The sequence below is a fragment of the Armigeres subalbatus genome, chromosome 1 (assembly GCF_024139115.2).
Source record: "Armigeres subalbatus isolate Guangzhou_Male chromosome 1, GZ_Asu_2, whole genome shotgun sequence".
NCBI lineage: Eukaryota > Metazoa > Arthropoda > Insecta > Diptera > Culicidae > Armigeres > Armigeres subalbatus.
In genome coordinates, this window is record NC_085139.1 from 156,666,284 (window position 1) to 156,738,372 (window position 72,089).

The 72,089-nt window shown below is 43.1% G+C and overlaps 3 protein-coding genes and 1 long non-coding RNA gene across 4 annotated transcripts; 2 read left to right on the plus strand and 2 right to left on the minus strand.

Annotated features, from left to right (window-relative positions):
• Window positions 1-1,488: 1,488 nt before the first annotated feature.
• Window positions 1,489-3,390, minus strand: LOC134207770 (uncharacterized). Its single transcript, XM_062683649.1, has 2 exons — window positions 2,115-3,390; window positions 1,489-1,884 (listed from the first exon to the last, which is right to left on the minus strand). Exons 1-2 carry the CDS (start codon window positions 3,258-3,260, stop codon window positions 1,615-1,617), a joined length of 1,416 nt encoding a protein of 471 aa, XP_062539633.1. The 5' UTR covers window positions 3,261-3,390; the 3' UTR covers window positions 1,489-1,614.
• A 4,229-nt stretch (window positions 3,391-7,619) lies between these two features.
• On the plus strand, window positions 7,620-10,332 carry LOC134207774 (uncharacterized). Its single transcript, XM_062683664.1, has 4 exons — window positions 7,620-8,040; window positions 8,982-9,245; window positions 9,385-9,672; window positions 9,732-10,332. The coding sequence occupies exons 1-4, from the start codon at window positions 7,785-7,787 to the stop codon at window positions 10,220-10,222; spliced, it is 1,299 nt and encodes a 432-aa protein (XP_062539648.1). The 5' UTR covers window positions 7,620-7,784; the 3' UTR covers window positions 10,223-10,332.
• A 7,562-nt stretch (window positions 10,333-17,894) lies between these two features.
• On the plus strand, window positions 17,895-19,608 carry LOC134207777 (uncharacterized). The gene is made up of 3 exons (XR_009978422.1): window positions 17,895-18,448; window positions 19,261-19,331; window positions 19,406-19,608. It is a non-coding gene; the product is annotated as an uncharacterized LOC134207777 (long non-coding RNA).
• A 2,323-nt stretch (window positions 19,609-21,931) lies between these two features.
• On the minus strand, window positions 21,932-41,788 carry LOC134205373 (isocitrate dehydrogenase [NADP], mitochondrial-like). The gene is made up of 5 exons (XM_062680580.1): window positions 41,453-41,788; window positions 23,331-23,443; window positions 22,682-23,265; window positions 22,372-22,623; window positions 21,932-22,309 (listed from the first exon to the last, which is right to left on the minus strand). The coding sequence occupies exons 1-5, from the start codon at window positions 41,547-41,549 to the stop codon at window positions 22,024-22,026; spliced, it is 1,332 nt and encodes a 443-aa protein (XP_062536564.1). The 5' UTR covers window positions 41,550-41,788; the 3' UTR covers window positions 21,932-22,023.
• Window positions 41,789-72,089: the final 30,301 nt, after the last annotated feature.

Here is a 72,089-nt window from a genome sequence, read left to right on the forward strand (position 1 = left end):
GTGTAACATACTGTAAAGTAGTTGTGCAGACACGTCAAAAACAGCTGAATAGATTCGCCGGATTTGCTGGTAAAAGCATTGAATAGAATTTCTTGATCATATGTATAGCACACATATTCAGCTTGAAGCCGTATAGACGAGTTGAAATAACATTTACATTGACATTAAATGTTAGTTGGGATGCGCTCGCGACACGTAGGCACATCAGCCGGTGTACTCTGATCAGTTTCTTTACATTGTACTCGGCCTTTAGTGCTACGCCCCATGCCGGTACGCCATAGCGGATGATAGGTGATGCTACGGCAACTATCAGCCTACCACAAGTGTGTTTTTTTTTTTTTTTTTTTACAAGGGAGAATGCATTTACACTAACCCAGTACACGTGCATTGTAGTTGCCAAACTACCACACGGAAGTGTACTGGAGTGTCGGACTCGACCATACCGGTAATACCGACTAAACTCCCTTGGGCTCCACCATCGTTTCCCCCAGGAACTACCTCGCAGTACTACTTCTGGGGGGATGGCAGTACTAAGCGTACTCGCTCATTATCGCTCACACTTGACTTGGGTGCTCGCACACCATTCACTCCATTTGAGTCTTACTTGGATGCTCTCCCGGGCGCTCCGCTGCCATGCCTCGAGGTGTCAATAGCGGTAACTGCCTGGGCCTACAGATATTACGCTACGACACTCCTGCCTCAGCACGAGCAGATCAATCACACCACTGCCGAAGCAGACCACACGCTACCCTGCCAGGGACACTCCCCATGCACCACGACCCGACCAGCTAAACCGTTTCCATTGCCGCCAAGCCCCTCGTCCCTTCGGTACAACCAGAAAGTAATGCTTCAAAGGGGGGCCAGTGCATGACGCACCCTCGAGGTTAGCTGCGTGTCCTTGCAGCATCGAACATCGTGACTCGCTTTTTTAGAAGAACACCATGGTATCGTGCCAGCGCATTGCCGGCTTTCCAGGTGGCCTTACCACGCCCTATGTCCTCGGAAGGTGGGCAGGGTCGACTTCGCGCCTGCTTCCCTCTGCACGACTGGTATCAAGAATGATGATGCCGCGTGCACCCCAAATTGACCTTTCTGCGATAGGGCCTATTCGCCCAGCACACAGAGGGACTTGCCGACGCGAGGCCTAAGCCTGCCCCAGCCTTGACGAGGACCCTTTCCGTCCTCGGGCTCGGAACCCGCCTGGTTGACCGACGCCGCGAAAGCGACGATACCATGTTGTTCTTCGCGCGGCCACTTGTTCGATAAAAGGATCGAGTTCGACCACAGAGCATGACCACCGGTATGACCCATGAAGCCGACTCCGATCCCTTGGACCACCTCTTATTTGCGCCTGAACTAGCCATCCTTGAGTCCACGCGCCACCTTCTGTGTAGCTCCGAGGCGATTTGGGCGATAGCCGATAAAACGGCGTTCCAGCCAACTTCGTCTTTACACATCCTCCGAACTAGTCCGGGGTAGTGTCCAGACCACATGTGGCAAGCATGTGGTCACGCATTGCGCGAAAACGTGAGCACACGAACAACACGTGTTCCGCCGTTTCCTCTAAACCTGCGCACACCAAACACTCGGGCGAAGCCGAGCAAGCCAGCTGCTTTACCTGCACTTTGATTTTGCAGCACGCTTAAACGCCGGGCACATCGAGCCCCCCATGGGGTGCTTGCTGTTCACAGCTTTGCTGGAACAAATCAAACAATTGGGAGGGTTCGTGCAGCATTGTGCCTTATGTCCCTCCAATCCGCAGCGTCGGCAGAGATTGCTTCTGTCAGGGCCTTTGCAGTCCCATTGCTTGTGCCCCGGTTCCAGGCACTTGAAGCAAACTTCGGGTTGCTCGTATATGCGCACAGGGCATACCGACCATCCCATCTTTTTTTTTTTTTTTTTTTTTTTTTTATGGAGGGATGAAGGCAAATCTGCATACAGACACCTAAAATTATCACTCAGGGAGTGGGGTTGGCGTGGTTGGCAGAAGGCCAGACCGCCGGACCCACTAAACCCACCCAAGCAACAGAAGGTTACTTGAGTTACCCTCTCTTCTAATGCACAATTCACCCCCGGGACTACCTTTCAGTATTACTTCTGTGGGACCATCCCACCTTGACGCTCCCTAACTTGACTACCTTGGAGGCGTCCGCTGCAGATAGCCGAACCAATGCTACCTGCGTCCCTGCCGGACCTTTCCGTAGCCGAACGGCTGCGGTGGGCGTCTCCACTTCACACTGTCGCCGCAGTGCCGTGACGAGCTCTTCGACTTCAGTGATCTCGTCCAGGTCTTTAACCCTTAGATTCACCTCCGTCGTGAGTGCCCTCACCTTGGCCGTCTCGCCTAGGACCTCCTCCGCCAACTTCTTGCAGGCGGCGCCCTTTTGCGAGACGCCCCGCTTCAGCTCGAGTATCATCTCGCCCATCCGGGTACGTCTTATTCGACGTACGTCGGCGCCGAGTTCACCGAGCTTGACGTCACTCCTCATCGCCTTCAAAACATCCGAGTACTTAGCCTCGTCCGCCGTGATGACTAGGGCATCGCCCCTGGAGCGATTGGCGCCTACCCTAGACTTCTTGCTACCCTCATTCGCCTGGGCCTTCTTTTCGGCCCTTGACGTCTTCGGTTTCCTCTTGTTCTTGACCAGGGTCCAGGAGGCGTCATTCCCCTCTATTTCCCTGGTCTGGTGCGGCTGAGAACTTTCAGCCTGCCGTAACCCCTTATCACCGTCTTGCCTGAGTGGACGGACCTTTCCAGGTCCTTCCTCCCCCGGTTTTGGAGGTACCTGACCGGGGTTCAGCTTCCCAGCCCCACTACCCTTGTTCGGGGTAGTAACCCTCCGCGTTTTGGAGCGGCCCCCAGGGAGCTCATCCCCTGGAGACTGTCTCCCCCGTTTTTGTGTCTGCTCCGTTGGAGTAGTCACCCCCGACGTACCCGCAAATACTTGAGCCTCAGTCTGGGTAGACTTTGGCACCACCGTCTTAGCTGGCACGCCTTCGGTCGACTCGACCTTGCCCGAGTCCGCGAATCCTTGGGCCTCAGTCTGGGTAGACCTCGACTCCACCGATTTCACGGGTTTACACTTGGCCGTCCCGACCGCCCTCTCCAGCTTGGCGTCCAGCATCGACTTTCGAAGTTTCTGCAAGCTCCTCTTGAGGTCCTTGCTGATATTATGCTTCGATGACGCAAAGTCGATGATGGCGTCCAGCTGTTCCGTCGCCACCTCGAAGGCCGAAAGCCCATCGCGTTTGCGGTTCATCGCCTCCACAAGCCATGGGCCGTCAATAACCCCTTCCGGCGTTTTTATAGCCGAGAGGAAGGTTGAGTGACCCACGCTGGCGCTGCGCACTGAGCTGCCGACTATTGCCTCTGGCCTCCTAGGCGGAGACCTGAACAACCCACCTCTTGCGAAGGGGTTGTCGCCTACACTACTACCACTAATTGAAGAATTGACTTGGTTTTCCATTTTGGTCCCACGAGTTGCTCGGGAAAAGAGGTCCACCACGCCAGAGCCCAGCATAACGCGGTAAGGGACAATTACTGTGGAGGGTGCCCAGGTACCCCACAGGCTCCGTTAAAGGCCTAGCTTATTATTTCACCCCCCTGGCCATGCATCCCCTCGGCACGGGTCGCTTGACGCCTTGGGATTAGGGGTTAGGGACGATGGTCCCGGTCTAACTCGCAGTGGCCATGGGGAGGGGTCGTCAAGCCCTTGGACAAAGTCCCTGCTGCCCCTACTGTAGGTGTGTGGGTACAACCCACTGCTACCCTGCCGCCGAAGCAGCTTCTCCAAAGACCATTCGCTCCATGTGACCCTTTTTCGGGTGCTCACTCTAACACTCCACTGCAATGCCTCGAGGTGTCGATGGGTACCTCGACTCCTACCTCAGCATGTGCAGTCCATACTCAGACTTCTGCTGCGCTTCGAGGTGACAATAGCGGCGACACGCTATGACACTCCTGCCTCAGTACAACCAGATCACTCACTCCCTGCCGAAGCAGCTCACGCGCTACCCTACCGAAGTAGGGACACTCCACAACTCACTCTAACACTCCACTGCCATGCCTCGAGGTGTCGATAGCGGTATGTAGGGACCAATCAACGATACTACGCTACGACACTCTTACCTTAGCATGTGCAGTCCATACTCAGACTTCTGCTGCGCTTCGAGGTGGCAATAGCGGTGACGCGCTATGACACTCCTGCCTCAGCACAACCAGATCACTCACTCCCTGCCGAAGCAGCTCACGCGCTACCCTACCGGAGTAGGGACACTCCCCATGCCAATTGGCACTCCCTGGGCTTGTGCTTTTGAAGCGGCACACAGTCGCTTTGATAGAGTCTGCTTACGGGCACTTGTGGTTTTTTGGGAGGGATTTTAGCAGAGCCCACTGCTAAATCCCATCACGCCCTAGGTAGTTCTCCCTGACTCACAGACAGCTGGGGAGGCGTCGTCAAGCCCACAAGTGTGTGCCCCATATAATGTGTGTGCTGATATACATCATAATACTAATGACACACTGGTGGTATAAGTACCATGGTACAAGAATCTTGAAATGAGTACCATACCGTTGTTGTCTTTATCAAATTGTTGTCTTTATCAAAGACAGTCTTGGAATAATTTTCTTGTTCTCTTGTACCATGGTACAAGTACCACAGGTGTGTCCTTAGTATAAGTTAAATCTATGGATTTTTGCCAATAAATATGTGTGGTGTTTTTTTTTCTTCCTAAACAATGGAGGGGGAATCTGCTCAACAGACATCCTGGGTTGACCAGGAAGTGCGGGGTTAGGGATCACCGAGGGAGGCAGGACTACATCCCGACCCGCTAAACCGTTCCATTGCCGCCAAGCCCATAGTCCCTTCGGTTCAACCAGAAAGTAATGCTTCAAAGGGGGGCCAGTGCACAACGCACCCTCGAGGTTAGCTGCGTGTCCTTGCAGCACCGAACATCGTAACTCGCTTTTTTAGAAGAACACCATGGTATCGTGCCAGCGCGTTGCCGGCTTTCCAGGTGGCCTTACCACGCCCTATGTCCTCGGAAGGTGGGAAGGGTCGACTTCGCGCCTGCTTCCCTCTGCACGACTGGTATCAAGAATGATGATGCCGCGTGCACCCCAAATTGACCTTTCTGCGATAGGGCCTATTCGCCAGCACACAGAGGGACTTGCCGACGCGAGGCCTACGCCTGCCCCAGCCTTGACGAGGACCCCTTTCCGTCCTCGGCTCGGAACCCACCCGGTTGACCGACGCCGCGAAAGCGACGGTACCATGTTGTTCTTCGCGCGGCCACTTGTTCGATAAAAGGATCGAGTTCGACCACAGAGCATGACCACCGGTATGACCCATGAAGCCGACTCCGATCCCTTGGACCACCTCTTATTTGCGCCTGAACTAGCCATCCTTGAGTCCACGCGCCACCTTCTGTGTAGCTCCGAGATGATTTGGGCGATAGCCGATAAAACGGCGTTCCAGCCAACTTCATCTTTACACATCCTCCGAACTAGGTTGTCCGGGGTAGTGTCCAGACCACATGTGGCAAGCATGTGGTCACGCATTGCGCGAAAACGTGAGCACACGAACAACACGTGTTCCGCCGTTTCCTCTAAACCTGCGCACACCAAACACTCGGGCGAGGCCGAGCAAGCCAGCTGCGTTACCTGCATTTTGATTTTGCAGCACGCTTAAACGCCGGGCACATCGAACCCCCCATGGGGTGCTTGCTGTTCACAGCTTTGCTGGAACGAATCAAACAATTGGGAGGGTTCGTGCAGCATTGTGCCTTATGTCCCTCCAATCCGCAGCGTCGGCAGAGATTGCTTCTGTCAGGGCCTTTGCAGTCCCATTGCTTGTGCCCCGGTTCCAGGCACTTGAAGCAAACTTCAGGTTGCTCGTATATGTGCACAGGGCATACCGACCATCCCACCTTGACGCTCCCTAACTTGACTACCTTGGAGGCGTCTGCTGCAGATAGCCGAACCAATGCTACCTGCGTCCCTGCCGGACCTTTCCGTAGCCGAACGGCAGCGGTGGGCGTCTCCACTTCACACTATCGCCGCAGTGCCGTGACGAGCTCTTCGACTTCAGTGATCTCGTCCAGGTCTTTAACCCTTAGATCAACCTCCGTCGTGAGTGCCCTCACCTTGACCGTCTCGCCTAGGACCTCCTCCGCCAACTTCTTGTAGGCGGCGCCCTTTTGCGAGACGCCCCGCTTCAGCTCGAGTATCATCTCGCCCATCCGGGTACGTCTTATTCGACGTACGTCGGCGCCGAGTTCACCGAGCTTGACGTCACTCCTCATCGCCTTCAAAACATCCGAGTACTTAGCCTCGTCCGCCGTGATGACTAGGGCATCGCCCCTGGAGCGATTGGCGCCTACCCTAGACTTCTTGCTCGCCTGGGCCTTCTTTTCGGCCCTTGACGTCTTCGGTTTCCTCTTGTTCTTGACCAGGGTCCAGGAGGCGTCATTCCCCTCTATTTCCCTGGTCTGGTGAGGCTGATAACTTTCAGCCTGCCGTAACCCCTTACCACCGTCTTTCCTGAGAGGACGGACCTTTCCAGGTCCTTCCTCCCCCGGTTTTGGAGGTACCTGACCGGAGTTCAGCTTCCCAGCCCCACTACCCTTGTTCGGGGTAGTAACCCTCCGCGTTTTGGAGCGGCCCCCAAGGAGCTCATCCCCTGGAGACTGTCTCCTCTGTTTTTGTGTCTGCTCCGTTGGAGCAGTCACCCCCGACGTACCCGAAAAAAATTCTTGAGCCTCAGTCTGGGTAGACTTTGGCACCACCGTCTTCGCTGGCACGCGTTCGGTCGATTCGACCTTGCCCGAGTCCGCGAATCCTTGGGCCTCAGTCTGGGTAGACCTCGACTCCACCGATTTCACGGGTTTACACTTGGCCGTCCCGACCGCCCTCTCCAGCTTGGCGTCCAGCATCGACTTTCGAAGTTTCTGCAAGCTCCTCTTGAGGTCCTTGCTGATATTATGCTTCGATGACGCAAAGTCGATGATAGCGTCCAGCTGTTCCGTCGTCACCTCGAAGGCCGAAAGCCCATCGCGTTTGCGGTTCATCGTCTCCACAAGCCATGGGCCGTCTTTAACCTCTACCGGCGTTTTTTCTAGCCGAGAGGAAGGTTGAGTGACCCACGCTGGCGCTGCGCACTGAGCTGCCGACTATTGCCTCTGGCCTCCTAGGCGGAGACCTGAACAACCCACCTCTTGCGAAGGGGTTGTCGCCTACACTACTACCACTAATTGAAGAATTGACTTGGTTTTCCATTTTGGTCCCACGAGTTGCTCGGGAAAAGAGGTCCACCACGCCAGAGCCCAGCATGACGCGGTAAGGGACAATTACTGTGGAGGGTGCCCAGGTACCCCACAGGCTCCGTTAAAGGCCTAGCTTATTATTTTACCCCCCTGGCCATGCATCGCCTCGGCACGGGTCGCTTGACGCCTTGGGATTAGGGGTTAGGGACGATGGTCCCGGTCTAACTCGCAGTGGCATATGTGTGGTGTGGATTTTTAGTAGTGTACCGATAATTATACCGATTTTTCACAGTAATAAAGACAGATAAAGACATCGATTCATAAAAAAATCTGGCCACCCTGGACACGACGTCAAAGTCTTATTTCAAAACATTTTGCAAAGACCGAACACGCAAAGATTTTTATTTAATATTAAATATTAAATTGTTTTAGAATTGTGACGGTATTTGATTAACTTACAGACTCAGCGGTATATGGACCATAATCAGTAGGACCCGGAATAAATAGTGTGATAAAATACCATGGATGCAGCCGTTTCGTCCAGTACCGACCGCAGCAGCCTCCAGCAAAACCCGGCAGTTCGCCGTCGGCAAATGAGGCAGAAAGTGCTGAACCGAATTCGGAAGGTTAACATCAAGAATAAGGGAGTGAAAAGCTTCTACTACTTTACGTATGAAACGGTGGCGGCGGATGGCAAAAGCAGGTCCGGTTCCAGCGCTTCTACGTACTTTTTCAATGGAGAACCGTGCGAAGGGGACGAGCAATTCCTCAAGCAAAGTAAGTGCGGACACAGTGGGTCAAAACGAGAAAAATCATTTTCAATATTAATGGGAAATGGCTGAAGTGTTAAAATTTCAAACAAATTTAAAATATTAAATTGTAGTAATAGTAATGCATTATGTTTTGATTATCCATTTTTATTATCATATTTCTTGAAAAGCGAAAATTAGTATTGATAGGGTTTTAAATTTAAATATTCATATATCGCTACAATTTTTATATGGCTATATATTACTTGGTCACGAAATTTGAAAATAACACCCAAATTTACCCCCAGTGATTAAGATTTCTTTCTTGATTCTATCTGATTCAATTTAAGCTTGCAGTCCTCTGTTTGTCACATTGACAAATATTTGTCAAGTTTATCCGGTCTGGTCAGGGCTCAGCCAAATCGCACCAAGCGGCTTTTTGTCTGACTTGTGGTATTTCGTTCGCAAAAATAAAATGGACGTCATTTCACATCAATTTTTAAGTACATTTGTTGTAGGATATCCACAGTTATGAGGTTGAGAGATATCCATACGAATTATGATCAATTAAATCTACTAATCAAAAATTTGAGTAGAAAAATGGGTTATTTTTTACTGGCGTTCAGTGCGATTTGGCAGAACCCCGGCCATCTATCAAACTGATTAGAAATCGACATGGATTTTAGCACATAACATATAGACATCTTTGCCGTGGAGTGTGGTCCTTCCATGATTTTGAAACGCTAGCGAACCTAGTGGTGGAAGTCAAGCTTGACCGATATTGAGTCGATTGGAATATAACACCATGGGTCACTGAGCCTCCTATAAAAAATCCGCTTTTGGAGTAAAATTATAGCCTTCTGGTACAACTTTGTCGTACAAGAAAGACAAAAAAGGATCAATAATCAACAAAATACGATCAATTCGATAGATTTGTAAGAATTACTACATTAAAACATTTATTTTCAGTGAAACGCAGCGTGTTCGTTACCAATGTGGCGGCTGGAACGAGAAAGTCTGAGCTGAAAGAATTGTTTGATCGCTATGGGAAAATCGATAGTATCCAACTTAAATCAAGGAATGGGGAAACGATTGTTGGCAGACAGCATATTTCCCCATACAGTCCGATTGTAGGAATCATAAAATTCAACAAGAAGGAAGAAGCGGAACAGGCTTGTGATTCGAAGGATGTGAGGTTCCCGGCAAAATTGATCGATCTTCGTTCAAATTACGGTAAGAATTTGTGGGTTATTCATATGAAACCTTAATTTTTAGTTTTTGTAGACAGTCCTATTAAATAAATAAAAAACGCTACACAAGGTTTAAATAATGCTTATTATGAAACATTAATTTACGAAAAATTGCATTCCAGAAAAACAGAATTCCATTCGTGTCGAAAACATAGATCCAAAGGTAACCAAAACGGAGTTGAGAGAACATTACAAAAAATTTGGAACCATACTCGGCATTTCGCTTGAAACAAATGATGGTTCTCTCATATTGACGGACAAGGAGTATCAAAAGCTAAGCTTTGTTTCCTGTTACCTTCGGTTCAGTAGGAGGAGTGAAGCTAAGATAGCTCGAGAGATGCACGAATACATCTTCCGAGATAGAAAGCTGAGAGTAGAGCTAGCCTACCAGAAGCATTGCGATCCCAACAGTAAGGGCCCTATAAATAACTAACAACGCTTTCCTAACTATTTGTTTGTTTTTTCTCAGAGCTGAGCAACAATGTTTTGCGAATGTTTTTCCAAAATGTGGGCAACGTCGTTGCACTGGACCAGATTCCGCACCAACACATGGGCTACGTGTGCTACAAGAATCCATTAGCACCGGAAACCATCAAACGATTGAACCAACGCATCTATCGTAACAAGAAAATCCACTTCGAAAAGCTAGACATTGGAAATTTGGTCAAGAAGCAGACAAAGTCCGGCGGGGATGCAATGGACATCGGAGCAAGCAGTATTCAGGAAGCGCATCTGGCTCTGACACCGAATGCAGCGGCTACAACTTCATCAGTAGGCGGTTCCACGGCCAAGAAGGCAAAAATAAAGAATATACAGAAGAAGATGGCGAACGCCGGGGGCTCGCCGGCAACCCCCGGTGGTGTGCTGAAGAAGAAAATGCCGCGGAAGAGTACTCCGGGTGGTGCCAAGGGAAAGGCCGGTGATAAAGCTATCAAAGCTGTGAAGGAAGAGATGTCATAATCGATTATAAGTTCAAATCTATAATACCTGTAATCCATATTCCATGGATTTTTTTCTCTATAAGTAGTGCGATAACTTTCTTATAATAAATATTCAAGATATGAATACTACTTGTGATTGCATTATTTATTCCAATAGGTATTATAAGTCGGGTTGATATAGAAGTAATTGTGGTGGGGCCGAGCAGAGCTTCCAAATGTTTAGATTTTTCGGGTCATTTGTGATCAAGGATCCGTTACTGTAAATAATAAACATATGTTTTTTTTAACTAAAAAACATTTTTTTTTAGTAATTTCGCAGAACTTCGTACATTTTTCTTAGTTTCATACAGAACACAATTTGACAATTTTTCAATTTGTGTCCTGTTGTCTTTTCAGAAACTGATCATCATTGTTTTAAAATCTTAGTAAGAATCAGGTAAACAAATGTATCTACTGCACAGCCCACACGAAGGGAGACCCGACGATGAGTAAGAAGCGTTCTATGTATTATGTATTATAATATGTTCTATGTATTATAATATTATATGCAATCCTATCAGTTTTAAACACACAACTTTTCTTAGTGTATACGAGCTGTCAGTTGAATGTAAAATAAAAGCCGCGTGTCGCGAAGTTAACGCGTCCGATGTTAATTCGCGATTTATTTTTAAAAATTAATAAATCTCCGATAAAGTTAGCTGTAAACGATTCGTTTCTAATTTCTCCATTCCGGGTGAACACCTGCAAACACGACACAATGCACAGCTGGAGCAGATATACGATGGGTGCCCATTGCGGGACGTCAAAATCGTGCTCTGCATACCGTATCCACAGAGAACCGTATCGAACGACAACGACCAACGATGCATAATCTTTGCAGCCGCCCGCGGAATGGTAGTCCGAAGCACTTTCTCCCCCCGCAAGAATATCCACAAGGCCACATGGAAATCACCTAATCAAGTAACGGAAAACCAAATCGACCACGTTCTAATCTTGTAATCTTGTAATATCAACGCACCCTCTGACCATAGCCTATCTGCGTTGATTTAAATACCGCTGAGCGATACGTCTACCGGGCAACACGTCCGGTGTGCACTGCACTAAGATCTCCTTAGATGCAACCGGACCGAGATCTTACTCAAGGCTCCGAAGGGTCCCGTTTCGTAGTGATATGTTGCCATAATCGACCACGTTCGGAGCCGTCCGCCGCGGCTAAACATTGGGCGGCTACAAGACGGTAGACTAGCCCAAGACAACGCGCAGCAGCTGGAAGTGGCACTCCCAATGGAAGTGCAGCTAGGCGCAGCCTGGGACGGGACTTGCAAAGAGGAAAAAATGTAACTTCAGCTGCTGCCAGTCAACTGCTGTCACGAACTGTCAGGTGCAGCCAGCAGCTTTTTGTGTGAAAGTATTGGTATTGCAAATAAAATATTCCGCATGAATTTTGTTTTACGAAGACTTTTTCTCCTAAGCTAGTATTCCAAATCATCCGTTTAGCTTATTAATAATCAGATATAAACTTGTGTTTTGTTCCCGGTAAAAAAAATCCTTATGAAAATGATTTTACTAATTCGTGAATTGGACACATTTTTATTGTGCTCAGAAGAGTCCACATGGGGCTTAGGTGAAACAGTCAAGGAAACAGTTGAAACTCGATGGTCAACTGTGATGAAAAGAAGAACAAGTGTCAAAACAAGGAAAAAGAAGCTGTCTTTGCCGGTCTCGTCTCAGGGCGCAGCGTCTCTTTAAGATGGCTGAAGAAATATTCAATCCGCCATTGGAAGCACCGCATCCGCTGCTCTTGGACCGGTGGCTCCGGATCAGATAAACGACTGGTATGACGACGAATGTTAGCAGTTAGTTGAGGAGACGAATGCAGCATAGGCGAGATTGCTGCAACACCGCACTAGGGCGAACGAGGCACGATACAAACGGGCGCGGAACAGACAAAACTCGATTTTTCGGAGGAAAAAGCGCCAGCAGGAAGATCGAGACCGTGAAGAGACGGAGGAACTGTACTGCGCTAATAACGCACGAAAGTTCTATGAGAAGTTGAACCGTTCACGTAAGGGCCACGTGCCACAGCCCGATATGTGTAAGGACATAAACGGGAACCTTCTTACAAACGAGCGTGAGGTGATCCAAAGGTGGTGGCAGCACTACGAAGAGCACCTGAATGGCGATATGGCAGACAACGGTGGTGGTATGGTAATGTACCTAGGAGCACGCGCGCAGGTCATGCGACTTCCGGCTCCGAATCTCCAGGAAATCCAGGAGGAGATCGGCCGGCTGAAAAACAACAAAGCCCCTGGAGTTGACCAACTACCAGGACAGCTGGTTAAACGCGGTGGTAAGGCACTGGCTAGAGCGCTGCACTGGGTGATTACCAAGGTTTGGGAGGATGTGGTTCTGCCGCAGGAGTGGATGGAAGGAGTCGTGTGTCCCATCTACAAAAAGGGCGATAAGCTGATTGTAGCAACTAACGCGCAATCACATTGCTGAACGCCGCCTACAAGGTTCTCTCCCAAATGTTATGCCGCCGACTAACACCAATTGCAAGAGAGTTCGTGGGGCAGTACCAGGCAGGATTTATGGGTGAACGCTCTACCACAGACCAGGTGTTCGCCATACGTCAGGTATTGCAGAAATGCCGCGAATACAACGTGCCCACTTCTTCTTCTTCTTCGTTGGCATTACATCCCCCACTGGGACATTGCCGCCTCGCAGCTTAGTGTTCATTGAGCACTTCCACAGTTATTAACTGCGAGGTTTCTAAGCCAAGTTACCATTTCTGCATTCGTATATCATGAGGCTAACACGATGATACTTTTATGCTCAGGGAAGTCGAGACAATTTCCAATCCGAAAGTTGTCTAGACCGGCACCGGGAATCGAACCCAGCCACCCTCAGCATGGTCTTGCTTTGTAGCCGTGCATCTTACCGCACGGCTAAGGAGGGCCCCCTACGGCTAACAACGTGCCCACACATCATCTATTTATCGACTTCAAAGCCGCATATGATACAATCGATCGGGACCAGCTATGGCAGCTAATGCACGAAAACGGATTTCCGGATAAACTGATACGGTTGATCAAGGCGACGATGGATCGGGTGATGTGCGTAGTTCGAGTTTCAGGGGCATTCTCGAGTCCCTTCGAAACGCGTAGAGGGTTACGGCAAGGCGATGGTCTTTCGTGTCTGCTATTCATCATCGCTTTGGAGGGAGTAATACGAAGGGCAGGGATTGACACGAGTGGTACGATTTTCACGAAGTCCGTCCAGTTATTTGGTTTCGCCGACTACATTGATATCATGGCACGTAACTTTGAGAGGATGGAGGAAGCATACATCAGACTGAAAAGCGAAGCTAAACGGATTGGACTAGTCATCAACACGTCGAAGACGAAGTACATGATAGGAAGAGGCTCAAGAGAGGTCAATGTAAGCCACCCACCACGAGTTTCTATCGGTGGTGAGGAAATCGAGGTGGTTGAAGAATTCGTGTACTTGGAGGACCAACGCGCACTGGGAGTTTTTGAAAGGAAAGTGTTGCGTACCATCTATGGTGGGGTGCAGATGGCGGACGGTACGTGGAGGAGGCGAATGAATTACGAGTTGCATCAGCTGTTGGGAGAATCATCCATCGTTCACACCGCGAAAATCGGAAGACTGCGGTGGGCAGGGCACGTAGCCAGAATGTCGGACAGTAATCTTGTGAAAATGGTTCTCGACAACGATCCGACGGGAACAAGAAGGCGAGGTGCACAGCGGGCAAGGTGGATCGATCAGGTGGAGGACGATTTGCGGACCCTCCGCAGACTGCGTGGTTGGCGAAGTGCAGCCATGGATCGAGCTGAATGGAGAAGACTTTTATGTGCAGCACAGGCCACTCCGGCCTTAGTCTGATAATAAATAAAGGAAATGGCAGACCCTCCTCACCCCATAAGTGCTTACGTAATTAGTGTACGACCTCTAACTTTTGGATCGCTCCACCATCTGGCCACGAGCTGGCTGCATCCTCGTCCGGCCGGTGGCTTTGAAACCCGAACGCTTATTGTTAGCTGCATCACCGCCAAGGCTTTCTCATCGTCCGATGACTAGTCTGCTATTTTATTGACCAAGCACCTGTTGGCGACCACACTGTTTCGTTACTCGTTCGAGGCACAATTATTGTGCTATTGTGCTTCCAGTTGAAAACCAAAGTGAGTTCTCACCTTGGTTCTCACGGCGATTGATTTTACCATATTTCCTGATGTTGCAACTGCATCGCGACTAGTGCGCATCTATGCCACCGACGACGTGCGCCATCATGCAACATTAGCGTCCGACTACCCGGTGGTGACTTTATCGCCCGCTAGCCGCATCGCCACCCGTTGGTTTCCGTACCGTTCAACGTCCACATCGATCGTCCGTTGGGTGCATAATTGAACAGCTTCCTGGTGACCGTCATCTGAAATGCGGTCCGTCAACCGCATAATCGGCCTCTCCCGACCGCCTTGTTCATTAGGCATTTCGTCGGCAGTTAGGTCCTTCACCCTCTCGAAAGCCTCTTCACACCATAGACCCTGAGACCCGGAGAAGGCGAATGAACCACGAGTTGCATCATATTTTGAAAGAACCAGCACTTTTTCACACCGCGAAAGAAGGCGAAGGGCGCAACGATCAAAGTGGATCGATCAGGTGGAGGACGATTTGCGAAACCTCCGTAGACTGTGTGTTTGGCGACGTACAACGATGGACCGAGCTAAATGAAGGTGACTATTATGTGCTACAGAGGCCACTTCGGCCTTAGGCTGAATAAATAATAAATAATTGGTAGATCATTCGCTTACTCATGATTTCAGCGCCCTATACAAACTCTATTACGTCAGATATAGACTTTTGGATGTGCATGTGCTGTATTTAAAATTTACCACGGAATTAATTGTATAATCACCTTAAGCTTGTTCTCCGACACGATCTGGCACCAAGTTGTAGAAAATGGTGTGGACAAACGCTTCAGAAAATGGCGGCAACATTTTCCTTAGACAATTCGGCGTTCAGTTTTTCGGTAATTCTTAGAGTGGAATTCACTCCTATTTCTCAACACGTTTCACGGAACCGTAAACCAGCGGTTCTCAACCTTTTTCTTGAGAGGTACCCCTTTAAACTTTTGCATTAATTAAGGTACCCCCCATGTTTTTTTTGCTGTAAATGAAAATAATCGTAACGCTTATAATGTATGAAAAATGGATCTGAAAACTGACAGAATATATGGTTCTCCAAAAACTTTTATGCAAGTTTCATTTTCTTTGAAACTTCCCAATTCAGCAGCTTAAATCTTCTTATAAGCTAGGACCGGATGGCGTTCCATCGATTTTTTTGAAGAAATGCATTTCCTGGCTGCTGGATCCGCTGCTTAAAGTATTCCAGTGCTCTCTCGCTAGTGGAATTTTTCCCGTGTCTTGGAAAATGGCCGAGATGTTTCCTGTGCACAAAAAAGGAAACAAACGCGACATCAACAATTACAGGGGAATCACTTCGCTCTGTGTTATATCAAAGCTTTTTGAATTGACTGTTATGGAATCACTAAATGCTCACTGCAAGCAGTATATAAACGCCGATCAACATGGTTACACCGCTGGACGCTCTACAACATCTAATCTGCTTTGCTTAACGTCATACATAACTGATCAAATGATTACTCGGACCCAAACGGACGTAATATACACAGATTTATCCGCAGCATTCGACAAACTGAACCACAAAATCGCCATTGCAAAACTTGATAGATTAGGTGTCGGTGGAAACGTCCTGAATTGGTTTCGTTCATATCTCTCTGAGCGAAGACTTACCGTTGCTTTGGATGACTTTCGGTCAACTATTTTCAGTGCAACATCCGGTATACCACAAGGCAGCCATCTTGGACCGCTCATATTCCTCCTGTACTTTAACGACGTCCATCATGTCATCAAAAGTCCGAGATTAACTTTCGCAGATGACTTAAAAATGTTTTTGTGCATCAGGTCACTCGATGACTGCAAATTTCTCCAGGATCAGATTAACGCCTTTGCGGATTGGTGCTCCATCAATAGATTGGTAGTGAATCCTGCTAAATGCACGGTCATTACCTTCTCCCGGAAAAACAGAATATTGATTTTGACTACAAGCTACGACACAACTATAGAACGCGTTCACAGTGTTAAAGACCTTGGCGTCCTATTGGATTCGCAGCTGACTTTCGGGAATCACATCTCAAGTGTCGTGGACAAAGCCTCCAGAGCTCTTGGATGTATCTTTAAAATTGCAAGAAACTTCTCTGACGTATATTGTCTAAAATCTCTGTATTGCTCACTTGTACGTTCCACCCTCGAATACTGTTCCGCGGTCTGGAACCCTAATTACAACAATGCTGCTGAACGGATAGAATCTATTCAACGTCGTTTCTTGCGCTTCGCCCTCCGCAGGTTACCTTGGAATAACCCACTCCAGTTGCCAAGTTACGAAAGCCGATGTCAGCTTATCGGTCTCGAACCTCTGAGTACTCGACGAAATGTATGCCGAGCTATGACTGTGGCCGATGTGTTGCAGGGCAGGATCGACTGTGGAACCATCTTGCAACAAATCAACATCGGCGTACAACCCCGACCGCTGCGTAATAATATAATGCTTCGCCTACCGATCCGTCGTACTAACTACGGATGTGGCAATGCTATCCATGGCCTACAACGAGTTTTTAACAGAGTGGCGGCGATGTTCGACTTCCACTTAACAAGAAATGTGCTAAGGAGGAGATTCTACACCGTATTCAGTGATAGAGGTCATTGACGCAGCACTAAAGCTTAGATTATTTAAATTTTTATGATTAATATGTGATGTTTAATTTGTCCGTAACGAATCTTATTTATTATATACATATATTTTTTTTACACATCATTGGGATTAGTCTGTAGTCTGTTGGTGTTATATTTAAATAAACAAATTAAATAAACAAATACAAATTAAGTTCATGCATCGAGCATCTTACAGAACTTTTTTTGACTATTGAAGGCTTCCGAACGTATTGAAAGGAGGCTTCCGAGCCTCTTGAAACTAGGATTTCGCGCCTCTTCTGAGCCCTCTGAGAGGGTTCCGATCCCCTTGAAAGAAGGCTTCTAAACCCCTTCAAAGGTAGAAGGCTTTCAAACATCTTGAAAGGAGCTTCCGAGTTTCTTGAAAGACCTTACGAGCCATTTTATGGAAGGCTTTCGAGCCACTTGATAGGAGGCTTCTGAATATCTTGAAAAGAAGCTTCTGAGCTTCTTGAAAATACGCATCCAAGAGTTACAAGCCTCTTGATGGGAAGTTTTCGAGGTCTTGAAAAAAGGATTCCAAGCTTCTTGAAAAGAGTCCTCCAAGCCTAATAAATGGCGGCCTTTGGGCCCTCTGAAAGGATGTTTCGGAGTATCTTTTGAGCCTTCCGAGTCATTTGGATAGCCGCTTTTTAGCCACTCAAAAGGACGCCTTGGAGTATCTTGATTGGACGCTCCCAAGCCTCTTGAAGGAAAAAAATCCGAGCCTCCGAAAGGGAGGCTTCAAGCCTTTTGAAAGGAGGCTTCCGAACCACTCGAAAGGAGCCCGGATAAAAATTTACAGTAACTTGAACGACATAACCCATTGAAATACAATAGATTGTGTGGTAAACAATATAAACTATTGTACGCTTATTGTAAAATGTTGACGGTTGTAAAAGATCTTTATTGTACTTACATTAACATAACAATATATTTAAATGTTACCAATACATTCTATTATATTTTTATTGTTCGCTTATGTTTGGTATTGCACATCCAAAAACTAAACAAATTATGAAAGTTTTCGGTTTGGATGATCTGGAAATTCGTCTAATGTAATTGAATTAATATAATTTTGGAATATTTCATGGATTTATTATATTGTTGAAATAACAATTGAAAACAATAAAATTATAATAGCTTTGATTATAAAATGAATAAAAATGTTATACCGATTCTCAAGTAATATATTTTCATATTGCAAGTCTAGAAATGTTATGCAATAAAAATTGGAGTTCAAAAAAATTAAAGGGAACAAAAACTTTTGCTTATCATTTTACTCGGAGAATGACTGGATTCATTTGAGCGTGTACAGTTTTGTTTATAATTAGTGAAGAGATGAAAATAATAAAACTGTATGGTGCAGAAAGTGTTTTTTTCATTACAGTTTTTGGTGCTGGGCAACGGTAGATCACTATGGCTTCTGTACCGTGGTAAGTATATAAAGTGTTAGAACGCGTTAGAGCATCATTACTGGGCCTGAGCGCGAGTATTTTGATCACACTCGCCGTGCTGTCATTTTAGATTAGTCAAACTTTTTCGCATCGGTTACTATTTTCGGTTATCATTTTGGAGGCTGCATTCCATACCGGTAACGTTTGACATTTGATAGTTCATTAAATAGCAGCGGTGTTACCACGCTGCCAAATTTGGTCACCTAGCGCGTTTAGTAGCGACCGGTAAAGTGTCAAGTAATGATACTGGGCTGGCAAACGGCTTATAAGGCATTTTATGAGACGTTTAGCGGTGGCCCGATTATTTACTTCTAATGTTTTGTTTTGGTATGATTCTGCGTGAACATTCCGTTAGGTCCGAACACCAAATAATGTTTGTAAAGTTTTAATTTTCATTCGTGTTTTCTTCAGCATTTCATGCTTAGAATGCAATGGTATGAATAATCTAACGACACGTTTTAAGAATCATATGAAAAACTTTGTTCTAAAACACTATTAGACGAAAAGTAAAACAGGCAGAATTGATGATGGGACCCATCGGAATGTTCAGCGCAAAATTACAAAACAAACGGGCTCCCACTAATTGTCAAAGTAGATAAACACGAGAAAAACAGCTGTTTCGATCTGTCTCATAAAATGCCTTATACTCACCACCGGTAGTCGTAATCTTATACTACAAAAGTTCAATGTATATAATGGACGCAGTGGTTCATCCCGAACAAAAAAAAAAAAAATAATCGTCATAAAACCTGATGACATACCTGGTAACATGTATCCTTGTTCCTTTACAGAAATGAAGCTTATGATGAAATACTGATGCTTGGCCAATCTCACCAACGGGATATAATAACAACTGATGCAGGTATTTTTTCTTTTCTTCTCGACGTACTTTTTCTAATAAAACTAACATTCTTTTTTAATTTACATTTTTCACAGGTTTATAACATGTATTGTCTATCCGGAACAAAGTTAGTTTATATCGAAGTTCGATTTTTCTCCAGATACAGGCAACTTACCCAACTTCGAAAGTAGAGCGCTGGATTCGCCTGAAGATGCGCTAAACAACACATCAATTAGTTTGACAGATAAAACTTTGGAAGAAAGTTCGGTTCGGAAGTCCCGACAGTAAAGAGAGGTAAAATGAGTTAAAATGAAGTTTAAACTGCTTTAAACTTAAATTGAAAATAAAATAATTTGTAAAGCAAATAATTGTATTGTATTTTTATTGTAATGTTGGAGTATAATTTATTCTAAATCCTGTTGTATTTCTTTTGTAAAACAATAGAAACAGTAATTGAAAACATTTAAATCACAATGTTTTCTATTATTTTGTCGCCCGAAATCATCCCATTGAAGAACCGTAAAATCAATTGTTTTGCTCAAAATTTTGTATGGAAAATTTTCGATTTTTTTATTGTAAAGATACATAACAACCCCCCTTTTTTATTGTAAAAGTCCCATTTACCATTCATTTTATCGTGGAAAACCATTATTTCTCATGTAATTTTATTGTCAAAATTCCATTATATTCAATGGTAAAAATTATGTCCTAAATGGTGTTGTAACAATAAAATTTATGATATTTTAATGATATTTTTTATCCGGGAGGCTTTCGAGACTCTTGAAAGTAGCCTTCCTAGCCTTTTCAAAAGAGTTTTCCAAGCTCGACCAAATCGAGTCAAATAAGTATTGCTGCAACCAAAGCAGTAAGATTTGTGCTGCTAGGAAGTCTTCCAAGGTTTTAAAAAAGGCTTTCATGTCATTTGAAAGCAGTCTTCGGAGTATCTTGAATGGACGCTTCTCAGACTTTTAAGAGTACGGTTCCAAACCTCTTGAAAAAAAATTCGAGCCTCTTTAAGGGAAGGCTTCCAAGCATTTTGAAAGGAACCTTCCGAGCCTTTTGAAAAGAGCTTTCCAAGCCATTTAAAAGAAGGAGAAAAGAAAAAAGAAAGTTTTAAGAAGAAAGCTTAAAAAAAGACTTCCGTGCGTCTGGGAAGGAGACTTCAGAGCCTTTTAAAAGGAGGCTTTCTAGCCTATAGAAAAAAGCCTTCCGAGTCCCTTGAAAAGATCCTTCCGAAGCTTTTAAAGGGAGCAAAAAAAATTGTATTGCAAAAACTTAAAAGAAGGCTTCCGGGCCTCTTGATATAAAGTTTTCGAACCTCTTAAAATGAGGCTTCCGGGTCACTTGAAAGAATGCTTCCCGGCCTCTTGAAAGGAGGCTTCCGAAACTTTGAAAAAAGACTTCCGAACCTCTTGAAAGGAGTCCTGCGAGCTGCTTGGAAGGAGGCTTCCGAAAAGCGTAGAAGGATGCTTCCAATTCTTTTGCAACGAAGCAACTGAGCTTTTCGGGAAAAAATTTTCATGTCCCTCAAATGGAGGCTTCCGAATCTGCAGACTCTAGATTTTAGCCAAGAGACATATTCTTAACATATTATTCAACATTCTGTTTTGATGGGGTAGATTACAAAGATAATTTTTAAAATTTGATCGTTCGAGGTTTTCCCCTTTTGATCTTTTGTCATGCAGCCCTTCATTCATTGTACTGGTTGTGGAGGGCAGGATTCAATAGGCCATTTTTACTGATCGCCATGCATATTATGTACAAGACAAAGTTTTGAAATAAAAAAATACAAAATTATCAAAACTTTATCAAAAAGTTTTGATAAAAATTGTAATTCATCCGCCATTACGCATTTTTGTCCGAGGTACCCCCTGGGCCCTCCGAAGGTACCCCCAGGGGTACATGTACCCCAGGTTGAGAACCGCTGCCGTAAACCGTATCACCGTTCCGCGGAGAAATCACTTCTGTACTTTTCCAAACTATTATTCTGTTGAATCGACCAAATGGTCATACCGGCTAACCGGTCTGTTATGGACGCTACGGTTCATTTTTTTTCCAGCGTCCTACACATGTGGCGGATTACGGTATCCACTTTTCAGCAATTCTGATTTCTTCGAACGCTCCGAATCACTCGTGACGCGTTTTCCACTCGAGTAGGAATTTGTCATCTCGCATTCACATTGAGCTGTCACGTCACTCCGACTCGAAGGACCAAATGTTTCGATTAACTCGCAATGGATTGTATTTTTTCGGATATGGGAAGATAACCAAATACGAGTTTGCTGAGTAGGGCTAGAGTGTATGTTGTAGAGAGTGGCGACATGTGCCGCATTTGACACACCGCTCCTGCTCGTTTGAAACATGATTTTGTATGGAAATGACAGATGAATTTTGTTCCAATTCTGATAGTGTCGTCGCTCTTAATTACATAGACTCTGAGTAGGAAATGCATTCCATAACTAACAAGAGGTTGTTTACTATAATAGATGAGTTACCCATTGTCGCCAACGATACCCTACAGGTTCCGTAAATCTGATATTCATTTCGCCCCCAACACTTGAAAATAATTTGTAATGTCAAGGTCATCGGAGGCTTTCACTCAAAGTTAATGTAAATGTTTTTTTTTTTAAATTTTATTGTATCACCGGTTCTTAAAGACTAACGTAAATGACTCCGCACTTATGTAAATAAATGGCACTCACACATATATATCTTACTTTTTCCACGAACGCTCTAGTTGCTCCGAGATCGCCTCCAAAAAGTCTTGCGTATTCAAGTACATGCCTTCCTTTGTGTTCTTCGCTCCGTGAATACAGATGGCCAAATCTTTAGTCATCTTGCCGGACTCTATGCAATCGACGCAGGCCTTTTCCAATGCCGTAGCGAACCGTCCCAGGTCTGGGTTGTTGTCCAACTTGCCACGATGCTCAAGGCCACGGGTCCACGCAAAGATCGACGCAACCGGGTTGGTCGACGTTGGACGGCCCTTTTGGTGTTCCCTATTTAAGGAGATCATAGGTTTATGATTATGTATCCTTGACAAAATAGAGACAAACCTTACCTATAATGTCGTGTAACCGTTCCGTGGGCAGCTTCCGATTCAATGGTCTTTCCATCGGGGCATATCAGTACAGATGTCATCAGACCCAGTGAACCGTATCCTTGAGCAACAATGTCAGACTGTACATCTCCATCGTAGTTTTTGCACGACCACACGAAGCCACCATCGGATTTCAACGCCTGAGCAACCATGTCATCAATCAGACGATGCTCATACCAGATTTTGGCATCCTCAAATTGCTTCTTATAGTTCCTGAAATAATGCAAAGGTTATAATATTCGTACTATTATAACTATTGTGAAATGCATACTTTTCATAGATTTCCTGGAAGATGTCCTTGAAGCGACCATCATATCGCTTCAGGATGGTATTCTTGGTTGACAGATATAGTGGCCACTTTTTGCCGAGAGCAATCTGGAACGACGAGTGAGCAAACGATGCGATCGACTCGTCGGTATTGTACATCCCCATGGCGACACCACCATCTTTGTATTTGTACAGTTCGTACTCCTGAATAGTTCCATCATTGGCAGTGTACACGAGCTTCACAGTACCAGCTTTCGGCACTACGAAGTCCTGAGCTTTATACTGATCACCGTGTGCGTGACGACCAATTACGATTGGTCTCGTCCAACCCGGCACCAGGCGTGGAATGTTGCTGCAAAGAATGGGCTCACGGAACACCGTACCGCCTAGAATGTTACGGATGGTTCCATTAGGGCTAAGCCACATCTTCTTCAGCTTGAACTCCTCCACCCGAGCTTCGTCCGGAGTGATGGTAGCGCACTTGATGCCCACATTATGCTTCAGGATAGCTTGCGCTGCATCAATGGTTACCTGGTCGTTGGTTTGATCGCGGTACGGCAGCCCCAGATCGTAGTACAGGCAGTCAACCTAATGGAAATATTTATTGGGATTTAATACTAAATTCGGTTTATTTTTTTATTCAGGATATCTACATCGACATAAGGGTAGATCAACTTCTCCTTGATGAATTGCCAGATGATTCGAGTCATCTCATCACCGTCCATCTCTACCACAGGTTTCGAGACTTGGATTCGGGCATTGGTGGCTGTAAATATATAAAGATGTGAAGAGAATTTCAATTAGAATTAAGCGAGGAAGTATGTCACTGGCATAGTTAGCCTTGCGTGCAAAGGCGTAGGATTGCAAATCCGGAGATGAGGAGTTCGATTCTCGGTCCGGTCTAGGATGTTTTTGGGTGAGAAATATTCTCGACTCCCTGGGCATAGTATATCCATTGTACTTGCCACACAAGATACATACTCATGCAATGGGGGGCATTCAAAGTTTTCAATTAACCCTTTCTTTCCCACGACTTTTTTCAAAGATTTCAAAAGGAAGGAATTAATTTGAATAGGAAAGACGGAGGTGTGGCTATCGCACTGAGAGGCTGTTCCCTGTTGACGAGTTTCCAACGAAAAATCATTGAGGCCATCGTTGTCGAAGTCACGACTAGAAACAGTCTCATCACCGTTCTTGCACTCAACTAGGCCAATGACGAATCATCGGCCACCATTATTCGGAGAGAAATCGTCAAACTGATTCGGTGACAGAGTTAGAGTAACTTATCGCTGGTGTCTGTAACGCCTAACATAAACTCTGAGGTAATAGTTTCGGCAATCATAACGGCATTATCTGAAGCAACGATTAAGAGTAAGGCCACTACACGATCCTTGTTATTTAGGCCGAAACAAATGTGAAATGTATTTTGTATCCGATAGTTCTACGTACGTGGATAAAAAATAACAAGAAAACGAAAAAGTCCAAAATGCAATTATTCTATTTTTTTTTAGAATTTTTGCAAAGAACGTTCAGAGAAAACAAAGAATATGAACAGTTGTAACATATTTATCCAGTAGTGAGTTTATCACAAACTTTATATAACTGAAAAACCCTGATTAATCCACCTAGCGGCGTTGGTGCATTTCTCGTGCACAAAAATACTGAAAAAATATAATTGAGTATTGAGTAATTGAGTACACTATCATGGATCTCCGGGCCTCCTTTTAGAAAACCGCAGGGTGGTTGCCTTTTTTTGTAGAAGGATGAAGGCAAATCTGCAAACAGACACCTGAAATTATCACTCAGGGAGTGGAGTTGACAGATGGCCGACCCACTAAACCTACCCAAATAACGGAAGGTTACTTGAGTTACCCTGGTTCCCCCAGGAACTGCCTCCCAGCATTACTTCTGGGGGATAGGCAGTACTTAAATGTACCCGCTCATTCATGCTCACACAGGCACTCATCTCGTATGAGGCTTACTTGGGTGCTCTCTCTAACATACCCTCTGACACACCCTGACACTCTTTCTGACGAATTATATGAGTCTTGGGCTGCGAAATGGTGAGTTGACATCTGGGAAGGAGCGACCTACACAGCTCTGGTCCTCACAAGTTCCAATCTCACGCTTCCACAGGTCTTCCGATGACAATCGACTTGATTGAGGCCCAAGGATTCGCGGGCTCGGACAAGGTCGAATCGACCGAGGGCGTGCCAGCGAAGACGGTGGTGCCAAAGTCTACCCAGACTGAGGCTTGAGTATTCTCGGGCACGTCGGGGGTGACTGCTCCAGCGGAGCAGACACAAAAACAGGGGAGACAGTCTGCAGGGGATGAGCTCCCTGGGGGCCGCTCCAAAACGCGGAGGGTTACTACCCCGAACAAAGGTAGTGGGGCTGGGAAGCTGAACCCCGGCCAGGTACCTCCAAACCGGGGGAGGAAGGACCTGGAAACCCAGGAAAGACGGTGGTAAGGGGTTACGGCAGGCTGAGAGCTCTCAGTCGCCCTAGACCAGGGAAATAGAAGGGGAGGAGGTGAATCTAAGGGTTAAAGACCTGGACGAGATCACCGAAGTCGAAGAGCTCGTCACGGCACTGCGGCGACAGTGTGAAGTGGAGACGCCCACCGCAGCCGTTCGGCTACGGAAAGGTCCGGCAGGGACGCAGGTAGCATTGGTGCGGCTATCTGCAGCGGACGCCTCCAAGGTAGTCAAGTTAGGGAGCGTCAAGGTGTGATGGTCGGTTTGCCCTGTGGGCATATACGAGCAACTCAAGATTTGCTTCAAGTGCCTGGAACCGGGGCACAAGCAATGGGACTGCAAAGGCCCTGACAGATGCAAGTTCTGCCGACGCTGCGAATTGGAGGGACATAAGGCACAAAGCAAAGCTGTAAACAGCAAGTACCCCATGGGGGGTTTAAGGCGTTTAAGCGTGTTGCAAAATCACAGTGCAGGTAACGCTGTGTCAGACAAATGCTGAATGGGGGACGGATATTGCCATCATAGCGGAACATTACCGGGTACCCACCAGGAACGGTAATTGGGTCACCAATGGGTCTAAATTGGCGGCGATATGGACAACGGGGAAATACCCAGTCCAAGAGTTGGTGTGTTCGACACACGAGGGCTTCCTCATTGCCAAAGTCAACGGGGTCTTCTTCTGCAGCTGCTATGCGCCTCCTTGATGGTCGATCGAGCAGTTCGGTCGAATGCTAGATTGTTTGACGGCTAACTTGTTGGGGCGTAGGCCGGTGGTGATAGCGGGTGACTTCAACGCGTGGGTCGTGGAATGGGGAAGCCGTTCCACGAATCAACGGGGGCAGATCCTGCTGGAATCACTGGCCATGTTGGATTGGCCAATGTTGGTACCAAAAGTACCCACAGCTGGAACAGGGCCGAGTCGATTATCGACCTAACGTTCTGGAGCCCTTGCCAAACGAGTAGTTCGAACTGGAGGGTAGATGATGGCTACACTCACAGCGACCACCTGGCGGTTCGCTACAGTATCGAGGTTCGCTGCCGTGCTTCGAGGTGACAATAGTGGTGACGCACTTGTGTGGCAGTGAAATGGCACTGGGTTTTAATTATGGAAAGTCCAATCCAATAGATTTGAAAGTATCGAAGTAGGCTTTATATGAACGACAACGGAGAGCCACCAAAATATCAATCAAAGCAATCGTGGCAATTCGCAGTCAGTCAAATATATGTGGTGAACCATCGCAGACAGCAGTGATAGTTTTCCAGCAGACTCCCGCTTGCCTATTCCCACAATAAGCTCCACATTTGGCGATCCTGCCGGATTTTCACCATTTCTGAAGTAATGTAATTTTCGCATTGTAGAATCTGGAGCAAGCGGGAGTGTGTATGGACAAACATATAATTGACTTTTTTTTTACGTGGGTGAAAGCGGAAAAAAAAGTTATGTACTTAGGTTTTTATGCTGAAACTGGTAAGTGCATACTCAATTACATATTTTGCGAAAGGTGCAAACTTATTCTTTGAAAAGTCGGATTAGAGAAAGAGCATAGGGCGGCATTAGGCTATTTATTTATCAAACACTATATATTTATCAAACGTAACATTTGTTCATAATCGTAACTATAGTCCCGGTCTAGGGGGAACATGACCCCAGCTGTTGTAATTTTCTTAGCCAATATAGGGCACTGCACGCATGGTTTGCGAAGGTTTCTTTTATTCCTTTGTTGCTCATTTGTCTTGTTATCAACATTACTCAACTTAAAAAAACTGCTTTTCAATAATGGGATTGCATCAACACAACTACTTTTTATATCGCATTATGATAATTGTAGAATAAATGAGTGAGGTAGATTGAGACTTCGTAATCGCGTTGTTTATAAACTGCGTATTTTATTGCAGCATTTCTGCGATTTATGTACAAGGTTTTCGGAATCTTGCCATGGGAGGATGTGATGCCAATAAGAAGAAGAAGATGAAATCAGATTAGGATACATTTCTAGAATTTCGAAATTATTTGGTTATTTGAAGGGATATAGGAGATTGAGAGTTTATCATATTCTGGAAGAATCTTCTCTTCAAATTTCGAAGAGATAGTTAGGACGTTTTCTGAAATAGGAAATCATGAATATTTTATGTACTCCAAAAAAAATACTGATAGCTTTTGGGAGTTTTAGGACCTCTCTCATTGCTCTGATCTCTAAACTCTCTAAGGAACTCTGACCATAGTTGGCAGTATAATAGAAAACATATTTACATTTTATCAAACAATAAACAACTGAGTGATACGATTCAATGTGTGTAAAATAATGGTGATAAAATTCCTAACCTGAATAAGGAAAAATAAAATATGTTTTTTAACCCTCTTTTCAAAATTTCTGAAGGGGACCACAAGTGGGTCTGGAAACGGCCAAGCCCTCCTGACACCCCATTATTTACGCCGATTCTATTAATTGTAGTACCAATTTTCAAACTAGGACTCTATGGGAAAATTACCATCTTCAACATGCAGACTTAGCGTTGCTTGATTTTGTTATGAGCGCGAGTGGTGCTCGCATAAAGTGCTCAGTGCAACTTAGCGTTGCTTGTTTTTGTTATGAGCGCGAGTGGTGCTCGCATAAAGTGCTCAGTGCAACTTAGCGTTGCTTGATTTTGTTATGAGCGCGAGTGGTGCTCGCATAAAGTGCTCAGTGCAACTTAGCTTTGCTTGGTTTTGTTATGAGCGCGAGTGGTGCTCGCATAAAGTGCTCAGTGCAACTTAGCGTTGCTTGTTTTTGTAATGAGCGCGAGTGGTGCTCGCATAAAGTGCTCAGTGCAACTTAGCGTTGCTTGATTTTGTTATGAGCGCGAGTGGTGCTCGCATAAAGTGCTCAGTGCAACTTAGCGTTGCTTGATTTTGTTATGAGCGCGAGTGGTGCTCGCATAAAATGCTCAGTGCAACTTAGCGTTGCTTGTTTTTGTTATGAGTGCGAGTGGTGCTCGCATAAAGTGCTCAGTGCAACTTAGCGTTGCCTTATTTTATAATAAGCGCGAGTGGTGCTCGCATAAAGTGCTCAATGCGACTAAGTGTTACTTGATTTTGTAATATTGTGTTCAGTATCGGTGAATTCAGCCTTAGCAGCAAAGTATATAACAGGCTGGTAGTCTGTCAAAACAGAAGGGAAATGTTGTGAGATCTTTATAATTTATGTTTATTACATTGTTTAGTTATCAGTTATCTATATATCCATCAATCTCCTAAACTGTCTAAGGTGTACTAAACATGTTACCCGCATGTTATACCCGGTACATTGAGAGCTTTTCTCACTTATGTTTGGTACTTAAATATAATTTTGGATTTGGAATAACATCCTACTTCCAATCCACCCCTCGCTTTTAGAGGCACCAGTTTTTCATCTATGTTCACTTGCAACAAGTACTGAAACATAGTTTTCGAATTTGTTGATCACTTATTTATTAAAATTTGTGTCTCAATATCAGAGCGTACAGTGTGGCAAACATTTCTGAACTCTACCGTGGTTCTCCTTAATGTATCTGCCCATTTAGAGTGAAGGTACTTGTTCAACGAATACTAATTATCGACAGTCGGGACCTAAAGCCCTACATGGTTTATGGTTGCAAACGATAGTTCATCGGTCAATAATACATGAACCGATGTTATATAAATTCTGATAATAGTCTAAGTCAGTAAAAATTATATTTTTGTGTTCGAGACTTTTTAAGACATGTTTTGGGCTGTGCAACGCCTGTTGCTGAAAAGTCAACATATCAGAACGAATGAACCATCAGCCCAAAACGTCAGGCCCATATATTAACTGTCAAAGGTTGAGTCAGTCTTAGCCAGTCGACAGACAACCTCGAAAAAAAAAAAAAAATCAAGTGCTCTGCGGTGTTTTGCTAGTGCGTTTGAATCATATTATTCCGTACGTCAAACAAGACCGAAAATGTCGAGGAAGCATTTTTCGTCCATTTTCAAATTTCAAATTAAACAATGTTTCTTTCGACTTTTGGGTCAGACGAAAAAAAAAACTTTCATGCCCAGGATGATCAACCTCATCGTTCCCTGAAAGAAAATCGAATATCGATTCTTCATTTTAGGACCCAATTAACCTTTTTTATGGGCACAAGGTTTTTTTTAAATAAGATTTTGAGTATGTTGTGTTTATATAACTTTTCTGTGTTATGCCGAATAAAAGAAAAAAACTCGAAGCCTGCCTTTGAAATATTTTGATGCTCGCCGTCTGCCAACCAAACACAATGTTAGCTGGCGTTAGTGTTTTAGAATGTTTCTTTGCATAACAAAACAAATCCTGAGAAGAGGGGGAATGTGTGGCAGTGAAATGGCACTGGGTTTTAATTATGGAAAGTCCAATCCAATAGATTTGAAAGTATCGAAGTAGGCTTTATATGAACGACAACGGAGAGCCACCAAAATATCAATCAAAGCAATCGTGGCAATTCGCAGTCAGTCAAATATATGTGGTGAACCATCGCAGACAGCAGTGATAGTTTTCCAGCAGACTCCCGCTTGCCTATTCCCACAATAAGCTCCACAGCACTATGACACTCCTGCCTCAACACAAGCAGATCACTCGCTCTCTGATGACGCAGCACACCGAAGAAGGGACACTGCCCATGTCAATTGGCACTCTTTTGGGCTCCTGTGCGCTTTGAGCGGCACACTTTGATAGGACCTGCTTGCGGACACATATAGCTTGGACATGGACATAGTCTCTGCTGCCCCCGAACGATCATGTGTGAACTATACTGTCACGCTTTGCATAAACCATGGAGCAGGTCAACGAATTTCAAGAGTCCCGGCATTTGGTACTGATTGAACACGGAAAAGCCTTCGATCGTCTGAATAAGGAAAAACTGTGGGGCGTCTCGGGAAGCAGGAGAGGTCCAGTCAAAATCCAGAGTCCTGTACAATGGAATCGCTAGAGTGAGGCAAGGATGGATGTATTATATCTCTGTTACTGTTGCCCATCGTAATCGACGGCTTATGAGCCTGCCACCATAGAGCTCTCGAACGACCTCGACCTAGATGATGATACTGCTCAACCAACGCAACAGCGTTCTACCATATAGAGTACGCTTCACTCATCAACGTCAACAATACAAAATCGTTGGATGTGAACAACTCCAATTCCATACAACTCCAATACTGGAGAAAACCAAAGCTAGCCAACGTCGGGCAGCGGACCAAGATCAACATAGAACCTGGAGATCCAATTGGTGCTACTGTGCCGAGATCTACTGTGGTATTCTGCTATACAGAAGCCACACAGAATTTATTTTTAGATTTCCATTATTCATTATTGGTATCGTTGCCATTCCATCTCATCGTGAGTCCATTGTATCTGTTGGTCCATGTCGTGTATCTAATGATCGTTGCATTGTTCCAGTGGCGTAGCCAGAAAATGGGTCTGGGGGGCGGGGGGTGGTTTCTGAACATAATTTTTTTTAGAAAAAAAAATTCCTTCTAAAAATGTTGTCTCTGGGGGGGGGTTTTATGTCCAAAACCACCCCCGTGGCTACGCCACTGCATTGTTCGGTTGCCATTTATCCGGGTAACGTTGGAGGAATGCCTCTGAAAAGAACAAGTTGTCAGTCGTCATCAGGCACCCTTGACGGTAAGGCGCGTACCCCAAAACGCCACCGTATGGGCTGCGGATCCGGCGACTGACAAGGGTTTGCTGAAGGGGCTGGGAATCGAACCCGCTTGTTCGAATTTTTTATCAGAGATAGCACTCCCATCCCGGGCAGAAACCATGAATAGAATAACAAAACATGGTATGAACTTGATTGATATAAGAGATAAAAGAACAGTCAACAATATCAAAAAAATTGCACCGAAATATCATATAAATATCAAGATATGGATAAGGATTTGAACAAATTAATGGCACTTGATTTTGATCACTTCTTTCAAATAGCATAACTTGATCTCCCCATGATATTTTAGCGCAAAATATTGATATTGTCGTCTGATCTTTTATTTTTTATATCAATCAAGTCCATATCTCATTTTGCTATCTAATCAACATTTGATATTATTGAGCTATTTTCGTCTACTCGGGATTCTATGCGTAGTAATTAGTAATAGTTTGTTGTTTTTCTAAGAAAACTAGGCAATAGATTTCATAACTTTTTTTATGACTAATCAGGTAACTTTGTGATTATCACACGTTCAAACTATCAGGCAAAGCATAAGTAGCAGAAATAAGTAAGCCAATATGTTAAACATCGATGTTTATTCCAGATTCAGTCCAAGGTACGTTTTCCTTATCAGTGGAATATTAAAAACATTCTCTCCAGCTAGTTTTAACGGAATATGCCAAACATCTGGATTACATGAAGGCTCATCAAACGATTCTTCATGATAACACGTGCCATGATCGTCGATTTGGTTTGGTTGAAATATACTGACTCAGCTTCACTTGTATTCGTCATTGATTAGAGAAGGTCATTCACAAATTATGTAATCTTGTAGGGAGGAAAGGATTTCTTCGGACATTTACGCTTAGGAAACATCCACAAATTAAGTAACGCTTAGAGGGGGCCAAAGTGCGAGAATCCATACAAACATTTTCAATGATTCATACAAAAATTGTGACATAGGGGGAGAGGGGGCTGAAAATGGCCAATTTTTGCGTTACGTAATTAATGGATCTTCCCTTACTACAATATTGCAGCATTTAAAAGTTGCTATCTAACTTGACTACTGGTGGGTTCCCTCCCCTAATTTCCTCGCGGTTGGGCAAACACGGAAAACATTGCGTACCCGATTTGTAGATGATCCTTTATCTCAGTGAAATCGTGTCCATTGAGATTGTCGATGGTTTGTTTTTGTTGTTGAAATTTAGTCAAAACATTCCATGAAATTTGCGAAATATGGGCCATGTAATACCATTTGTTATCAGCTGTTTTAATGAGCGGAATATTTACTGCTGTAATATTCCATCGCCCCTGAAAGTTTTTGTAGGGGTAATAATAATTTTGAGTAATAGTCTGAGGTTTGTTTTAGATAACTGGGATAGTCAAACTTCTGATCTAATTTAATTCAAGGGAACCTTCCCAATCATTGTCTCCAATCTGTATTACCCTTTAACACCTATTAATTTTGGATTGAAATATTCGTTAACCCTTAAAAGTAGCCCTACAACTGGATCTCGAATGCTGAGCTCCGCTAGATGCCATCAAAAACCGAGATCTAGAGCGTAAATGGAGGTGGGTCTGCCACAGATTACAAAACAGCGGAGAAGAAATCTGCAAGCGCTGGACTGAAATCCGGCAGAAGATCGCTGCTGAGGCCCAGGGGATTGTGTCGATGTAGCCTCAACAAAGAGACAAAGGAGGTCTGTAGTGGAATTTGCCATTACTCATTTAAAACATATTAAAATCGATAGTTATTTGATTTTTCTATAATTCTCTCACGAGAATTATCAAAATGCTTACATAAGCTACAACGTGTCAATCCTCATATGTAGGCTTCATTGTACATTAAATGCAGGTGTCAAAGTCAGACTACCTTGCATAAAACACAACAAGCGTGGCGTTGCATTATTCTTTCTTAGTTAATTGAATTGTATCAGAAAAGAATTCAATTAAGTAGTTTAAAGTTAAACACAGATGGGAACGCATCTAGATTTATTATAGCAGTGATGAGTGCTCTAGTTAATCTATAATATTACATGGCGACCGTGACAGGACAGGAATCTGACCTGGGCCCAGGTCAGAGCTGAAGCAACGGATTGCGGGCTGATGCATAATGGATGGATGGAGATCTTTCACGTTGGCCTTATGTACCCCAAGAGGTTCTCAGGACACAAGAGTGGGTGAGTGAGTTACAATGCCGGGGTGACTTTCGTTCAAAATTCTCGTTCTCAGTGATGCGAGAACGGCAATAATGCTGATCACAGCACGCGGACGAGACTATTCCTAACCACTCAACACCGCCGGCGAACATGATGTTTTTACGATGGCACTTAACCCTTTCAGGCCCACGGCGTCACATATGACTCCAACAGAAAAATGGATGTCTAAAATTGCACTATGGATAAAAGTGAACACTGTCTTCAGCAAAATTGCTTGAAAGTGAATATCAAGCATGGGCGGTAAAGGCCTTACGACAACCTAGAACGTCATGAACACGGTGAAGTTAGGGAAAAGAAAATATTAGGTATATTGGCAGCGGATTGTTCTGTTTCAAAATAATATTCTTATTCAAATGTATCCGTAGAGTTACCGCGATGTACAATAAACTATTTTTAATCTTCCTTTGACGTTATAGGCCATCCCTTGAGTTGAGGACCGTGTTCATTACATATTATAGAAGGTGAAAAAAATACCGCAAGGCAGTTCTGGGATATTCTGGGATATCCAAACTATTCTTGAGTTTGGAACGTGAGATCTATAGCTGCAAAAAATCGTTGTTCAGTACTCAAAGCTTCAATTTGCTTTCTGTTATAATCATTACACCTCCTTGGAGGTCAACGGATATCGTAAGATAGTTTTGAGATATTCTGGATAATCCAAATTGTCCTTGATTTCGAGACTTTCGTCACTCAAAGTTTCTAAATGCATTTAACCATCTGCATTACAGCTCCTGGAAGGTCAATATACATGGTAAAATAGTTTTGATATATTCTGCATCATCTAAAATTTTCAGGACTACAGCTGTCCTGGAAGTGGGAAGGAAGGAAGTGGGAGGAATCAAACTGAACGCTCTGATCGATTCAGGTTGTAAAGTATGTACCATATAGAGTCGGTTTGCGGATAAAGTCGGCAACAGTGAAATGACAAATACAACTCTGGTCGGGTTCGGTGGCAAAAAAGTGAATGTAGACAAGGTTGTGAGATCGAGTATGAAGCTGGACGAGATAGCAGTACCGGTGAAGCTTAAAGTCGTTCCGAACTGGGTACAGAGCACTGCGATAATTCTCGGACGGGACATGTTAAACCAAGAGGGCATAGTGATGGTAAACCGCAACGGAAAGGTTGAGTTCCGACGTGATAGTGATCACAGTACCGAGGCGGTGGAAGCAAACCAGATGATGGTAGAGGTTCAGCCGCGGAAGTATGAGTCGATGTTTACGATCGACAGTAGTAAGCAGTATACGCGAATCGAGGCTGCGGATCTGAATGTGGAGGGACCGAAAGAAGAGATTTTGGACTTGGTGAACCAATACCGGTCTTGCTTTGCGAAGAGTATGAGTGAGTTGGGAGTCGCGAAGGGAACAGAAATGAAGATCGTGCTGAGTGATTCTGAACCAGTGTATGTGAAGCCTCATCGGATGGAGTACGCGAGAGAAGCTGCTCTGAGTGGTTTAGTGGAAGCTTTTATTCTGGAGGAGTCTAATTCGCCGTATAACAGCAGAGTTGTGATGGTGCCGAAGAAGGACGGTACGTTCCGGATGGCGGTGGTCACCGTCTGCTGAACAAGAAGACGATGAAAGACCGTTATCCCACGCCGTACAGCGAATGGTGTTTGAACAAACTCAGTGGGGCAGAAGTGTTAATTACGGTGGACCTTCATTCGGGATACTATCAAATCCCGGTTTCGGAGGATAGCCAAGAGTTTACTGTATTTTTGACTCGTGACGGACATAACCATTTCCTTCGGATGCCGTTCGGGTTGGCCAATGGCTGTTCCGTGTTCCTGAGGGCAATGAACCAGCTGACGGGAAAACTCCGAAAAGAGGGAATTGTGGCCTATATTGATGACTTGATGATTGGTGGGAAAAACGTAGGAGAAGTGTTGGAAAAGTTCGCAAAACTGCTAAAGGTGCTCCAAGAAAGTGGTTTCACGATCAATCTCAAGAAGTCACAGTCACAGTCACACAGACGTCAGTTGAATTTTTGGGTTTCGAGGTGTCGAGGAAAGGAATCCGGCCAGGCGCGGTGAAGACTCGTGCTGTCGCAGAGTTCCCGGTGCCGGAGAGTGTGCTACAGGTCCAGCAGTTTCTTGGGCTGGCGGGATTTTTTCGAAGATTCATCCCACAGTTCAGCATCGTAGCAGCCCCTCTCTTCTCACTGCTGAAGAAGGAGGTGAAGTTTGAGTGGAAAAGTGAGCAAATGCAAGCATTCGAAGAGCTGAAAAAGTCATTGAGTGAGCGCCCTCTATTAGTGTTATTTGACCCGAATAGTGAGATAGAGCTCCACACAGATGCATCACAGGACGGGCTAGCAGGAATTTTGCTATTGCACACAGAAGAGGGTTGGCGCCCGATCAGCTATTACAGCAAGAGAACATCAGAAGCGGAACGAAAATACCATAGCTATGAGCTGAAAGTGTTAGCGGTGGTCTCAAGCGTGGAACGATTTCGCCGTGGTTTTTGAAGCTCACAGAGTATGACTTTCGACTGGAGCACAGACCAGGCAGCTCTATGAGGCACGTCGACGCGTTAAGTAGAAACCCGGTCGAAGAAGCGAGAAGTGTGGATCCAGTCATGTGTGATATGATGTCTATCGAAGTGAGCAATACTGACTTTCTTGTGGCTCTACAAAGACAAGATCACCGCTTGTGTGATATCATCGCTGTATTAGGAAGAGAACCCATGAGTGATGAAGAGAGGCAAATTAAACAGAACTATCGGTTGGAGCAGCACAGATTAGTGAGATTAGTGGAAGGTGAGAAGTGTTTCGTGGTACCCACTCGAGTTCGTTGGCGGCTGGTTCACACCTACCATGACGAGATGGACCACTTCGCTGAAGTTCTGCGATTGCGACAGAAGTTCTGGTTCCCGAAGATGCGCAAGTATGTCCAATCCTACATACAAGCGTGTCCACAATGTGCGTTCTACAAAAGTAAAGGTGGAAGACCGGAAGGGTACCTACACAGTGTACCGAAAGAACCCGTCCCCTTCAGCACGGTGCACATGGATCACATGGGTCCATTTGTGCGATCTGCGCGAGGAAACTCCTATGTAGTGCTTTTAACCTGTGGATTTTCGAAATTTGTGGTGTTCCGAGCAGTACGTTCCACCAAAACTGGACCGGTGCTGAGTTTTCTTGAAGATGTGACCGCTACCTTTGGCACCCCGAGTCGCATTGTAACGGATCGGGGTACGGCCTTCACGGCCAAGGGGTTTGAGGAATATTGTCGGGTGAACGCGATTACTCACATCAAGACAGCCGTTGGGTCACCGAGAGCAAACGGCCAAGCCGAGAGAGCAAACCGGACTGTGCTGAACGCTATTCGTTGTATGGTGGGAAAGCAAAACACTCGTTGGGATGAGCATCTACCGAAGATCCAGTGGTTAATCAACAATGTACCGAATTCGACGACCAATTTATCGCCAAGTGCGTTGGTGCTATCCTACAAGCCACGTGATGTCCATCATAATGCCATTGTATTGGTGCTGCACGACGGGGTGAACAACGTGGTGGAGAACTGTCAGGAGCTGAAGCTTCGACGAACATCGTAGGCAGCCGAATGTCTACGAGGTAGGTGATATGGTGTTGGTAGAACGAGATCTCACCGCGATGGGCCACAGTCGCAAATTGGAGGCGAAATACAAGGGCCCCTTCGTGGTGAAAGCTGTGTTGGACAACGACCGATACGAATTGGAGGATCTACCAGGCGCGCACCACTCGAACCGCCTGAGAACTACGGTGTATGCAGTTGATCGGATCAAGCGTTGGTGTCAACTGGTGGATGTGGACGATTCGGATGCGGCAACAGATAACGAGTAATAGAGGCGATGTGAATTAGTGTTTGAACTCTTATACTGATATACTCATTGAATTTGTAATACCTAATTTGAAATCAGGTGAATCTGGGTGTCCGATTGTGAACTATTTTGTAGCGGGTGCTAACGGGCAAATCGATTATTGCTGTGTGCGTATAGATATAGAATACCCTCTGCTGTAGATGTAAAAATTTCAGCAATATAAGTTAGTCTACTAATAGCAACCAAACGAGCTAGTCGCGTTTGTCCAGCGATCCGAAATCCCTCACAGTTGTTCGTCGGGTCTGTGGTTCTGGGAAAGCGTCGGGGAGTAAGTCGCGAGATTCTTGGGTCAACGTAGAAGGTTGGTCAAGTTCTGCAGTTCGGACGCAGTTTACACTAGTTTTCCAATCTAATTCTGTTTAATTTTCTTCTTCCACTTTCACTTCTTAACATTTTTCCACTACAGCTTTTCTCTTATCCAATCAACCTTTTCATCTATTCTTCATGACCGTTGTCTTCAAACCTTTGTCCATTGACCATTGTAGTTGGCACATTAGACAATCAACAACCATGATTATTTTCTTTTTCAAAAGAATAAAACGGTTATTGTATTCGTCGTGACCATGCTGATCAATATTAGGCAACCACTTGTTACAAGCTTTAATGAAGGATCACCTCCATTGAAACTGATTTGACAATTCTCAAAAAGCCACCTCCTTGATGCGTTAGGAAAAATAATTTGATCCTTTCGAAGCACCATGCTCCGATAGTTCATCTCGTAAAGCTACACACGCCCTCCCCTCTCGATCTATAGAACTAGGCCAGCTTTGCTGAATGAAAGTGATGATGCTCTGCATGGTGCCATCAACTGTTGTTTTATCCATAATCTTGTTCAAGCTTCCACAGCAGAAATGTTTACGAGGTTCGTCAACTTAACTTCTTTGATGGTTTTTAACACTTGGCACTCTTGCAGTTTGTTATATTCGTCGTTGGTTATACGCTATGATAATGGAAACCCATTTCAGGGGGGCAAATTTCAAGACTTGGTCTGTTCAGCACTTAATTGAGTAGAATTCGGTCAAGACAGATTCCAATACTAAATTAATCTGGTTGGTTCTATAACGGTCATACCTTATGTTTCAGCTTGCTTGCCTTTATGATTGGTATCTTCTTCTTCTTATTGCCATTACATCCCCACACTGGGACAGAGCCGCCTCGCAGCTTAGTGTTCATTAAGCACTCCCACAGTTATTAACTGCGAGGTTTTTAAGCCAGGTTACCATTTTTGCATTCGGCTAACACGATGATACTTTTATGCCCTGGGAAGTCGAGACAGGGCCGGTATTGGTATTGGTATATGACAAGGTATTTGGACTGATGGCAGTTCTGAAAGATAACCCTCCAATGACATAGGACCATTGAACTTCCCATAGCGCAAAAAAAGTCCTGCAGTGCTCTTCGATCTTTTCGGCTTCAATCCTGAACATCCTCATTCAATAAGGAAGCAACGTAAAATTGTCAGCATGCGTGAAATAATGAAAGCGACAGTTGAGTTGATTCCGTATCGAGTGGGGTGCCCTTGAAAACACGAGTGAAATTAATTTTGAATTCCGAAAGGCTTGTCCTTAATAGTGTATTTTTAATCCACATAGACTGACATTGACAGTCAATAATTTAAAACAGTTGAAAAAGAGTAACGAATTTGTTTTTACTCATAGTTTCAAGAGCTCGCCATGACAAACATCTGCCATGCCACGTACCATGTTTTGTAAAATAATCCTTATCCTTTTCTGTTCCTTTGTGGGTCTTGTTTCGTTCAAGCGTAACCACGCAAGAGATGTTGATATATGCCGTTCAACTCTGAAATGCATTTAACTTCCACGCCCTTTCTGTTATTCCATATTCCCGAGAGTCTGTGTCTGCGAGAACTACGTTCGTTCTTTCTTTCCGCGACGAGTGGTACATTCGAGGGTGGTGTCATTGGCCCAAAAACCCACATCAACACATGTTTGTTGCCCGCATGTTCGCTTTTATGATTCAAAATAGTTGTTATGCTGTTTCCCGTATGTTTTTGTCGGTTTAAACACATGTGTGACTAACAAATGCTGCAGTAAGCACTGTTAATCGGATTCTTATTATGTACTTGATATATGCATATACTCGAATCCAACGAGATGATCTCCTAAACGTTTTTGGAGTTTCTTCAACTCACTCCTCGCAATTTTTTTGTGAGCAGCCAAAAAATAAGATCTAATAAACTATTTTGTTGGAGTTACTACCTTTCTCGGTATTACCTAAGATGTCAATATTATATTTTCGTTATATGAGAACAGTGTGATATGATCAGACACCATCTAACTTCAACGAATAGATCGGTATATATTACTATGAAAAAAAAAAATGTGTATGTTCTTATGAAATAAATAGTTTTGCAGAATAGTCTTTTATTACAACCTCAGTTTTCTCTAGGGGAGACTGGGTAGACTTGATCCCCTTTTCTGATTTCCGGTGTATAACAACCAAAAATAAATAAACATACGCGATTTCCACACAGACTCTCTAAGAAATATAGTATAACTTTACTGATGTGTGACAGTCCTTAAATTATTGTTGTTATTGATACACAATCGATTTTTTGGAGTGCTGCCAAAAATCGACTTTGAAAATATTCGGGGGAAATTGATCCCTCTCTAAGAACTTGCTTTGATAAAACTTGAAAGGTGTCCTCAGATTTTTTAAATATTTTCCCTTCAAAATATGCGGAATTATCGAAATGCTGTGCGTATACATAAACGATTTTTGTTATTGAATTCGTCAGCACATGCAATTTTAAAATTTGGGGAGACTTGATCCCCTTTCTATGAGATCTACGCAATAGGGCACTGCACGGACTGCTTTGTCTCTTTCTCGCTGCAAAGAATTTAGAAAACAACAAGGCCAGTAAACGTCAAAATTTATGAAGAACGAAAGAGAAAGAGATGTTTCCGTGCAGTGCCCTATAAATAATTTTTCCTGCCAACCCTTTCAAATCCGTCAAATCTACACAAAATTAGAAGCCTAAGAACAGATTTGTATTTTTTTTTATTTTTTTCGCCAAATTTTTGTATAGGTGACTAACGGGGGATCAAGTGTCCCCATATTGAGGCAATAACTTCAAATCCAAATATCCTAAAACTTTGATGGTATGTTGACATTGTCATCAGTACAGATCATTAAGCATATTTATGGCTTTGTGCTGTGAAAAAACGAAAGCATTTGGTCATTGTTATGAAAAGTTGTTCAAATTTTGCGTAACCAATAAAAAAAATCTTTAGGAGGGTCAAAACATACAAACCGCACTGCAGAATAAATAAGGTTGTCAATCCAAAAACAAACTCACCACCAGTGTTGGTAAAATCACTCATAAATCTCAATCAACGAGCGCTCCCGTGCGATAGAAATCGTCTGCGATTTTAAACGAATGCATCACGCTTGAATTTTTCATGCTAAAACGCATCATTTCACTCATTTTCCAAAAAATCATTTTGGTTTAAAAACGCATTTGAAATCAATTTGGAGGCAATTTATTGCTTATACATAAAAGAGTGTCTAATATTTTATGCGACAAACGTCAATTCATTGTTTCTAACGAAAGAGACCAAAAGAAAACCTACTTTGATTCAAATGGATGATTCAACTCGTCCATGAGTTTTTAGGTGCTGAGTTGGGTGCGTTTCAACTCACGCTTGATTTGAATCATCCATGAGTTTTGAGATTTTGAGTTTTTACCAACACTGCTCACCACATAAAGGTCATTTGTCTAGAGGATCTGTACTAAAAAAATACGCTAGAACAAAACTACTTTAGTTCTCGATAAAACAGGGGGTGATCAAGTCTCCCTGGGGATCAAGTCTACCCACCTTCCCCTATTGAATTTCTGCTGCAGGATTCAGGAACAGGAGCTTGATGAAATATAAACAGTAATATAAAACCGGATCGAATGGTTATCAGATGTACTAATTATCGTGATCATAGATTTTTAGTACAAGTTTGTAGTACGTGACAGCAAAAAAAACAGCAACTTAGGCCGATACAAATATTTAAAAAACAATTATGTCTCCCCCCCTCGGTTTTTTTATGCCCAAAAATAAATATTGAGGGGGCAACTAAAAAATTTCGGGCAATTTTGAAGATTTTCAAAACATCCCTTAACAGATCCGAGGAGTTTTGATTTTTTTCAATTTAAATATTTATTTTTTATTGACCCCTCCCCCTCCCTTGACCTTTCGGAGACCAGTAGGACATAATTTAAATTAAAAATTTGTAACGGCCTTATGAACGAGGGTAGAATTCTAGTGGGGCGTTGCCAAAAGAATCCCATTAATCATTTTTAATAGAAGTTCAAGTTTCTTACTAAGGACAATGTTAAATAAAATTAAACTCTGAATTAACTTAATCCAAATACTTTTTATCTGCACTGTTGTAAAAAGTCCCACACCACACACCTGAAGAGCAACAATGCAATCGTGCCTGTCATACAAGCGGAGAGCCAAGCACGGTAAAATAAGATATCATTGAACCCTCCGTCGTCGTATATAGCATGTGATGTCAACAGATAGCGAATTTCGCGAATACGAAGATACTTACACCTGTTGCGGACGGATGTCACTGAGAGTGAAGGCGCAGCGACGGCACTGTAATTTTGACCGAGATATTTGCCGAACCGCATCAACGAACGAGCCATTTTCGACAGTTAATTATGGTATCTTCGGAATGAACACAAAATAATATCAAACTTCACTTTCTGAATTGGAATAGTAGGCCTCGAATAGTCGCGAATAGTGTTGGGGAAACCGCAGTAGTTCAATGCAGCTGATAACGGGTTGGAAGGAGCGATGTACACGTCGCCTAAATAGCAAGTCAAGGGAGCTCGCAAATATGTGCGACAAAGTACACCGGCAGACGGAGACTGACTTCTGAGTTCTGGGCTTATACACGGGACACTCGAGGGGCCGGCTGGCCGCGAAAAAGCAGACGGTCGCTGCTGTAGTTGTACTGTCGCGTCGTCCACCCGCCATCGTATACGTATACGCTTGGACGCCGCGCCGCCGTACTCTCCGGAGAGAGTTAATTCGGAGCTGAGAGACCACCATCAAGAAGTGTAACAGAGAGTGTAAACAAGAATGCCTATATTTTAATAACATTTTTACAATATAACGATCCATAGGATTTTATATACTGCAAAGTTTGTTGTTTACAAAAATTGTAGCCTCGCGTTTGTGGGAGGAATTTGCACTAGAATAAGGTCTCGAAATGATAGGCTATGTAATCTGCATGCAAAAATATGATTAATTCATTCATCAAGATTAATTGCTTGCTAGTTAAAATTTACATGCGCATTGGAATAACTAAAAAACAGTTGCCTAGGCATATACTGCCGTTTAGGAATTAAGAGTATTCGCGAAACAGCCGTAGAACGCCAGACACAAACAGGAAGGCGTGGATGAGGCGACGCAAGATTAATTAAAACCACTTCAAGCGAGGCGTGTACGCTCAAGTCATGAACAATGAAAGTGTCTGGTGGGGTTTTGCATTGTAGTAACACACTGTGCATAGATGATTATACAGCATTTTATGCGCATGTTGGTCTTGCATTTCCTGCGGGATCGTCAGTTTTTCTAATACTAGTGCAAGCTGTTCGGCCAATTATTCATACGACAATTTGTGCATGCATCGTAGCGAAGCAGTTTATCTTTTTATCGTCCAGATCACCTATAAACCCAATGATTAGCACCAGTAGAGCTTGACGGCCTATTATGGGCAAAAAAGTTATTGTAATTCTTAGTGAAATATCAGTAAAAAGACAAAGAAGAAATATGTGTAAGTAAGAAGATTTAAAGAACTGTAAATTTGAGGCAACACGACGCTAGCACTAACCATATCATAAAATATCTAAGTACATAGCCTAGGTGGTTAGTTGTGTTCGGATATTTGCTTGTGGATCGTATCCAATAAGCATGGCAAAGATTTACTGCACTTTCGGACATTATCAATGTTCGAATCCACCGTGGAGCTTAGAATACCTACGTCAGACCATTATCTGATAATACTGTGTTCAAAATTTTCCGTAATCAACGACTTTAGCTAATTGAAGTCGTTGCACAGACTATTTCAATGTTTGAAAATAGACTGTTAGATAGAAAAATTGGATAAAGAATTTTCAAATTCCTCAATAGTTAGTATTTTAATATAATTTATTAATAGGATTACTTTCACATAGCGACATATTTAGCATTGGCCATGTTCTTAGATAATTTTCACAGGCAGCAAAATTAAATTTTCATGGAGAATTAGATATTTTCCATAAAAAGTAGAAGTAATAAACCCTTTGCAGTAGATAAAAGTCGTCTCCATTCAGCTTGGTCCATGTTCATGTCGCCAATCACGTAGTCTACAGTGGGACTGCAAATCATCTTCCAACTGATCGATGCACCTTGCTCGCTGCGCATGCCCCCTTTTTGTGCCTGTCGGATCTTTGTTGAGAACCATTTTCACCAGATTTCTGTCCGACATTCTGGCGATGTGGCCGGCCCACCGCCACCGATTTTCGTGATGTGAATGATGGATGGTTCTCCCAACAGCTGATGCAACACATGGTTCATTTGCCACCCACTATAAATGGTACGCAGCAGTCCAAGTCTCATGCCGGTAGAGGACTACCGATGTAGACCTGTGCGCCGGTCATATAATCGGCGGCGGCGGCGTAGTGGTCACTTTTGCCCCGGCGGCGGCGGCGTCAAGGCGGCGCGCCGTTGGCTTTTATCGGCGGCGGCGGCGGCGGCGTTAACCGGCGTGGATGAAAAAAATCTATTTTAACGCGGATTTTTGAATTCACGTGGTTTTGATTCACACCGTACGAATCGCCCGTATAAAAATCGACTTCAGTGGATTAAAATTGAAATATTCTATGTTTGTCGATCATCAAACAGCACATTCCATAGTAAATTACCAGCGACACTAATAAGTACCTGATCTCAAAATGTTATTTAAATTAAAACTATTTTACCATTCTCTGATTTTGATGAATCAAAATTTAACAACGAATCCTGCTTCACTTTTCGTATCCCTTGAGCAGTATTGAGAATTGGACTTCGGTATCATAGGACTAATTTGTTAATATATTTTTCCAAAAGTTTTCCCAATTCAGGATTTTGATAAACTTCAGTCGATCTACTTCTCAATATATCTAAATTTCAGAAAAAATCTAACTACTATTATTTGAGTTACATATACAATTGGACAATGCTTGAGCGGCTGCGTATCTAGTATATTTAGATAATCTGCAGTGCTACTTCGTTCATCTGCTGTGACCCTTAGATCCTGGAAAAGCATTCACGATGGAGTCCACTAATGACATCCACAATGGACAGTTTACTCCCCACCTCGCGTTTTTGAATGCACAAATCTCAATAGATGATCAACATAACTAAAATGAGCTCTGGCTGAATAAGACTTGGGCACGATGACCAACCAAATTGAATATTTTCCTTAAAAGTTGGTAAAATATGCCAAAAAAGTTCTTCGTGGAGTTCCTGAAGGGATAACTAAATTTTTTTTTCTAAGTTTCTTTAGAAATTCCTTTGTAAAACCCTATAAGATATTCTGCGAAAACTCCATGAAGGCATTTTTTCAAAAACCATTAAGGTTCTCGTTGGGAAATTCCTTTAGTAAAACCACAGGAAAAACCGTAGAACAGCGGTTCTCAACCTGGGGTACATTTACCCTGGGGGTACCTTCACTGGCTCTAGGGGGTACCTCTGGCAAAAATGCATAATGGCGAACGTATTTCAATTCCAATCGGAGCTTATTGAAAAAGTTTTGATAATTGTGTATATTTTATTTCAAAACTTTGACTTGTACATAATATGCATGGCGATCAATAAATCAAAGCCAATTGAACCCTGCCCTCCTAAACCAGAACAGCGTGTGAAGGGTTGCTGAACGAAAAAAAAACAATCGGACAAAAAGCAAATTTAAAAAAATGTTTATTGCAATCTACCTGATCTAAACAAAATGTTGACAAATATGTTAGAAATATGGTTTTGAACTAAAATCTAGAATCTAAAGGTTAGGAAGCCTCCGAAGGCTTTTTTTTACAGAAAAGCTCGGTTGCTTTGTGGCAAGAGAATAAGAAGCATTCTTCTACGCTTCTCAGAAGCCTTCTTCAGAGCAGCTCGAATGCCTCCTTTCAAGATGTTCAGAAGCCTTCCCAGTCAACACAAGATTGTATATAATGTCGAATAAGATGCTAAAGTGGAGGCGATATAGGTACTTCCCCATACAACATGTACGTATATCGTCTCCACTCGAGCATCTTATGCTGCATCATATATGATTTTGTATTGACTGGGTTCTTTCAAAAGGTGCGGAAGCCTCCTTTCAAGAGGCCTTTGTCTTCTTCCAAGAGACCCGGATGCCTCGTTTTAAGAGATTCGGAAGCCTTCTTTCAAAAATCTCTGAAGGATCGTTTCAACAGGGTCGGAGGCCTTTTTCAAAAACTTGGAAGCCTTCATTCAAGAGGCTCGGAAGGTTCTTTTCAAGAGGTCCTTTCAAGATGCAAAAGAATCATCTTTTTAAGCGGCTTGAAAGCGTGTCTTCAAGAGGCTTACAAGCCTATTATCAAGAGCTGCGGAAGCCTACTTTCAACAGATTAAGAAGCTTCTTTTTGTAGGCTTGGAAGCCTCCCTTCAAAAGGCTCGGAATTATTCTTTCAAGAGGCTCGGAAGCCTACTTTCAAGAATGGGTACCTCAATTAATGCAAAAGTTTGAAGGGGTACCTCTCAAGAAAAAGGTTGAGAACCGCTACCGTAGGATATTATTTCAGGATTTCATTCGAAAATTAGTTTCCGAAAGAGTATAAATAGTTTCCGAAAGAATTCATAAAACGATTTCCGAAGAAATTGCTGGAAATAATTTCGAAGGGGTTCAGAAAGCACTCTCCGAGAGAATAGCAAAAAGAGTTTATAAAGACATTTCTTGCAAAATTTTTGAAGGAATTTTCGAAAGAACTTAGTGTAAGATTCACTATTGATCCCACGACTCATTTCCCACAAATCACACCAAGAAAATACAAAACCTTGCTTAATGTAGACTCGTTTATTCGTCATAAGGAACAAAGGTTTGGGCACGCAGGCCTTGCTTATTATATGTTTAGGTTTTTTTTTACAATTTTGCCCGGAAGCACCGATTTCAAAAATAGTTTACATTAGGGAACCGAAGGAATTCCCGCAGAAAAATCAAAAAGAATCCTTTCAGTAAATTTCGAAAAAATGTTCTAGGGAATTTTTAGAAGAATTTCCGAATGGTTTCCAAAAGCAATTTCCGAAGAAATTTCTTCGAATGAATTTCTGAAGTGATTCTTAAAAAAAAGCAAAAGAAATGGAGAATGAAGAGAAATCGACTGTATATTATTATTTCGATTTTAAGGACGGCTACGCAGTCTTGAATTATTGGAAAAAGATGTATATTTATCCCCCTGTCGAAACGTTGGATAAATATACAATCGAAAGAAATGGAGAATGTTGTGACGGAATTATTGAGGAAATGTCCAAAAACTTCTTTCTAAAGTTAGCAAAGAATTTCCAAAGGATTACTTCTAAAAAATCCGAAAGAGTTCCTAAAATAATCCTCCGTATTAATTTCCGAAGAAATTCCTAAGCAAACTTTCAATGACTAAACATATTTCCGAAGGAATCTGTAAATGAATTCCTGGAGGAATTCTAAAATATTTTCCGTCGATATTTTAGAAGGAATTTGCGAATGATTTTCGGAAGGTATATCCAAAAGAATTCCTAAAGGATTTTATGAAGCAATTTCTAAAGCAATTTCCTAAGAAATTTTCAAAGGAATTTCTAAAAGAGCGTACCTTAACGAATTTCCTAAGGTTTTCTTAAACAAAGGAATACGTGGAGGAAATTCTGACGTAATCCCGAAGTAAATTTTAAGAAATATCCGAAAGAATTTCCGAAGAACAAACTATGATCGGCGAGGCGCCGACCCAAAATCGTCGGCAGCGGCGGCGCGAGTAAAACCACCGGCGGCGGCGGCGGCGCACAGGTCTATACCGATGTGATGAGCGTTTGGTAGATAGTCAGTTTGGTTCGGCGCGAGTTCTATTCGATTAGGGCTTTGGTCTTGCAGAGTAAAAGGCAGATTTTCAGCCACGACGCGTCTCCGAATTTCTCTGCTGGTATTATTTTTGGGAATAACCACTGAGTCCATTCTTCAAAAAGCTCGATTTCGTCACCATTGATACAAACTCGTGATCGGTGGCTCCTCTCCTCTCCACTCGAGTCAATCTCTGCCCTCTGAAATACCTCACTCTAAAGCGATGTTGAATACCAGACACTGATCTAGATCGATTGCATCATATGCGGCTTTGAAGTCGACGAATAGACGATGTGTGGGTACGTTGTGTTCGCGGCATTTCTGTATTATTTGGCGCACGGCGAACATCTGCTCCATGGTAGAGCGCTCGCCCATGAAACTGTCCCACGCTTACAATTGGTCGACGGCATAATATTTGGGAGATTACCTTGTAGTCGGCGTTCAGCAATGTAATTACGCGGTGCGGTAGTTTCTACAATCCAGTCTATAGCCCTTTTTGTAGATGGAACGCATGATACCTTCGATCCACTCCACAGAACATCCTCCTCCCAAAGCTTGTTAATTAACCAGTGCCTCACCACCGTATTTAAATTGCTCTTCTGGTAGTTTATCAACCCTAGGATATTTGTTATTTTTGAGCCGGTCGATTTCGTCCTAGAATTCCTGGAGATTCGGAGCTGAAAAACGTATGTCCTGGGCGCGTTCTATCAGGTTCGTCACTATACTGAATAAACCGCGGAAATCCCGAAATTCAAGTGAAAAAAATCGCATAAAAAGCTATTCGTGCAAAAAACGTGTAAAAAACGACTGATCAAATGGTCCAAGAAAATAGAAAATTCATCTAGAAACGGCTGAGACATTAACGATCAAAGTCTATCATATTTTCTTGACGTTTTTCTTTTTTTTGCATTCCCAATATAGAAAAGACAGATGTAGTTCTACGTCAAAAAGTTGTATTAGATTAGTGGGAGTGACTAGTTTGTTTAACTACATCGAAGTAAAAGAAGTTGCCCTCAAAATATCCATTGTGTAAGTTTAAAAAGCACGTCGAGAAAGTTACTTACTTACTTACTTATGGGTCCTGTACATCTCGTGGTAAAAATGGCCGACCTGAAAGATCTCCATCCTGAGCAAAGTCCAGCTATTGCTTTAACCTGTTACCAGGTTAGATTTCAGTCGACTTATTTTATTTATTCATTGAGGCTTCGCCGCCATGAGCCTCTGGGTCTGCCTATGCTGGGATGTCCCGCTGGGTTCCAGTCTAACGCATGTTGGCAGATTTCGTTTCCGCCCCTACGTAGAGTGTGGCCGTCCCAGCCCCACTTCCAATCCCGAATTTCTGTTGCTATCGGCCTCTGGTGACAAAGACGATGGACGATGGCTTGTTGTTTGAGATCCAGTTGAGGCCACCCGGCCCGAATTATATACCGCAGGCATCTGTTGATGAACACCTACAGCCTTTGAGTGTTCTCCACTGAAACACAACATGTTTCGCAAGCGTATAACAGCACAGATTTCACGTAGGAGTTGAAAATTCGTATTTGAAATGACCGTGTTTAAATATACTTAACGATTTCGGATTACTAGGGAGAACAGGGAGATGTGTGTTCATGCACGCTCAAACTAAAATTGAGCTTTCGTATATTCTTGTATATTATATATATCTATGTATTCGTATATTCTTTCAACACTATTATTCTAGACCAACATTTGAAAAGGGCGTAACAGCCAAAATTTGTTTCTTCTGATTCTTCGTCCACATATAGAGCTATATATGTAGACGAAGAATCAGAAGGAATAAATTTTGGCTGTTACGCCCTTTTCAAATGTTGGTCTAGTATTAATCTATGTACAATCACTAAAATTACAAATTCAATACATAGTAAATTATTCGAAATTACAATTCAATAGTAATAAAAATTATCATTTTTCTTTTGTCGTTTTATACGTCGAGATCGCCTTGGCTGTGATTCCGGAAGATGACCAGATGATTTCTGAAGATTCCCATGATTCGTTTGATCGATTGGCACACGTAAGCCCGATGATACCTGAACACTAGATGAATCTTCGAACGCTCCATCTCCACTCGAACCTCTTCGCATACAATTATTAGCGCTCATCGGCTGAGAATCGCCGGATGATGGTAACAAACTACTGTTACTTGACGCACATTTAATTGCAGACAAACTATTGCCTGAAGCGTGGTTTGACAAACTATTGCCACCTATGGACGGATTCGACAAACTATTGCCGACCATATTCGTTGACTGCTGCTGTGGATCATAAATGAATGAATCTGAGGCAAAACCATAAAATCGCTATCGTCAGAAACATTGTTGTCGACTTCATCATCTTCTCTCCTTCGTTTTCTAGTGGCAGGCTTCCACCCACACACCAATGTTCTAGGTGGTTTGGCTTTAAGTTTCAACTGGTCCCGATGTGCCGTATAAATCCGACCTCCAACCGAGACCTGGAATACATTTTTGGATATTTGTTTCAGGAACTTGGCATCCAACCACCTTTTAATATCAGTTGCTCTAAAGTTCTTAAAATAGATTTGTTCTCCTGGGCGCAAATGAGAAAACTTATCCGGTGATGAACATTTATCGTCCTTAGAACTATCAGTATTCTCACTGATGTGAGTTTTCAAATTCCTCTTGAAACTACTCCTTGGATCAACTAGATCAAGTATCGTTTTTGGTCGAAAGTTGAACAGCTTTTCAGATGGAAATTTTGAATCCTCTGAACACGTGTTCCGATAATTAAATAAAAAGTATGAAATTTGATCCTCTATACCTATGTCTTTCACGTCGGGATCTAGCAGAAACTTTTTCAAAACGTCCTTGACAACACGAACCATTCGTTCAGCTTGACCATTACTCGAGGGGTGATATGGTGGGCTTTTCATGACCTGAATACCTTGCTGATCAAAGAAATCTACAAGATATTTGGAGTTAAACGGAGGACCTCCATCCGTCACAATAACGTCTGGAAGACCAAACCTTGCAAAAAAGGCCATAAACTTACTTTTAACTTTGTTAGAATCAGTACCATATTTCATATACTCGACTTCCAACCACCTCGAAAAACTGTCAACTATAACAAGGAAAACTTTTTGTTGAAAATAGAAAAAATCTGCATGAATCCGACTGAAAGGGCGACTGGTTGGAATCCAACTTGTAGTTTGCGTAGATTTCTTATGAACAACAGACATTTGATTACAAATCCTGCAATGTTTGACAAAACTTTCAATGTCACTGTTGATTCCAAACCAATACACGGATCTTCTTGCCAGTTGCTTAAATTTGCTAATCCCTGAATGATTCCTGTGAAGCAGTTTTAAAACGGAATCCTGAAGCTTCGCCGGAATGACTATTCGATCCTGAATATCAAACACCCATCCAAAACTTCCAGGTCTTGATGGTGTGAGTAAACGTCTCTGAAGCTCCTATGCACTTTCTTTGGCCAACCATGCTTCATAAACGACAAAACCTGCACCAAAAATTCATCCTTTTGCGTTTCTTTCGCAATGGTCGTATAGTTCAGCGGAATTTCACCAGAAATGTTGATAGATTTTATATATTCTCTTTGTAAACTTCGTGGAACTTCTTGAGGCAAAGGAAAACGAGAGCAGTAATCGGCATTACCCATCTTTGCTGACGGTCTGTATATTATGACAAAACCATAAATTGAAAGTTCTTAGATGAAACTCTGTAAACGCGCCACAAAATTGAATTTTACCGTCCTTTCCAAAATACCAATTAAGGGTTTGTGATCCGTATAGACAGTAAACTTTTTTCCGTACAGAAACTTATGAAACTTTTTTATCGTACTAACCACTGCAAGTGCCTCTAAGTGTAATATTGGATACGATTTTTGGGCATCATTGAGTGAAAAAGAAGTAAAACTTATTGGCTTTTCTTCTCTTCCAACAACATGCGCAATGACCCCACCTAAACCGTATCCGCAGGCATCTGAAACAACGACAATTGGTTTGTCAGGATCGTAATATTCCAAAAGGTTAGGTTTGAGCAAAATTTTCTTGCAGTCTTCAAAAACTTTGTTGCATTCCTTATTCCAAATGTATTTGGCATTTTTATTCAGCAAACTATAAAGTGGACTAAGGCGGGAGGATAAATTGGGGATAAAACGACCGTAATAGTTGATTAACCCCAAAAATGCCTTCAACTCAGTGACGTTATTCGGAGACTTAGCTCTACGAATCGTCTCAACTTTTTCAGGACAAGGTAACAAACCATTTTCTGTTAAAATATGTCCCAAATAAGGCAAACTTGAAACAAAAAATTTGCATTTTTTTTAAATGAACCTTAATATTGAACTTAGCCAAACGCTCTAAGACTAAATAAAGCTTATTTTTACAATCCTCAAAATCCTCACCAGCTATAAGTACATCGTCAAGATAACAACAAACACAATCCAAACCTTTTAAAACTTGATCCATCACTTTTTGAAAAATTGAAGCACTGCTAGATGCTCCTTGAGGCAAACGGTTATACGAGTACAAACCCTTAATAGTGTTAATCACCATAAACTTTTAGATTTTCTTGAAAGACGCAACTGAGTATAAGCTCCTGCCAAATCAAGGGAGCAAAGACCCTTGACCCAGACAAAGAAGCAAACAAATCTTGAGGTACAGGCAACGGATACGTATTCGGTACAATGAGCTTATTCAATGAAACTTTGCAGTCAACTACCATTCTAATTCCCTTGTCTTTTTATAACAATAACCACAGGTGAGGCCCACTCACTGGCCTCAATTGGAGTGATCACACCGTCACGCTCCAATGAATCAATATGTTTTACAACTTGATCACGCAAGCGATATGGAACCTCATAAGCTCGCTTGAAAATGGGTTTGTCTTCCTTAAGTACCAAATCTGCCTCAAAACCAGTAATAGGGACAGAAAATCGTTGTCAAAGACAAATGGATACTTACTTTTAATGTCTTCCACAACCCTGTCTTCCTTCTTGATGTTGGTGTGGTTTATCATCAGTTGACCCCTAAACGAATCTCGCCACACTGGAAAGAAAATGTCCAGCCACTCTCTACCGAACAAAGGAATGATCTCTTTTGCACTTTCTAGCACGACTAGCGGCACTTTCATATGCCTTCCTTTCATCTGCACCGAAACCATTATCTGACCTGCGACGGACAGACGGGCACCATCGACGACTGCGAGCTTCAAATTACACTTGGACAACGGTTTATGTTTGAAGCGCTCACTGTATGTTTGCCTGCTTATTATAGAAACGGCAGATCCACTGTCCACTTCCATTTGAAGGAATGTATCGTCGACACCTGTTTCGATGAGACACGGACCGCTGGATCGTTGAGTAGAAGATATCATCAATACATCCATTTCCTCTTCAGAGTCCGATTGGGCCGCTCTTCTCAATCTCTCCGAAAGATCCGTTTTTTTTTGCTAAGACTGCAACTGACTTGATGGACGGCTTTTGATGTTTTAAATCGAAACAGTATTTACGCGTATGTCCTTTTCTACGGCAATAATTGCAGAAATAAACCTTTTTGTCTTTTCTCGGAGTAGAAAGGCTCCTACTACGACTACGACTTCTAGTATCGCGATAGCTATGACGGTCACGACCTCTATAACGACCATGTGACCTTGTAGGTGTCGGCGATCGTTGAAATCCCACCTTTTTTGTCCCGAGACGCTCAACCACACTTATTCTGGCCGGCTCCTCGTTGATGAAGGTTGCACGTTCAACTGCTTGTTCGCGATTCACAATAATTTTCTCCGCCTTCGCAAGAGTCAATTCCTCCTCATCCAGCAGCCGTTCTTGAAGTAGCTTACTGGATACACCGCACACCAATCTGTCCCGAATCGCCACGTCCTTGAACGTCCCGAAATTGCAGTATTCGGCCAGTTGCTTAACCGAAAGCACAAAGTCTACCGCTTTCTCATTAGGTTTTTGACTACGGGAGTAGAACTTGACCCGCTGTACCAGATCACTTTCGCTTTTGTCATACCTTTTCTTAAGCGAATCCGTTAGATCTTTAAGTTCTATATCAGCAAGATCCCTACCAGGAAACAAAAGTTTCAGTTCCGAATAAACCTCGGTCCCACAAGATGCAAGAAAGGTTGCTTTGTGCTCATCAGCTGGAACTTTCTGGTGCAATAAGATCCAATTTAATTGTTCTAAGTACTGAGCGAACGGAATAGTACCAGGAACATATGGTTCAACACTATTCACCAACGGCATGTCTCTGATTGTAGTGCAACGTATCAACCAAACAGCGATAAACAAATTCCTCTAAACTCACCAAACACAGCAACAGACAAAGTATTTCACGCCACAGTACTCTCTGCTGACCTGAGCTGACCTATGGGCGATTTTTATTATCAATCGTCCTCACAAACTACAATGCCTTTTCATAGAAAAGCAAACGTGATGGCGGTTATTAGCGTAACATTCGCACTTTGCCTAAAAAGATTGTCACTAAACAGTCTCACGTGGTATATGCTGTTTTAAGCATTTGTTAACATAAATCGACACTACTTTACAACGCGTTTCAATATAATTTTGTAAACTTTTAGAGTGCAATTTAATAAAATTGATTACTGCCAACTTATCAACCAAACTTGAGGTTGAGCTGGGCGTCTAACATTAAATTGCACTTCTGGCAAACTACTGCCACTATTCCGTTGCACTAAACCACGCAAATTGAAACTAGTGATATAAATCACGAAATTAACTTTTTTTAACGTTCACCTCGTCGCCACTGAAATGACCGTGTTTAAATATACTTAACGATTTCGGATTACTAGGTAGAACAGGGAGATGTGTGTTCATGCACGCTCAAACTAAAACTGAGCTTTCGTATATTCTTGTATCGATAACAGCTTTACTGCGAACGCACACATTTTAAGTGCTGATATAACAGTATTTTGGTGCCTTAACTTATCTGCCAATTTTCCAAATATTTCTTAAACTCGTCGGTCTTGGTACCACCGTCTGATGCCATTTGGCTACCAAGATATTGGAAGTTTTCAACTGATTGCCCGGCTACTATGAAACAGGAAGGGGTCACCGTGTTTACATCCCACGATTTGGTTCTGTTGACGTTGATGACTAAACCTGCCGAAGAGGAGCGCTCGGCAAGGTCGTTGAGCTTACTCTGCATTTTAGGGCGCCGTTGATCTAGGAGTGCAACGTCATCAGCCAATTCGAAGTCATTTAGGTGCTCCATGGTTATAGGCTGCCATAGCAGCCCGCGGTTTGGTTCACGGTCAATCACACCTACCAGAATCTTGTCGATTACGATGAGGAACAGTAACGGTGGTATAATACATCCTTGCCTCAAACCAGCTACGACCTGTATAGCGTCGGACAAGACCCCATTGTGCAGCACTCTACACGAGACTGTGCCTCGATGAGGCCGATGATTTTCTCAGGAACCCCTTGCGTCTAAGGGAGCCCAACATTTTTTCGTGATTGAGACGGTCGAAAGCTTTTTCGTAGTCAGAATACCAAGTAAAGGGACTCTTGGAATTCGTTGACCTGCTCCAGAATGATACGGAGCGTGACAATATGGTACACACAGGATCTTCCGGCACAGAATCCGGCCTGCTGCCGCCGGAGAGTCGCATCGGTCTTCTCCTGAATCCGGGCTAGGATAACTTTGCATAGAACTTTGAGTACGGTACACAGCAACATAGTACCTTTGGGCACCTTCACTAAGATACCTTCCATCCAGTCGACCGGGAAAGTTGCGGCATCCCAGATATTATAAAATAAACGATGCAGTAGTTGAGCAGATGTCATGGGGCCAGCTTTGAGCTGGATCGACCCCGGGAGCTTTATTCGATGTCATGCTTTGGATGGCTGTTTAAATCTCTAGCAGTGATGGAGTTTCGGTATTGACTCGTGTTTTACGTCGGATCCTAGGCAGATCATGCCGAGGTGGTGGTGGCCTGGCTGGCACTTGAAAAAGTTGTTCGAAGTGATTGAACCAGCGTTTAAGCTGATCAGTTGGGTCGGTCAATACTGTATAACTGATCATTCGCGTCTTTCACAGGCATCGTTACATTTATCTTCGCCCCGCTTAAGCATCGCGTCGTGAGATATCGTTGCTGCTGCTCTCTCTCCTTCGTCGGCCAGAGAGTCCGCCCACGCTCGCTTGCCCCGTCGACATGAGCGTTTTAGTTCCTTCTCCAGAGCCGACCCAGCAAACACAAGATCGTATATCATAGCGAATAAGTGTACAAAGTGGAGGCCATATACGTGCACTTTGCATGCAGTCAAATGGAAGAATGCGCCTATATCGCCTCCACCTTGTACACTTATTCGCTAGCATATGCGACTTTGTGTTGGCTGGGGAGTATCGTTGACGGGCTAAGACTTTGGCTCCTCTGGTTTTCGATCGCTCTATCGTGGCTTTGGCTTCTCTTCGCTCCTCTATCTTCCTCCAGGTCTCATCGGTGATCCATTGTTTTCTCTGGGTGTGCAATTCGCCCAGATTATTCTCGCTGGTGGCGATGAAGGCATTCTTGACGACGGTCCATTGGTCTTCCAAGCTGTCACCTTCCGGAATATCTGCAGCACGCGTCTCCAGTTCTTCAAAGAAGGACCGTTTCACCGTGGCTTCTTCCAGTCGGTGTGTTTTGAACCGTCATTCAACTCTTTCCTCCTGCCGACGAATCCGCGCAATGCGCAGGTGATGATCAGACGTTATATCGGCACTACGTTTATTCCGTACATCATGAAGGCTCCTTTTGCATTTTCGGCTGATGCAGATGTGGTCGATTTGATTTTCTGTAAAGCCGTCACGGGAAACCCACGTGACCTTGTGTACCGGCCTATGAGGGAAGAGCGATCCGCCGATCACCATATCATTATAAGGACAGAATTATGCGAACAGCTCTCCATTTTCGCTCATTTCTCCGAGACCATGGCATACTATAATCCGCACATAGTGATCAGCGGCTAAGGACATCATGTCAGTCGTGATTGATTCGGTAGACAATTTGATTCTAACTCCTAGACAATTTGGAGATCCTACAACATTTTATAAGCCTGAATTTCAGACGCAAATGAAAGACAAATGCTCGGAGGACATTATTGGGTTGAAACTGCGGCTGGGGGCATCATGTAAGTTGTGGTTGATTCGGTAGAACATTTAATTCAAATTCTAGGACAATTTGGAGATCCTAGAACATCATAGTTCACAGAAGTTAACATGATTTTAAATATTTCCTGTAGTTTCATACACTTCGTAGTATAAGGCGGTTTCATCAGGCAACGAATTATCACTATACGCATAACAGGGATGTTCAAAATATACTCCTATGGTCCAGGTCATTTCTTTCATATGTTATGTCAATATTTCCCTCACCAATAGATGGATAGATATCATTGTCGGTAATAAAATATGCGTATATCATCAAAATTGCATTTATCTAAATCCATGCTTTACTCCCACAGCTCTAGCGAAAAATTGCCACATGACACAATATTTTGAAATGCGCAGAAACTAGAAGAGATGGCTAAGAGATTGGTGAAAAACATGAAAAAATCGGTTTAAGAACGAAAATTTAGTTACAACGATTTTCTGAACAAATGAATCCTAGTGTTAATTGGTAAATGCGGGGAAAGTTTCAATTTTCTACGTAATGTCTTCGAAACATAATTAGTTGCTTATCCGGAAGCCCTCATTAAACTCTGTGGAATGATTATTCTTCCCGTTTAAAAGTACGCCCTTTTTAATAGGGTATTTTAATCCGATGTTTTTTTACCGATTGATAGTTTCACCTTATTTCATTGAAGAGGTTGTAGATTAGTTGTGGCGATTAAGGTCCAGTAAACTGACACAAACATTGTCGTTCTACCTCTTGCACGATTTGGAGATTCCGCTTCCCGACGCATCGAGCCGGTTTATTCAGGATAAAAATAAAATATAAGCCAAAACCCCGGCAGCAGCAGCACATTCTGCGTCATGATACACTAACTCGGCGACCTATGCCATCATTGCAGATATACCTACAGAAAAAAATATTGAGCAAAGAAAAATCGCAAGAAAAGAAAGCGAATAAAATTCTGCGGGTGTTTAATGTTCCGTTGTGCGTTGGTTGGTTGAATGCATGTAGGTACGGTACATATATCTGGTTGCATTGAGCGTATTCGCATCACACAACGATCTGTCCGTCCCTTCGGTGTTCCGTCGTGTATGAGAACTGGGAGCAGCACAAGAACCGGTACGGCTGGACAACTTTTTGATGCATTATCAAGGACCCCACGGTCAGGTTTGTCATGGTCAACGTGCCCTTGATACTTCGTAGCATTCTGCAAAAGTACTGAAATTATGAAGGGAAACCCTATCACATTATTTACTTCAGTCATAAATACTAATCAATTGCATTGTTGTAGATCCTTCAGTAAATATATATATATCTCTTTATCGTAGCCAGATAGTCACGATAAACAAGGTCTCGCAAAGAACTGATTGACTGAAATAACACACTTCTCGAGATTGACTGAAATGTTTTATTTTATCAATATTGGCATTGCAGACGAAATGAGCTTGATGAAATGTGTTTTCTTTAATCTTAATTCACGCTAAGCAGTATTGATCTGGGATAGGCCTTCCCAAGTAACATTTTGATTTTATACTGGTTTTATCTCACTCTTGTAGGCTAAAATATGGCCCTCAAGAGCGTTATAAAACTTAAAATGTTACTTGGGTTAGCGTCATAAGCAATGACAGGTTTGGTGGATTAGTGTCTAATGTTTCTTTTGGGCAGAATGGTATGAGATCAACCCAAGACTAGTCCTTTTCCTACTGTGCACACCCAATCAGTGTTCTATCTATGTATCACGTGCTACCAAACATTTCCGAAAGAAATCAGTCGTAGGATGCTTTTTTAAGTGTCGAGGGCTTGCACCGCTATAAAAAGTCACGCTTGTTGTACTCAAAACATGCGAGGTTTCATAAGTGTTTCAGGCCCGTGAGAGTCCCGGAATATTTTGTAGGTGTCTATAACTAACCATCTAACGAACCATCACTCGAATTAGGGTAAAACGACCATGTCAAAACAAAATTGATTTCGAAAATTCTTTAAAAACTAACTGTTTATCTTTTTTTCACATTGCATTAGTCGAATATGATGCTAGTTTCGTAAATATTACGTCAATTGTGCTAATCTTATGTTACTTTGTTTTTATCACAATATCTAAACAAACTATCGCAATAATAGGACGCAGGTGCCTATCGTTGCGATATTTATTGAAGACTGACCTATTGTTGCGGTATTGCATGTATTTCTGATGAAGAGCGATACCACAACAATAGGACCTTAGCACTACCGCAATAATAGGCTCAAAGGACGCATTTTTTTTTAATGAAAAATGATGATTTTTCATAATTTTTAACGAAATTTTATTAAACAAAAGGTGTTCTAGTGGTTGATTCGAAGAGTTTTAGCAGATGCACAATTGTTTTTGATGCTATTGTATCCAGTATGGACTATTTAAACACTACCACAACATTAGAACATACCACAGGACGTTTTACCCTATGTGCTCAAATTCTCTAGAAAATTGATGTAAACAGAGATTGTGCTGCATATGGTGTCGCTGGGGCAGTGGTGTCCAGTTATCAGACAAGTGTATGAATTTAGATCCCATTTGGTGTGATCTATGCATAGTTTCAGAGATTGTTTGGGGTTTATAGTTATGAACTGTTTGCATTGATTTCATTGGAATCTCTACCAATTGAAGATGAGCGATCCAATTTAGTTTTGTGTCAAGAATGATGAAAGAAGAAATTTTGCTTCAGCTTCGTAAACCTATTGTGTTTGCTCCATACTGCCCATAAATGCATATACCATGTACATACATAGGACATCAAGCCAACATTGAACATGTTGAGTCCTATCCTCTGAATCGACTTTCACGCGACCATTCGATTACTCGTTCAAAACCTAAGTTGATTTCTGGTAGAACAGCGAAGGGATGTAGAGTTGAGAAAATATATGATAGATGTATAGAAGTATATTGTATAGTCTTCAGTCTAACATCGTATGAATGATAACTCAACGTATATTACATGGTCCCTTGCATGAGTCTCAATGCGGCTTCAATTTGCTTTTGGTTCAATAAGTATCTTCTTCTTCTACTTATTGGCGTTACATCCCCACAATGGGACAGATTAGCCTCGCAGATTAGTATTCATTATGCAACGTACACACCACCGGGAATCGAACCCAGCCACCCTCAGCATGGTCTTGCTTTGTAGCCGCGCGTCTTACCGCACGGCTAAGTAGGGCCCCATCAATAAGTATCTATCCTCTCATAACTCAGTCAAACTTTGGTCTTGCCGGCTTTTGCACCACACCGTACTCGCATATTTATAAATTATTCCGGACTCGCGTCTCTTTCCATGCTAAACCATCCGGATTTTCTACTATTTTTTTCCTGTTTTGAAACTATGTTACAATATTACCCATCTTCTGCTTCCGAAGAAAACAATAGGTATAACCCTCTCTAAATTTATGTATTATGAAAACTTTTTTGTTCCACTTTCCTCACCAATTTGTTTCGAATCACATTTCAGAGCCATCCAAATCATGTATCGCTAAATCACACAAATCGATGTTTTAGAACCGTACCTTCGTTTACCTTAGTGGTGTTTCTTCAAGAATAGAAAAACCTACTCACTCAAACATCCTACCGACTGCGCCAAATTGTTGAGTCCTATCCTCTGAATCAACTTTCACGCGACCATTCGATTACTCGTTCAATTCCTAACTGCTGTCATTCCATTAGGCAACACATATGCCTACTGCGATTTTCTACACATTCATACGATGTTAGACTGAAGATTATGGACTTTTTCCGTCCCATAATCGGTAGGGAGAGCCTTCACTCCGCTACCAATGACAACGGCCTACGGCTAGTAAATTTTGCTGCTGCCAGAGGGATGGCCATCAGTAGCACCTACTTTGCACGAAAGAACATCCGAGAGCACACCTGGAGACACCCAAATGGTGAAACTTGCAACCAGATAGACCATGTTCTGGTGGATGGGCGCCATTTCTCGGATGTTATCGATGTGCGGACATTCAGAGGTCCGAACATTGACTCTGATCACTACCTCGTTGTCAGTAAAATTCGATCACGGTTGTCAACTGTATCGAATGAAAGATCACAGTGAACGATGCGTTACAATATCCAGCGATTGTCGGCGGAAGGAGTATCGGCTGAGTACCGCCAGAAGCTCGACGAACGGATAAGTACAATCAACGTTAGCGACAACATCAACGATCTATGGGAGTCGATTCATGGAGCGGTGCGCACAACAGCACGAGAAGTGGTAGGCACTGCACTTTGCCAGATGTTGATGTCGGGTACCCGATCGAAGAGAGATCGCTAAAAGGAAACAAGAGCAGCCGAAAAACGAACCCACCGCAGGAAGAAAAAAGAGTACGAAGTACAAGTTATTAGTGAGGCGCAGGAAAAAATGAAGCAGAACGATATGCGGAGGTTTTATGAGTCTGTCAATGGCGTGCGGAGAAAGACAGCGCCATCTCCCGTCATGTGCAACGACCAGCAAGGGAATTTGCTGACAAATAAAACTGAAGTGGCTGCCAGGTGGAAGCAACACTTTGAGACTTTGTTGAATGGAGGAAGTGACGGTGCATCGGTGAACAGAATAAATATTAGCGACGATGGACAAGCTGTGGAGTCACCTACACTAGATGATGTTAGAAAAGCTGTTAAAGAGCTGAAAAACAATGAGGCTGCGGGGAAGGACCAGCTCCCGGCTGAACTTCTCAAACACGGCAGTGAGCAGCTTTATGAAGTTCTGCACCATATTATGTCGAAAATATGGGAAGACGAGGAAAAGCCTGCTGGCTCATTTGCCCTCTCTTTAAGAAAGGGCACAAACTGGAGTGCGCCAATTACCGAGGAATAACCCTCCTTAATTCGGCGTACAAAATTATGTCCCGTATTCTGTTCAACAGATTGAGACCGCTTGAAGAGTCCTTCGTCGGTGAATACCAAGCAGGTTTTCTTGAGGGCCGATCAACGACGGATCAAATGTTTACCCTGAGACAAATCCTTGATAAATTCCGGAAGTACAACTTGCAGACATATCATCTATCAAGAAATAGGAAATAAGAAGAAAGAAGGAAATGGTAGAACAGACTTTCACTTCTAACTTCTCACTTCTAATTTCTCACTTTTCACTTCTCACTTTTAATTTTTTTTCAAGAGTTATTTTATTTTGTTTTATTGACTACGAAAAAGCTTGACTGTCTAAATCATCAGAATATATTGGGCGTCTAACAAGGGCGCTTGGCCGTGAACCGAACCGTGGGCTGCCATGACAGCCTATAACCATTGAGCTCATAAATTACTTCAAATTGACATATGATCATGTACTCCATACAACGTACGGCCATATCGAATGTTTTTCATAAATAGGATTACTCATCCACGTCAACTAACCCAAAACGTTAATTTCAAAATGGTGACCTTGTCAGCTTAACAGTTTTCTGGCAATCAATGGAATAACTATTATGAAAAAGACACCGTCAATATCTTGGCAGCCAATTGGCGTCAAAACCCGAATTTTCAAGTCCAACATGTAATATGTGCTGCTCTACGCTAATGTGTATCAGTGGAGAACATTATGGCTATAGTTGTTTAGCAAAAAGTGTCTCTATCACATGAAACTTGGCCGCTCATGGCTGCGTAGTTCCAAAAACATGTAGGGAAAAGTTGATTAAAATTTCACCTGATAATAAGTTAATAATAAGTTAGCGTGATGGAAGGGAATTAACCACGATAGAGATCTGTCAAGGCAGCCCTTTGCACCCCTTGGTCCCTGTGCTCACCACAAAATGACTAAAATAAAAACTTTCCCTAAAAAATTAGAAATTTTGCTTTTAAAAAAAGGAATTGTCAATAAAAAATCAGGGTAAGAGCAATAAATAAATATTAAATTTCCACAAATAAATCAAAATATCCAAAAACAATTAAGAATATCCCTAAAAAAAAAAAATGAGCCCTTTTGAAATATAAAAAAGAGCATTTTTCCATTTCCTTTTTAAAAACGTTTAAAGTTCATGAAAAAATCATCGATTTTATTGCTTTTTTGTATTTTATATGGAATTTTTTTTATTTTTTGCTCTTTATTGATTGTTTTGCGGAAAAATTTTTTTTTTTTTGGAAAGGAATATTTATTTTGTGGAAAATTTTGTAATTTATTAATAGAAATTTTGTATTTTTTTCGTGGAACATTTTGATTTGTTTATGGAAAATTCTTCTATTCGCTATTTTTATTCTTAAAAGTGAAAATTTATTTTTGTTTTGTGTAAAATTTTCAATTGTTTAAGGAAATTTTGCGTTATTTGTGGAAATTAAATATATATTTATTGCTCATACCTTGATTTCTTTATAGGTAATTTACAATTTTTTATGGTAAATTTCTAATTTTTCATGTAAATTTTTATTTTGCTGCCAAGTAGGTTCTGATGAACAAAAGTTACTTTTAATTGTTGTTTTTCTAAACAATACACCTCCCTCTTTTCTCATTAAACCTCCAACTCCTCTATTATCTTAGAATAGAGACCATGTATACAAATTTTGCATGAAATCTGTTAAATGTCAACTATTTGTTTAATAATAGTTATTATATTATTCTGTCACTTGTATTCAACGTAGATTCAGTGAGTGTATTGAAAATATATAGCCATGCGATACTGATTAAGTATTTAGTTCAAGCGACCAAATCCACACTCACGTCCAATTCTAAATACTGCCGCAAGGTCAACACTCATCATAATCTTTTGAATTTGAACCATAAAATACAATCCAAAAATGGGTAAAACATATTATCGCTCGTACTCAGTCATTTAGCAGCTGCATACACTCGGGGCCCTCCTTAGCCGTGCGGTAAGACGCGCGGCTACAAAGCAAGACCATGCTGAGGGTGACTGGGTTCGATTCCCGGTGCCAGTCTAGGCAATTTTCGGATTGGAAATGCAAAAATGGTAACCTGGCTTAGAAACCTCGCAGTTAATAACTGTGGAAGTGCTGAACACTAAGCTGCGAGGCGGCTCTGTCCCAGTATGAGGATGTAATGCCAATAATAATAAGAAGAAGATACACTCGTTTCTTCTAAGTTCATCATGAATTGGAAGTTGTTCGAATGCTTGGGTTAAGGTAGAAACACGATTTGAGTATTTGTTAATCAAAAACATTTGAAAATAAATATTAATTTGATAAAGGATCTGCTATGTATTTAAAAGTATAAATAGTAAACAATAACCTGCCGTATGAATTATTGTTAAGTTTAATTCATTGGGAAGATTGCCAACTTGTAACATGTCTGAGAAAATCTGTCATACAAAAACATACATAATTGATTGGTGATCTTTCCTCTACTTAATCATATTCCGTCGCTATCATCAGACGAAGCCATAAAACCTTCCTATATCTCCAACCGAAACTCTAAACTAATCAATTCAATGTAAAAAAGAAAAGCAAACATCGAAATTAAGCTTTACCAACCCACACGAGGCACGGGCAACGAGAGTCCTTTCGTAGATAAGGAAAACATTCAAATGCCCAGTTGTACGTCTGCATTATTGGCCTGGGTCATGTGGTCGATTGTCCGCTTGTTATCAGGGTACCGAACAGTTGACACAGTCGGTCTCTGCATACATATATAGTGGTGCATTATATCATGCCGCACGCGCCCGTGTCAACGGATCCGTCCGGGAGGGTAGGAGTTTGAACCGTTGCGTAACGTTTCTGCGCAGCTGGGAAATATCGTTCTATTTTGCGCTTTTCATCCTGCACTCGACGACTTACCTCTTACCTTTTCGGGTGTTATCGCATCCGAGCCTCGCTTGATAAGTTGGTTCAAAATAATATTATCTAACAAACAGGTCATTAGCACTCGCTTATCGCCGAAAGGCAGCTTTTCACACCGAAAGAAAAACATCGTTTACGTGGACTAGAGAAATACTTTCGATGGCTACGGATTGTAACACATAGAACAAATAAGGACGGATGCCTATATCGATACATCGGATGATAATGGTTCGATGGGATACAATATAAATCTCGATATTTTTCCATTTCAGCAGGAATGTTGCGAAACAATCAATATTCGAAAACTTATAAAAGATTCAATTTTTTTTGTATCTTTATTAAGGAGACTTTCAGCCCTAGGCTGGCTCGTCTCCGAAAACAAGTCAAATTAAGCGTAATATGAAGTCCGTCTAACTCATCGACTGATTTGACTCATCGGTATGATTTATTGCATGATTTGTATGTGCTATCCATTGTTAAAAACATCGAATCAGTGTATTCCACAAAATATATAAAATCTTGTATGTATATGTTAACAATCAGTTTCATTCAGATTTGTTTAAGGAAAGGAAATAAAGAGGAATACATTCCTTCAAATTGGGTGGGTAGTGATGCACTTCACTTACTATAATGTAAAAAATTACGACCCTGCCACCAACTTTCTGAGTGCCTCCGAATTATTGCCTCTTCTGAAACACAGAGCTTTAACCCGTTTCGGTCTGACCTAGAAATCAAAATTGAAATAACCCGTGTAGGCTCATTTTTCGTCCGATTGCCATGAAATTTTCAGGGAAGAAGCGTCATCATGTCTATTTTTTAACGAAAGTGACCAGAATGCTGATGCAAACGTGGTCAATCATTATTGACCAGCATCAGAAGTTAGTTTTGATACATTTGAATCACCAGGATATGGTTCCGGATGTTCCGGGAACCTGGTTCCCTGGGGTATCCCTGGGGTGGTGGACACTTTTCAAGTGAACACAACCCAGTCTTGCGACATATCAAACTTCATGGTTTTGGAAGAGAATCCTAATAGATGAGGTTTTGAGAGGTTTTGGACACAATGGCCTCATCAGGAAGTGTTCCCGGGATCCTGGTTCCCTCAAGGAAGTGGACAAATTTCGATAAGCACCGAAACCCATCTTGCGACACATCAAACTCCATGATTTTTAAAGACAACCTCAATAGATGGGTTTTTGAGAGATTTTGGACACATTGGCCACGTCCGGAAGTGTTCCCGGGAGCCTGGTTTCCTCAGGGAAGCGAACAAATTTCGATTAGCGCCGGAACCCATCTTGCGGTATGCTAAACTCCATGACTTTGAAAGACAAGCTCATTAAATGAGTTTCTGAGAGGTTTTGGACACATTGGCCATGTCCAGAAGTGTTCCCGGGAACCTGATTCCCTCAGAGAAGTGGACAAATTTTGATTAGCACCGAAACCCATCTTGCGACATATCAAACACCATGATTTTGAAAGACACGCACAACACATGATTTTTTGAGAGGTTTTGGACACATTGGCCTCGTCCGGAAGTATTCCCGAGAGCCTGGTTCCCTTAGGGAAAGCGGACAAATTTCGATTAGCACCGAAACTCATCTTGCGACATATCAAACTCCATGATTTTGAAAGACAAGCTCAATAGATGAGGATCTGGTTTCCTCAAGGAAGTGGACAAATTTCGATTAGCACCGAAACCCATCTTGCGACATATCAAACTCCATGATTTTGAAAGACAAGCTCAATAGATGAGTTTTTGAGAGATTTTGGACACATTGGCCACGTCCGGAAGTGTTCTTGGGAACCTGGTTCCCTCAAGGAAGTAAACAAATTTAGATTAGTACCGAAACTCATCTTGTGACGTAAAAAACTCCATGATTTTGAAAGTCAAGCAAAATGATGAAGTTCGATATTTCGTAAGATGGGTTTTGGAGCCAATCGAAATTTGACCGCTTCGCTGAGAGAACCAGGCTCCCGGGAACACTCCCGGACGTGGCCAGTGTGTCCAAAATATCTCAAAAATTCATGTATTGTGCTTGTCTTTCAAAATCATGGAGTTGGACATGCCCCAAAATGGGTTTCGGTGCTAATCGAAATTTGTCCGGTCCCCTAAGGGATTTAGGCTCCCGGGAACACTTCCGGATGTGGCCAATGTGTCCAAAACCTCCCAAAAACCCATCTTTTAGAATTCTCTTCCAAAACCATGAAGTTTGATATGTCGCAAGACTGGGTTGTGTTCACTTGAAAAGTGTCCACCACCCCAGGTCCACCAACCAGGTTCCCGGAACATCCGGAACCATATCCTGGTGATTCAAATGTATCAAAACTAACTTCTGATGCTGGTCAATGATGATTGACCACGTTTGCATCAGTATTCTGGTCACTTTCGTTCATTTATCAATGGTTTTAAAAAAATGACCCGTTTTTGACTGCATCTGACCCAGGACCCTCCCTTAATAAATTCGGCCGGATTGACACCATGGTCAAATCAAGTCATGTACCAAAAAATAGACATGATGACGCTTCTTCCCTGAAATTTTCATGGCAATCGGACAAAAAATGAGCCTACACGGGTTATTTCAATTTTGATTTCTAGGTCAGACCGAAACGAGTTAAACCTGTTGATAGAGGTTGTAGAGGAGTGTCAACTTTTCGTTCCGTGCCAACGAACTCAAGCCACTGGGGATCAAGTCTACGACAAGGAGAGAATTCCGGTATACTTCGGATGTTGCTGCGGCGAAAGAAGCGACTTTTCGGCAGATGGCCGCTAGCATACGAAGGCAAGTTGTCTGCCTCGGCTCAGGCAGACTCGGCTGTTGCAGATGAGAGCAATCCGGTACCAATTCTGACTAATTGGTTGAAGGACGGTGATAGAATGTCGGTCATGTTCTGGTGGGCCAAGCAGGTGAATTCCAAGCTGTAGAGAAGACTGCGTTTTTTGCTCCAGAGTCCCAGGGCTTTGAAGTGAATTTTCGAACGGGTCTATTCCAATCAAAATGCCCAACGAAGGTGTGGGCGCGTGACTACATCGACATGAAACGGTCGACGGCGATAACTGCCATCGTCAATCAGATTGAACAACTTCTCGGAAATTATCTTTCGCGGCCACACATCGCCGAAGATGATACCAAGCAACCATCTCTCAATACTCCGAGTGCTTGCAAGTCCTCCTCTAGCGTGGTTCAATTTTAATGTCCGTAGAAAACGACCGGCCTTTTGAGCGTTTTGTTCGTGATACATTTGGTGCGAGTATGAATCTTTCTCGACTGCAGTTTCTTCTGGAGCTTGTAGTAGGCCCAAGCTATACAGATGAAGTTGAATTTGATTTCCTAGAGCAAAAATGCCACTTGCAGCAGGTGTTGGTAGAGTCACCTGACATGGGTGATACAGAATTCTTTTTTTTAGGGGGCGTTGGGCGAAACGAAGGACCAACATCTAAAGCACTGATCTGGTGAAGGATAGTAGGGTAGAGTTTTGAGGTCCCTAAATTGGAAAGATTCCGCTGTTGGTTATTTTAGAACAAACATATTCATTTTCAGCGGTACAATGCCCTATCACTGCTGACATTAGTCTACTGTCAAAGTGGTGTTCTGCTGAGTTGGCACAAGAAACGTTGAGGTCCGAGAAAGTAAAAAAGAAGTGGGGGGGGGGACATCCATCAGTCCAGCTGTTGTTGGTCGACGGTACAGGAGCGGTGCCCTTATTCTGCTTTGTTCTCTCCGAGGCAGCTTAGTAAGTTACGACGAGACGAACGCATGGAGAACTGCGCATTAAAAATCCTATTCGAGTAGATGCTGATGTCACCGGATTCAGTCACAATATGGTTACGACAACCAGATTTGCTCAACTTGTGCTGCCTGGGGAATGCTACGGGAAAAGACCTTCCGAATAGAATTCAGCTTGTCTGGACACATTTAGGCAGGCGTCACTGGACCCCTCATCTTCTTTGATACGATCCGAAAAGTGTTGCTCCAAGGATCAGCGTCAGTTTCTCGGCAAAACTCCTTGAAGCAGTTGGACTTGTTGATTTTGAACGCCCCTTTGAAAGCCGCTCTTGCTTCACGGAAAACTATCTTTTGCTCCTCTCTGACCATTTCAGACCTTGCCCTCTGAAAATGTCTCCTGGTTTTGATACAGGCAGCGCGAAGGTTGGCAAGAGTGTCGTTCCACCAGTAACTTGGCCGCCGGCTGTTCGTTAGCTCTAATTTCCTCGGCATCATCGCATCGTTCACCCTGAAGTTGCAAATGATTTTATCTTTTAAATAATGTTCAAATGAATTATTGGCAGTGGCTGATTTTCTACCCGCCGCTTCTACATACAGGCGCTATCGTATATGCGCAAAATAGCCAGCATGAGTTAACCGCCAGGAATTTGTATGACGAAAAACATCTAACGCGGGTTTTCTCAAAATTTAGAACTTTTCATGAAAAACTATTTGGTACCGGTTATGAAGGATGGTGTCCGCTACTATGCCTACCAAATATTTTTTCGATTAAGGTGCTTAATTTTGAGAAATCGAACCTTAGATGCTTTTCGCCATACTGATTTCAGAGAGTTAACTCCTGGTGTGCCGCTGTAAACACGCTCAAAGCAGGCGATTTATTGACGCGCATGATTATGCGCAACACTAGTGTTTCCGTCAGCTGGTCTGCATCAAGGTTTGTAGCGTTTCTGTCCGTTCAAAGTGCTTCGATAAAAAGATCCTTATCGAAGTCCTTCGTCCTCCATTTTCGCCCACTATACCCTATCTCCCGTCGTACCATCGCGTCGGCGGTTGTGTTCCAACACTATATCGGATTCACAAACTCTCCAGTTCATGTTCCTCGCCAGCGACTGATTGCAGAACGTGACATCGATGATGAACTCCCTGCCATCTTTGCGAAGTGCACTAATGGTACCTTCGTTGACTTCCAGCTTTGCCAACGACTCCAGCAAACTGTAAGCTCTGGCGATAGTCAGTCTGCTTCCCCAGTTCACTGCCCAAGCATAGAAGCATCCGGTTATACTGCTCCAAAGTCCACCTAGGGGGTGCGTAACAGCTACACACAAAGATCTCGTTATTTTTTGGCGATTACGAAACCTTCGCTTGAACTGTCTATTACCTCTTGGATAGGGCAGTGTTGTAAAATGTCATTTGCATTCGTTTGAATAATTTTCCCAGATCTTTTTTCAGAAGTTAGCTATTGATTCTTGGTGTATGAAGAACTTATAGCGCTTAAATGTGCCTAAAACTTTGTCTAACAAGACATTGCTGTAAATATGTAATCTGAGGCGTGAGAGGCAACATGTCTTTCAAATGACATTATGTCAAATGACACGTGACATTTTGGAGAGTTTTCACTCTCCAGCCTTAGATGTTATATTTAAGCAATGTACCCTTGAACAAAAATATAGCCCTACTCAAGCTTTATGAGTACATCTAAAATTATGATGTGAATTTTACTTCTGAAGAAAGTTATTAACAAATTAGTCAAATGACATGCAGATGACATTTTACAAGCCTGATAGGGGGTCTGCGACCCGCAATCCCCGTAGCGTTTGCCACCAAGTTGCCGTTGTCAGAAGAATAATTGCCACGTCGCACATTGCTTATGTTGTCGACTGCCACATAAGCTGCTGAGCTGTGTCACAATGATTGAGATTTAACTGGAGGACCTTCGTTAATCTCGGCCCGCCATCACCTTCTTGTATGCAGGGCATTGGAAGCCACCCATCTGAAACTCTGTTTTTTGTTTTCTGTTTTCTGATCAAACCGTGTTCCCTTTTCCAATTAGGAGTCTTGGAGTAACTCACTGTCCAACGGGAATAGGAATAAACCAGAATACACCTCCTAGAGGTAACCCGCGCAAAAGAAGAGTTTCCAAGAGAAAGCCATTCCACCGTTTTCACTCAAAAGCTTAAAAAAGAACTATTTTCCCGAAACGACCAGAGCAAACAGAGGCGTGGAAGCTCCTTTATGAGCACGGAGAACGATATCGAAAACAAGATCTTATTATACCAAGGTGGTGCACGTTAAATGATAAGGTCTAGTACCCTTTTTACATTTTAAATACATTAGTTATTTATTTACTGAATGGGCCCTATGGACGTCACTTAATTCTAGGGTATACTTGCGTTTGGGCTTCTTGCCCGGATCCGGGACGACGAGTCACACATGGCAGGCTTGCTGGTCCAACAGCGGTCGGAAAAGCTGGTACCGTGGGTACCCACGGTCGAATTTCGATGACTTGGTATCAGCCGACGATCAAAGGCGATTACGGCCGAACTAGGTGGGGTGCAGAAGTGGGTGGGTGTCTTTACTGCTGGGCTGTCGGGGCAATAAATCTCTTCGACGGTAGCGGACACGCTTGACCTAGTGAAGCCGACGGGTCTTCGGCGGTACGGGCCGCTCACGAGGGGATTCGGCTGAAGTCGGAACTAGTTGGATGGCTTGCTTGGAGAGGCCGACGGATCTTCGACGGTCAGGGCCGCTCACGGTGCGACTCGGCGGAGGCCGAAATTGGTACGATGGCTCGACGGATGAGGCCGACGGATCTTTGGCGGTACGAGTCGCTCACGACGGAATTCGGCGGAGGCCAAACTGGTTTGATCGCTTGACTGATGAGGCCGACGGATCTTCGGCGGCACGGGTGGCTCACGAGGGGACTCGGCGGAGGACTAAATTGGTTTGATAGCTTGACTGATGACTGGCTGACGTTTTTCTTTTTTCTTCTGCTACTTTCTCTTTTCCATATTCTCCTTCTGCTTCTTCCTCTTCTCCCGCTGCCTTTCCACGGTCTGCCAGTCATCATTCTTGACGCGTTCCTTCATCATGCTGGCACGTTCTGTTGCTTTTTCGTTACTTCTTGCCTTCCGGACGAGTTCCTTCCTCGCTTTTCCGTGCGAGTGATCGGGGGACTCTAGGTGCCTGCTGTGTCTCAACTGCTGTATGCCTCGCAGGTTTAAAGCTGCTTCGGCTCTCTTTTCAGTCTTCTTTTTATTTGTTAACATTACCCCTCACACTAAGACATTCTCGCCTCACAACTTAGCAAGTACTGACAAAGTTAATTATTCACTGCGAAGTTTCTCAAATATGTATAGTGTTGTCCTGTAGCCACATATCTTACCGCTGAACCAATCAAGATCTGTATTACACAAACTAGGCCAGAACGAAGATATTTCGCCTCTAGTTCGCTGGTTGATGATAGGAGTGGTTGGGTAACCTATAAACTTGCAGCGTTATGATATGACACACTGCTGAACGGGCTTTCGTTTACCAGAAAGGGGATATTCCGCTTGAAGTTACATATGTAACGGTCTTTTTTTTTTTTTTTTTTTTCTTCCTAAACAATGGAGGGGGAATCTGCTCAACAGACATCCTGGGTTGACCAGGAAGTGCTGGGTTAGGGGCCACCTCCAATGAAGGGGTCAGGACGGCATCCCCGACCAGCTAAACGGGTGCCATTGCCGCCAAGCCCATCGGCCCTTCGGTACAACCAGAAAGTAATGCTTCAAAGGGGGGCCAGTGCATAACGCACCCTCGAGGTTAGCTGCGTGTCCTTGCAGCATCGAACATCGTGACTCGCTTTTTTAGAAGAACACATATATGACGGTCTACGTTACGTTGTTTGATCCATAGATCTGTATTCCAAGGAGTTCTTAGAAGACCTGCAAACCTCGAAAATGATGATAAACCACCCATCGTGTGTCCATATATAAAACACAATGAGGCTGTTCCACTTGAAGCCACACATGCGCTGGTTGATCCAGCTTGTTATTATGGTTCAGAATGTGGAGCTATTTCGCTAGAAGTCACACATGAGAAATTCATCATTACGCTGGTTGAGCCCTAGGCTTATACCCCAAGGAGTTCTTGGATGACCTACGAGCCTTGATATATATGATTAACCATCCAGTGTGTTTCTATGGACCAGAATAAGGTTATTTTGCTAGAATTCATACATGAAAAGCCATCGTTACGCCGGTTGATCCGTAGGTCTATACACCAAAGAGGTTTTAGGATGTCATACACACCCTGAACATGTTTATATACCACCCAGCGTGCTTCTATGGACCAGAATATGGCTACTTTGCTAGAAGTCACAAGTGAGAAGTCCATCGTAACGCTAGTTGCTCTGTAGGTCTATTCATCAAGGAGTTCTTGAATAACCTAAACAACCTATACGGCTGATCTGGCCCCTGTAGACTTGAACTCATGCAGACATGGGAACCCTATGCTTGAAATGGCAGTATAACTATTGTAATAATAAATCA

What these genes read in the sequence shown, in the direction of transcription:
- LOC134207770 (XM_062683649.1), bottom strand. Translation starts at nt 3,260, where the DNA reads ATGAACCGCAAACGCGATGGGCTTTCGGCCTTCGAGGTGGCGACGGAA. An exon ending in TCAAGTTAGGGAGCGTCAAG is followed by an intron (nt 1,885 to 2,114) that starts GTGGGATGGTCC and finishes AAAAAAAAAAAG; the next exon opens with ATGGGATGGTCGGTATGCCC.
- LOC134205373 (XM_062680580.1), bottom strand. Translation starts at nt 41,549, where the DNA reads ATGGCTCGTTCGTTGATGCGGTTCGGCAAATATCTCGGTCAAAATTAC. An exon ending in GACATCCGTCCGCAACAGGT is followed by an intron (nt 23,444 to 41,452) that starts GTAAGTATCTTC and finishes ATATATTTACAG; the next exon opens with CCACCAATGCCCGAATCCAA. An exon ending in TTCCAGGAAATCTATGAAAA is followed by an intron (nt 22,624 to 22,681) that starts GTATGCATTTCA and finishes GCATTATTTCAG; the next exon opens with GAACTATAAGAAGCAATTTG.
- LOC134207774 (XM_062683664.1), top strand. Translation starts at nt 7,785, where the DNA reads ATGGATGCAGCCGTTTCGTCCAGTACCGACCGCAGCAGCCTCCAGCAA. An exon ending in CGATCTTCGTTCAAATTACG is followed by an intron (nt 9,246 to 9,384) that starts GTAAGAATTTGT and finishes ATTGCATTCCAG; the next exon opens with AAAAACAGAATTCCATTCGT. An exon ending in GAAGCATTGCGATCCCAACA is followed by an intron (nt 9,673 to 9,731) that starts GTAAGGGCCCTA and finishes GTTTTTTCTCAG; the next exon opens with AGCTGAGCAACAATGTTTTG.